A 72,089-nucleotide genomic window follows, 5' to 3' on the forward strand; every position below is an offset into this window, starting at 1 on the left:
AAACCTGCGCAGGTCATGGGGAGAACGTACAAACTCCATAGAGACAGCACCCGTAGTCGGGATCAGAACCTGGGTCTCTGGCACTGTGAGGCAGTTACCTCTACCACTGCACCATCGTGTACCATGATGTCTCAACAAAGCTCCTGGTAATGTTGCTAATTGAAACAAAATCAGCGCTCTGCACTGGTCTTCCATTTAAAACCAAGTCCATTTGAACCCATTCCTTCTCTCCAGAGATGCTGCCTGCCCAGCTGAGTTACTCCAGCATTTGTGTCTATCTTCCACTTCAACTTCATCTAATGTAGAGCAAGGAACATCTATTACCATTGCTGCCATTCATATTAGCTCTTTGTTATCCCACTTTATCATCCACACGACTATTTAGCACCAAAACAGTCTGAAGAAGGGTCTCGACTCGAAACGTCGCCTATTTCTTCTCTCCATAGATGCTGCCTCACCCGCTGAGTACCTCCAGCATTTTTGTCTACCTTCGATTTTATCCAGCATCTGCAGTTCTTTCTTAAATATTTAAGACATTTGGTCAAATACGTGGATGGGAAAGATATGGATAAATTCCAGCAAATGGGACTAGCATCTTGTTGAGCATGGATGAGAAGGGCCGAAGGGACTGTTTACATGCTGTATGACTGTATAGTATTCTAAGCCATGTAGTATCAAAACGAAAGAGGAAGTTACAGAGTCTATTGAAAGATTCAGTAGCTTTACTGGTAGGTTTAATTGTCTAAAACACAATAAATGTTTTGTTGCTATGCTATGGTGAGGTATAACTGGTAGTGCAATTACATATCACTGGTGTTACTCGCAAGGGATCATGTGCGGGAGGAGGCTGGTTCAATACCAACTCAGAATTATGTGTGTTCGGGCAAATTATTGCAATATTTTGATATTGCATTTTAAATTGAATTATAGAGTAGAACCCGAACTGCGTATAAAATGTGTAGGAAAGAAGTGCAGATGCTGGTTTAAATCGAAGATAGACACAATGAACTGCAGATGCCAAATCCCAATAACTCAGCCGGCCAGGCACCATCTCTGGAGAGAAGAAATGGGTAACGTTTCGGTTCGAGACCCAACATCAGTCTGAAGGGCCTGTCCCACGAGCATGCGACCTGCATACGGCAAGCGCGACCAAACCGGAAGCGGAGGTCGAGTGAGTGACGTGAAGTTCGAGCAAAGTCCGCGGGAAGTTTACGCGTGACGTATGCCGTCAAGACGCTGCGTACGGCGTCGAGACGCTGGGCACGCCCGTCGAGGCGGTGCGTACGGTGTCGAGGCGGCTGCGGGCCGGCAGGCCGTTGCCGCGTGGAATTTTTTAATACTGTCAGTTATTCGGAGCCCCGCGCGATGTCGGGACCAGCTCCGCACTACTCCATACGGCTCCGGCGATCGAAGTGGGACCGGCCCCGCGAGGCCGTACGGCCCAAGCGACCACGTTCAGTCGTGCTTGCCGCATGGAGTCGCATGCTCGTGGGACAGGCCCTTAAGGAGATGCTGCCTGTCCCACTAAGTTACTCCAGCTTTTTATGTCTATATTCAGGAACTGCAGACGCTGGTTTACAAAAAAAAAACACAAAATGCTGGGGTAACTCAGCAGGTCAGGCAGCATCTCTGGAGAACGTGGATATGTGACATTTCAGTTCAGGACGTTTCTTCAGATTAAATGCTTTCTAAAGTGTTACAGTGCAGGAAAGATGCTTTGTGGAATGTAGTTCGTCAAATAGCAATCTGAACATGAGTTGAGAATTTGTTCCAGAGTCGAGGTGTGAAACATTGTCCTGGATGCTGAGGAGAATTCCCTGCATTTCTTCTGCACTTTGGTCGGTGGCACAGCGGTAGAGTTGCTGCCTCACAACGCCAGAGACCCAGGTTCGATCCTGACAACAAGTGCTGTCTGTGTGGAGTCTGCACGTTCTCCCCATGACCTGCCTGGGGTTTCTCCGGGTGCTCTGGTTTCCCCACACATTCCAAAGACGTGCGGGCTTGCAGGTTAATTGGCTTCTGTAAATGGCACTTAGTGTGTAGTATAGAATTAGTGCACGGGTGATCGCTGGTCGGCACGGACTCAGTGGGCCGAAGGGCCTGTTTCCACTCCATATCTCTAAACTAAACTAAAATAAACATCAAGGAGTGTCATAAGAAGGGTAAGGAGAATAGGTCACAGGGATATCTCTAGGGTCCTAAGGACATAAGGTCGTGTGATAGGAGCAGGATTAGGCCATTCAGCTCATCATGACTACTCCACCATTCAATCATGGCTGATCTATCCCTCCCTCCTAACCCCATTTTCCTGCCTTCTCCCCATAACCCCTGACACCCATACTAATCAAGATTCTGTCTATCTCTGCATTAAAAATATCCATTGACTTGGCCTCCACAGCCTTCTGTGGCAAAGAATTCCACACATTCACCACCCTCTGACTAAAGAAATTCCTCCTCATCTCCTTTCTAAAGGTATGTCCTTTAATTCTGATGCTGTGACCTCTATTCCAAGACTCTCCCACTAGTGGAAACATCCTCTCCACATTCACTCTATCCAAGACTTTCACTATTCTGTACGTTTCAATGAGGTGTCCCCTCATCTTTCTAAACTTCAGTGAGTACAGGCCCAGTGCTGTCAAATGCTCATCATATGCTAGATGGTGGGACTTAGGGCAACTAAGTGATAAATTGCAAGCTGAAGAGCGGCCAACTTTATCATGCATGTAAACTTCCTCCTTCCTACTTTCCATGCAGCTTTGGAGTCGTTCACAAACTCAGATGTTCCCTTGTGTTGATGAAGTCATTCTTCTATGAATACTTGGGTTATTTTACAGCACGGGTTAAAATCTTATGTCATGTTTGCTAAATATATCCATGCAGCTGGTGTGCAAAGATCTGTATTATTAATTGGGAGCAGTCTGTGATTTCTACAAACCAACCTCCCTTCCATTGACTCCATCTACACCTCACGCTGCCTCGGCAAGGCCAGCAGCATCATCAAGGACCAGTCTCACCCTCTTCTCCCCTCTCCCATCAAGCAAGAGGTACAGAAGTGTGTAAACGCACACCTCCAGATTCAGGGACAGTTTCTTCCCAGCTGTTATCAGGCATCTGAACCATCCTATTATAGTTAGATTTAGCTCTTACAGCTAACGGAATCAAGGTATATGGGGAGAAAGCAGGAACGGGTTACTGATTTTGGATGATCAGCCATGATCATATTGAATGGCTGAGCTGGCTCGAAGGGCCGAAGGGCCGAATGGCGTACTCCTGCACCTATTTTCTATTTCTTTGTTTCTATCCTCTCACCAACTAGAGAGTGGCCTTTAGTCTTTTTAGTTTTAGTGATACAGCGTGGAAACAGGCCCTTCGGCCCACCGAGACCGTGCCGACCACCGATCCCCGCATATTAACATTATCCTACAAACACTAGGGACAATTTACACATACACCAAGCCAATTAACCTACACATGCTGTACCTGCATGTCCTGAGCTACTATCTACTTCATTTGAGACCCTCTGGCCATCTTTAACTGGAATTTACTAAACTTTATCTTGCATTAAACATTATTCCCTTTATCATGCATCTGTACACTGTGGAGCAAAGATCCTATAGCAAGCAAGATAGACCACTCCTTCTAAATGCAATGGGCTGACGTGTAGTACGCAACGGAGCGGAACGTGGGCCTTTTTTGCATCCATTTCTGTAACCCGACCCGACTCGCAGTGTAATCAATGTAATCAGTGTAATCGGGGGAACAGTTTATGTTAATAAATTATAATTCTGAAAATGAGGAGAAGATTTTTCCCAAATAACTTTTATTTTTACGAGGATGTTTCCGTAACCGGCTTCCATCTCCGCACTAGTATCTTTGCTCCGCTACGGGATCTTTGGTGTGGAGACGGAAGCCGGTTACGGAAATGGGGCCGAAAATTAACCCTGAATCTGCCCATGAACGTACTACGTCTTTTTTATCGAGTGATCTATCTTGCTCGCTATAGGATCTTTGCTGTGGACAGCTTGATCGTAATCTTGTATTGTCTTTCCGCTAACTGGATAGCACGCAACAAAAAAGCTGTTCATTGTACCTCGGTACATGTAACAATGAACTAAACTAAACATACACCCTCTCATGCACCCTGTTGCTTCTCTCCTGTGCCTGCCGTGTTCACACCTTCCTCTCGCGATCGGGCTCGTCTCCGTTCAGCAGAAGGCTACCCGCCCTCTTCCCAGGCTGGACAGTGCCTCGGGCCCGTTTCATGTAGAGAAAGGCTCACCAGCCTTGTATAGACCTGTGCAGAAAGGAACCGCAGAAGCTGGTTTAAACCGAAGATAGACACAAAAAACTGGAGTAACTCAGCGGGACAGGCAGCATCTCTGGAGAGAAGGAATAGGTGACGTTTTGGGTCGAGACCCTTCTTCAAACTGAGGGTCAGGGGAAAGGGAAATGAGAGATATAGATGGTGATGTAGAGAGATATACTGTAGAATAAGTGAATGAAAGATATGCAATAAAATAATGATGATAAAGGGGAGAGGCCATGGTTAACCATATAACAATTACAGCACTGAAACAGGCCATCTCGGCCCTTCTAGTCCGTGCCGAACACGTATTCTCCCCTAGTCCCATCTACCTGCACTCAGACCATAACCCTCCATTCCTTTCCCGTCCACATAACTATCCAATTTATTTTTAAATGATAAAATCGAACCTGCCTCCACCACCTTCCCTGGAAGCTCATTCCACACAGCTACCACTCTCTGAGTAAAGAAGTTCCCCCTCAACTTACCTCTAAACTTCTGTCCCTTAATTCTCAAGTCATGTCCTCTTGTTTGAATCTTCCCTACTCTCAGTGGGAAAAGCTTATCCACGTCTACTCTGTCTATCCCTCTCATCATTTTAAAGACCTCTATCAAGTCCCTCCTTAAGCTGTGGCTTTAAGCTGTGGCTTAGGTGAAAATAAGTTACACACAATGAGACTCGACTTGGAACTAGTACAATGACGGGGGTGGGTGAGGGATGGAGACGGAGACGGAGATGATGCAAGGGTTACTTGGAGTTAGCAAAATCAATAATCATACCCCTGGGTTGTAAGCTGCCCAAGCAGAATATGAGGTGCTGTTCCTCCTGATACGTCCCGAAATCACTGTCAATATCTGATTCAAACTCTTTGAATCACTTCCCTCTGGAAGGCAACTCCGGACTGTCAAAGCTGCCACAGCCAGCCATAAAAACAGTTTTTATCCACGAGTAGTTACTCTACTCAACAGCCAAAAATCTGTAGCCTCCCTTTGATCTGGTATTTTGTTGGTTCACATCCTTGATCAATGGTGTTTTATCATTAATGTTTTATTATTATTAATGTTTAGTGTTTTCTGAGTCATTTGTAACTGTCACTGTATGTCATGCTGTTACTTGTAGGTGGAGCACCAAGGCAAATTCCTTGTATGTGAATACTTGGCCAATAAACTTACTTACTTACTTATCTCTCGTTTCCCGTTCCCCTGAAGAAGGGTCAAGACCCGAAACGTCACCTATACTTTTTCTCCAGAGATGCTGCCTGTCCTGCTGAGTTACTCCAGTTTTTTGTGTCTATCTTCAGTATAGACCTGTGCCTGACCCTGCCGCCTCCAACTAGCCTGTGGAAAATACATCAGTGGTGCATTGAGCAGCAAAAAGGGAAGTGGGATTTGCCATTCTCAGCTCTCTTGTGGTGTGGGGCCCACTCTGTGCTGAAAACACGTCTGTTCCTTTCTTCCCATGTCCACTCTCCGTCCTTCGTTCCCCGACAGAGACTGAGAGAAACACTGGGATAGACTGAATGTGGAGGAGGGAAGTGCAGGTGCTGGTTTACACCGAAGATAGACACAAAACGCTGGAGTAACTCAGCGAGACAGGCAGCATCTCTGGAGAGAAGGAATGGGCGACGTTTCTGGTCGAGACCCTTCTTCAGACTGAGCGTCAGGGGAGAGGGGGGCACAGAGATATGGAAGGGTAAGGCGTGAAAACGACAGATCAAAACAGACATCGATCAAAGAAATGTAGAATGGTTCATTGTTGGCTGAGGGGAAGGTGACAAGGAGGCATACAGTCAGTAAAATTAATCAGAAGGGCAGTGAAACTAGTCGGAGAACTATAGTGGAGGAGGGATGGAGAGAGAGGGAAAGCAAGGGTTACTTGAAGTTAGAGAAGTCAATGTTCATACCACTGGGGTGTAAGCTGCCCAAGCGAAATATGAGGTGCTGTTCCTCCAATTTGCGCTGGGCCTCACTCTGACAATGGAGGAGGCCCAGGACAGAAAGGTCAGTGTGGGAATGGGAGGGGGAGTTCAAGTGTTTGGCAACCGGGAGATCTACGCGATCAGGGCTACTGGGGAGAGGGGCAACTAATTGAGGTGATTATTCCCCACATGTTTCATTAGCGGAGAAACATTGCTGATAATGTAAAAGGTGCAAGACAAATGAAACTCATACATTTAGAATTGTTCATCTTAAGTTCAGGACTTTAGTAGAATGGCAATTAGGTTAATGGACCAACAAACAAGAGTCTTGGACAACTGATAGACTCATAGACCCATGGCATGGACACTGGCCCTTCAGCCCATCTTGTCTACGCTGACCAAGTTGGCATGTTGGGCTAGTCCACTTGGCACATGGATATGGGACCTTGAAATTATAATCATGTCATAGGAGCAGATTTAGGCCATTCGGCCCATCAAGTCTACACCATTCAATCATGGCTGATCTATCTCTCCCTCCTAATCCCATTCTCCTGCCTTCTCCCCATAACCTCTGACATCTGTACTAATCAAGAATCTACCTATCTCTACCTTAAACATATCCACTGATTTGACCTCCACAGCCTTCTGTGGCAACGAATTCCACAGATTCACCACCCAATGATTAAATAAATTCTTCTCATCTCCTTTCAATAAGAACGACCTTTAATTATGAGGCTATGGCCTCAGGTCCTTGACTCTCCCAATAGTGGAAACATCCTCTCCAATCCACTCTATCCGAGCCTCGATAGACACAAAAAGTTACAGTAACTCAGTGGGACAGGCAGCATCTCTGGAGAGAAGGAATAGGTGACCTTTCGGGGTTGAGATACCCATTTCGTCTCTCCAGAGATGCTGCCTGTCCCGCTGAGTTACTCCAGCGTTTTGTGTCTATTGTTGGTTTAAACCAGCATCTATCTGCAGTTCCTCACTGCACACTATCGAAATCTAGAGTGGATGTGGAGAGGGTTTCCATTATAATGCTGGTGTTTTATCTGAAGACTGCTGAACTGTAATATTGGAGGAATGGGAGGTCAGAGTAGATGAGGCTTCACGGAGATGCAGGGGTTAAGGCTGCTCCTTCCAGCTCCATCCCTGTTCCTCAAGCCCATATTTATGTTTATGTTTAGAGATACAGCACAGAAACAGGCCCTTCGGCCCACCGAGTCCGCACCGACCAGCGATCCCCGCACATTAACACAAGCCTACATACACTAGGGACACTTTACACTTATACCAAGTATACAACTCCAAGCCAATTCACCTGCAAACCTGTACGTCTTTGGAGTGTGGGAGGAAACCGAAGATCGCGGAGAAAACCCACGCAGGTCACGGGGAGAACGTGCAAACTCCGTACAGACAGCACCCGTAGTCGGGATCGAACCCGAGTCTCCGGTGCTGCAAGCGCTGTAAGGCAGCAACTCTACCGCTGCGCCACCATGCCGCTACAGTGAAGAAGCTTTGCCCACTCTCACTGTGACCATGAGTTCCCCGGCTGCCTCCGTGCCCTCCCGCACCCTACTTTGATCAGCTGGGCTGAGCAGCTGAGGGAGTTTCATGCAGATAAGTGCAAGGTATGGTATATAGGGTAGTCAAACCAGGGAAGACCTTCACAGTGAATGGCTGGGCCCTGCAGTGTTGTAGAGCAGAGGGATCTAGGAGTCCATGAAAGTGGCATCATAGTTTGTACGTTCTCCCCGTGACCTGCGTGAGTTTTCTCCGAGATCTTCGGTTTCCTCCCACACTCCAAAGACGTACAGGTTTGTAGGTTAATTAGCTTGGTAAATGGAAAAATTGTCCCTAGTGGGTGTAGGACATTGTTGATGTACGGGGATCGCTGGTCGGCACGATCCAGGTGGGCCGAAGGGACTGTTTCCGTGCTGTATCTCTATACTAAACTAACCTAAACTAAAAGGGTGGTAAGGAAGGCTTTTGGTACTTTGGCCTTCATCATTCAGAGTATTGAGTATAGAAGTTGAGACATTATGTTACAGTTTAGTTTAGTTTAGAGATACAGCGCGGAAACTGACCCTCTGGCCCACAGAGTCGGCGCCAACCAGCTATCCCCGCACACACTAATGCCCCTATTCCGTGAGGTTCCAGGAGGTTTTTGTCAGTCTCCCTAATGGTCGAAAGTGGTTTCCGCTTCTTCTATGTTCCGGCGATTATTTAAAAAAATTCACAACCGGCCGCGACTAAAAATAGGTTGCAGTTTTAAAAATTGGTAATTTTTTAGTCGAAGCCGGTTGCGATGCTAGTTGAAGGTGGTTGCAAGAGGTTGCAGGTAGTTGAAGGTCTTACCTTCCACTACCTGCAACCTCCGGCAACCACCTGCAACCTCTGGGAACCGCACGGACACCTTGGGTGGGGCGCAAAGTCTCCAGAGGTTTCCGTTCAGGTTTCCTAAGTGGGACAGGGGCATAACACTATCCTACACACACTTGGGACAATTTACAATAATACCAAGCCAATTAACCTGCAAACCTGAACCTCTTTGGAGTCTGAGAGGAAACTGGAGCCCCCAGAGAAAACCCACGCAGGTCACGGGGGGAATGTACAAACTCTGTACAGACAGGACCCGTATAGCCAGGATTGAACCTGGGTCTCTGGCGCTGTGAGGCAGCCACTCTACCACTGCGCCACCATGTCACCCTGTACCCCGTAGTGGTGAGACTACATGTGGAGTATCATGTTCAGTTTTGGTCACCTTGCTACAGCAAAGATGTTGCTCAGTCGGAATGGTGTGGAGAAGATTTACAAGGACATTGCCAGGACTTGACATCCTGGGCTACAGGGCAGGTTTGGACTTTATTGCTTGGAGTGTGCGGGAGGCTGAGGGACGATCTTACTGAAATGAATAAAATTATGAGGGGAATAGATAGGGTGAATGCACAGACTCTATGACCCAGGGTAGGGGTATCAAGACCCAGAGGACGTAGGTTTCAGCTGAAAGGGACACAATATAATAGAAACCCAAGGGACAACTTTTGAGTCAGAGGGTGGTTGGTGTATGGAACAAGCTGCCAGAGGAGGCAGGTAGTAAAACAATATTTAAAAGACAATTGGAGAGGAGACATGGGCAGGAAAGATTTCAAGGGATATGGGGCAAGTGCAGGTGGCTTAGATGGGTCGGCTCTGTCTAGGGGGCTGAAGGGCCTGTTTCCGAGCTGAGTGAGTCTATGATTCTAATTACAGCGATCTGCATCGCTAATTGGTTCCTGTGCCCCCTTTCTGAGCTGCTCTTCCTGTCAGCGTCCACAGCTGCATTTCATTGAGACTGTTGGATCAGTAAGCACTGGAGCATGGCTCAGTGTTTCCCCATCCTCAACACCTGCCCTCTGCGGTCTCCGCAGATCGTGGGGCACCTGAGCAGGTGGCACAGGTGATGCCAGCGAACCTGTCTTCAGGGTGGCACAGTGGTGGAACCCCAGCCTCACAGCACAAGAGACCCTGATCCTGACCTTGGGTTCTGTCAGTAGGGAGTTGGGCTGAAGGGCCTGTTTCCATGTGGTGTGACACAATGACACTACGCTAGGGTGGTGCAGCGGGTAGAGCTGCTGCCTGACAGCGCCATGGACCCTGATTTGATCCTGTGTGTGGAGTTGTACATTCTCCCCGTGAACTGTGTGGGTTTTCTCCTGGTGCTCTGGTTTCCTCCCACATCCCAAAGACGTACAGGTTTGTAGGTTAATCGGCCCTCTGTCAATTGCCCCCGATGTCGAGGGAGTGGATGAGAAAGTGGGATAACATAGAACTTGGGTGATGGATGGTCGGCAAGGACTCAGTGGGCTGAAGGGCCTGTTTCCATGCTGTGTCTCTAAACTCAGCCTCCGATCGAACCCTCAAGTCAGAATATCTGCCGTTCTCTTCGAATGATCACCCAAACTGTTCACACATCAGTCCAGTCCACATTACGTACGCACTTCCTGCCTTTTCCACAGTTCTCGGTCCACTGACCCACAGAAACACATCGTTCAATCGCCCATGGACAGGTTTGCAAAAGTATGTGACCATTCTGAAAGCAGAATAAAAATCCCGACTGTTGTCTTTTATTGGTAACAAGAAAAAAAAACACATTTCCAAATGAGACTTTGGAGAGCTCAAAAGTAGACAAAAATGCTGGAGAAACTCAGCGGGTGAGGCAGCATCTAAGGAGCGAAGGAATAGGTGACGTTTCAGGTCGAGATCCTTCTTCAGACTGGTGTGGGGATGGGGGAGGGGGAGCGGGAAACAGAAATGAAGAGGCGGAGACAGTGGGCTGTGGGAGAGCTGGGAAGGGGAGGGGAAGGAGGGAGAAAGCAAGGAATACCTGAAATTGGAGAAGTCAATGTTCATACCGCTGGGGTGTAAACTACCCAAGCGAAATATAAGGTGCTGCTCCTCCAATTTGTAGTGGGACTCACTCTGGCCATGGAGGAGGCCCAGGACGGAAAGGTCGGATTCGGAATGGGAGGGGGAGTTGAAGTGCTGAGCCACCGGGAGATTGGGTTGGTTCATGCGAACTGTGCGGAGGTGTTGGGCGAAGCGATCGCCAAGCCTGCGCTTGGTCTCACCGATGTAGAACAGTTGACACCTAAAACAGCGGATGCAATAGATGAGGTTGGAGGAGATGCAGGTGAACCTCTGCCGCACCTGGAGAGACTGCTTGGGTCCTTGAATGGAGTCAAGGGGGGAGGTAAAGCGACAAGTGTAGCATTTCCTGCAATTGCAAGGGAAAGTGCAAGGATAGGGGGCGGTTTGGGTGGGAAGGGACGAATTGACCAGGGAGTTACGGAGGAAGCGGTCTCTGCGGAAAGCCGAAAGGGGAGGAGATGGGAAGATGTGGCAAGTGATGGGATCCTGTTGTAGGTGGCGAAAACGTCGAAGGAGAGCTCGGTGTGCATGGGTGGCACGGAGGCGCAGCGGTAGAGTTGCTGCCTTACAGTGCTTAGAGCACCAGAGACCCAGGTTCGGTCCCAACTACGGGTGCTGTCTGTACGGAGTTTGTACGTTCTCCCCGTGACCTGCGTGGGTTTTCTCCGAGATCTTCAGTTCCCTCCCACACTCCAAAGACCTACAGGTTTGTAGGTTGTGTCGGAAGGAACTGCAGATGCTGGTTTAAACCGAAGGTAGACACAAAATGCTGCAGTAACTCAGCGGGACAGGCAGCATCTCTGGAGAGGAGGAATGGGTGACATCTGAAGAAGGGTCTCAACCCGAAACGACACCCATTCCTTCTCTCCCAAGATGCTGCCCGTCCCGCTGAGTTACTCCAGCATTTTGTGTTTCTCCCAGGTTTATATGTTAATTGGCATGGTATAAATGTAACAAATCGCCCCTGGTGTGTGTAGGATTGTGTTAGTGTGCGGTGATCGCTGGTCGGTGCAGACTCAGTGGGCCGTAGAGCCTGTTTCTGTGCTGTATCTCTAAACTAAACCAAACTAAGATTTTTTTTTTGTTTTATGGAAAAATAATTGCAAATCTTATTGATTAATGAACGCACTAGTGATGTACAGCTTAGAATTATGGCACGAAATGAGTGATTAATGAAATCCTCGCACAGAAAGTATTTTTACAATATTACAGATACATAACATTTTGAAACCATCTGTCACAGTTCTAGCATCAAATGGAGTTATAGAGAGAGGACTACCATATTCTGCTGGCCCATCCTGTGCTGGAACAAGAGGTTTAGAAGCCTTCTCCTAACCACAGATTTCTGTTTCTAAAAACAGTTTGTCTCAAAATTAAATCAAGAGTGAATAATGTTTAATTGTGACATGTACCAGCAATTGAACAACTAAATTCCAACTTACTGCAGCTTAACAGACCCATCAATGCAGCACGATCACGCAGCGGTAGAGTTGTTGTCTCACAGCGCCAGAGACCCAGGTTCAATCCCGACTATGGGTGCTGTCTGTACGGAGTTTGTACGTTCTCCCCGTGACCCCGTGGGTTGTCTCCCACACCCCAAAGACGTACAGGTTTGTAGGTTAATTGGCTTGGTATAAATGTAAATTGTCCCTAGTGTGTGTAGGATAGCGTTAGTGTGCGGGGATCGCTGGTCGGTGCGGACTCGGTGGGCCGAAGGGCCCGTTTCCACCCTGGATCTCTAAACTAAAACTAAACTAAGGATACAATAACACACAGATAAATATATAATAATAATCATAATACAATAAATGAATATACACAATACTAGGGAACCACAACTGTACAAAACCAAAATTCATAAGTTTATCATTTGAATTATGCCATTCGGCCCATCAAGTCTACTCCGCCATGGCTGATCTATGTCTCCCCACTAACCCCATTCACCTGCCTTCTCCCAAAATTCCTGACACCCATACTAATGAAGAATCTATCTATCTCTGCCTTAAAAATATCCATTGACTTGGCCTCTACAGCCTTCTGTGGCTAAGAATTCACCACCCTCTAACTAAAGAAATTCCTCCTCGTCTTTCTAAAGGTACTGCCATTTAATCTGAGGTTGTGACCTCTGGTCCTAGACTCTCCCACTAGTGGAAACACCTTCTCCACATCCACTCTATCCAGGCCTTTCACTATTCGGTAAGTTTCAATGCGGTTACTCTATGAGAGCAACCAAAGACACAGTAGATGGCGGACTAGAGTTGGTGAGGTTAGTGTTGTGTGGTGTTTAAACGTCTGATGGTTGCAGGGAAGAAGGTGCTGAATATCTCAAATAGAAATTTCAACTGCACAATCCACAATGCTTCAGTGATACTAGTCCACCACCGATTATCCGGCCTCCTTGGCTCCAGAGCCTTTCTGGATTATCCGTTTGGCCAGACCATCAAAGGTCACTGCATCCGAGAGGGCACTGGAACGTTCAGCCTAGGCTGCCGGGGGCCGCAAAGTCGGCCTCGGAAACATAAAAACACAGAAAATAGGTGCAGGTGTAGGCCATTCGGTCCTTCGAGCCAGCACCGCCATTCAATATGATCATGGCTGATCATCCCCAATCAGTACCTCATTCCTGCTCTCTCCCCATTTCCCTTGATTCCATTAGCCCGAAAAACTACATTTAACTCTCAATTGCACACATCCAGTGAATTGGCCTCCACTGCTTTCTGTGGCAGAGAATTCCACAGATTCACAACTGAAAAAGTTTTCCCTCATCTCAGTCCAAAATGGCCGATCCCTTATTCTTAAACTGTGTAACCCCTGGTTCTGGACTCCCCCAACATCGGGAACCTTTTTACCTGCATCTAGCCTGTCCAATCACTTAAGAATTTTATATGTTTCTATATTGTTTTTTTTTAATTTTTTTTTTTTAGAAGTACGGTAAATTACAATAATACACAACACATATATCTTAATACATTTTTTGTACCGCTTCATTTTTTTGAGCTTTAAGAAAAAGATAGAAGTAAGGAAAGTAAAGAAAGTGCGCAAGAGTCGTGAAGTGCAAGAGAGTGTTGGGAAAAGAAAGCCCCTTAGAAAAGAAGTTGGAGAAGGAAGTAAAGTAAGAAAGTAGACCCTAGAAAAGAAAGAAAAAGAAAGTAGGAACATTCGCTCTATTATAACATTAAACTCCGCAGAAAGGGGACTACCAACCAAGTCTGTTTTTGTTGTTTTACCTCCCATTGCCAGGTCCTGATACCATTTATTTATTCATTTATTTTTTAAATTACTATTGCACCTCATGCTTGTAATAGGTCCAGAAACGTAGACCACGTCTTTTGGAATTGGTCTGCTTTACCTGCTAAGAGGAATCTCATCTCTTCCAGATGTAATGTTTCAAACATATTTGATGTCCACATTTTTATTGTTGGTGTGGGCGCATTTTTCCAGAAATATATGTTTCTATATGATCCCCTCTCATTCTTCTAAATTCCAGTGAATATAAGCCTAGTCGACCCATTCTTTGGTTTTGGGAGCGGTTCTGCTGCCTCCGGCCGGGCGGGAGTTCCAGAGCCCCGGTCACAAGGGGGCAAATTCGACCCGCTAATCGGCCGCGGAATTCCCAATGAGTTCGAGATCGGCCCCCTCACCCGGCATGGGCGCCACATTTTCGTGGGGAATTCTAGGGGGATTTCAACTGTGCTCTCATACTTTCATCCAGATTAAGTGGTACAGCGGTAGAGTTGCTGCCTCACAGCGCCAGAGACCCAGGTTCAATCCTGACTACAGGTCAAGTCAAGTCAAGTTTATTCGTCACATACACAGACGAGATGTGCAGTGAAATGAAAGTGGCAATGCTCGCGGACTTTGTGCAAAAAGACAACCAAACAAACTATAAACACAATCATAAACACACACATATTCTTTTACATATTAAATATTGGAAGGAAAAACGTTCAGTAAAGTTAGTCCCTGGTGTGATAGGAGTTTACAGTCCGAATGGCCTCTGGGAAGAAACTCCTTCTCAACCTCTCCGTTCTCACAGCATGGCAACGGAGGCGTTTGCCTGACCGTAGCAGCTGGAACAGTCCGTTGCATGGGTGGAAGGGGTCTCCCATGATTTTATTGGCTCTGGAGTTGCACCTCCTGATGTATAGTTCCTGCAGGGGGGTGAGTGAAGTTCCCATAGTGCGTTCGGCCGAACGCACTACTCTCTGCAGAACCTTCTTGTCCTGGGCAGAGCAATTCCCAAACCAGATGGTAATATTTCCGGACAAGATGCTGTCTGTATGGAGTTTGTATGTTCTCCCTGTAATAGCATAGGTTTTCCCCGGGTGCTCCGGTTTCCTCCCACACTCCAAAGACGAATTAGTCTGTAGGTTAATTGGCTTCGGTAAAGTAATGGTAAAATTGTAAAAAAAAGCCCTAGTGTGTAGTGTGTGCTAGTGTAATGGGAGGTAGACAAAAATGCTGGAGAAACTCAGCGGGTGAGGCAGCATCTATGGAGCGAAGGAATAGGTGGCGTTTCGGGTCGAGACTGAATGGGTATAATGGGTATCGCTGGCTAGCATGGACTCGGTGGGCCGAAGGGCCTGTTTACACGCTGTATCTCTAAACTAAACTAAAGGAGGTGCCAGACTATCAGTTGCTAGAAAATTCGTGGTGGACCTGCCAGACCAATTACACTTAAGAAGCAACTAATTGGCCAACCAGGTAAGTATCTAACCAGAAGAGGCAGGGATTTTCACCGTGAATAATTTCTCTGAGTATTCCTACCATTTTCCAAACGTTACTATTCCTGGATATTCTCTGAACCAGTACAGCATCAACAACTCTGCTAACACAACAACAATACTTGATTGTCATCCCATCCACGGCCATTCCTTCTGCCCGCTGTGTGTTGCAGTTGCAATACATGCCATCTACATGCTGAGGACGGACACTGAGTGCCGGAGAAACTCAGCGGGGCAGGCAGCAGCTCTGCAGGAAAAGGATGGGTGACTTTATGGGTCAGAACACATCTTCAGACTGAGTTACTCCAGCACAAGTGGGCTAATTGACCCCTGTAGATTGTCCCATGTGCGCAGGGGGTGGGTGGGATATCATAGAACTAGATATCATAGAACTAGAACGAGTAGATGATCAATGTTTACCATGGACTCTGTGGCCTAAGGTCTTGTTTCCATGCTGTATCACAAGACTAGACTAAACTGAACTAAACAGAACTAAACTAAACTAAACTAAACTAAACTAAACTAAACTAAACTAAACTAAACTAGACTAAACTGGACTGGACTGGACTGGACTGGACTGGACTGGACTGGACTGGACTGGACTGAACTGAACTGGACGACTGGACTGGACTGGACTAAACAGGACTGGACTGGACTGGACTGGAATGGACTGGACTGGACTGGACTGAACAGGACTGGACTGGACTGGACTGGACTGGACTGAACAGGACTGGACTGAACATGACTGGACTGGACTGGACTGGACAGGACTGGACTGGTCTGGACTGGACTAGACTAAACTAGGCTACACGAAGGTAGACTAAACTAAATTAAACCAAACCAAACTGACAGAATGGAGGAACTGGGCTTGTATTCACTGGAATTTAGAAAGATGAGAGGGGATCTTATAGAAACATGTAAAATTATTAAGGGATTGGACACACTAGATGCAGGAAACATGTTCCCGATGTTGGGGGAGTCCAGAACCAGGGGCCACAGTTTAAGAATATGGGGTAGGCCATTTAGAACTGAGATGAGGAAAACCTTTTCACCCACAGATTTGTGTATTTGTGGAATTCTCTGCCTCAACCGATATCTACATCTTAAGCAGTATCCAGGGATATACAATAGAGTTTATACACAAGTACAGCCCTCCAGTTCAACATATACTGAACCGAATGTTCGTGCTTTCTGATAAAAGAAATCAAAAGCGCAAGCTGAACTGAAGCGGCTTTACATAAAAGGTGTAATTGAAAAAACTCAACACGAACCATTAAAATTTGTGTACAATATATAAACAAAAAGATGATGGTCATCGCATCATCATAGATCTAACAAAATAGATACCTTTGTTACTGCTTAACAATTAATTCCCAAAGGTTACTTCAATGGCCAGCATCATTTTTAAAGATGCTTACTATTCAGTGCCTATACGAGGTGACCACAGATGTTACTTAAATTCAACTGGATGGGACAACTCTAGCAGTATAAAGCACTGCCAAATGGGTTATCATCAGCCCAGGCTGTTCACAAAAAAATTTGAAACCAGCCCAAGTGTTTCTACGGAAACGTATACACATGGTCATGGCATATTTAGATGACATACTCATTATGTGCAAAAACTTTGGAATTGGCCAAACAAACTGTAACAACCACAAAAAAAAGTTATTTGGTGAACTGGGATTCATTTCATCCAGTTAAATCTAAACTAACGTCTTCCACTACTATGGACTACCTGGGGTTTCACCATTGACTCAGTTCACATGTCGGTGACTCTGCCTAAGGGAAAGGCTACAGATTTAATAGAGGCTTATAAAAACCTCACTGACATCAGCAAACCATCCATCAGATTGGTAGCCAAAGTAATTGACATAATGATGGCTGCCTTTCCAGCCACACAATTTTGACCTCTACATTACCAAAACATACAGAGAGCAAAAAACAAGCACTCTAAATTATGCAGGTCACTTTGACAGATCTGTGAAACTACCAATCAGGCTAAAATGGAACTAAAATGGTGGATAGATAACTCTAGCCTTGTTCCTATCCAAGCATTGTCAGTAACCTTTTCCATGGTACTACAAACTGATGCCAGTACAATTGGTGCGGAGCCACCAATACCAATACCACCGTGGTAGCATACATTAACCACAGGGTGGAAACAAATCGACATCATGTGACAATTTGGCCATACAAATTGGCAATGGTGTCTCCAGAAACATATTTGGATATCAACCACTTATCTACCAGGAAGACTAAATTCAGTGGCAGACACCAGGTCCCAGTTATCAAGTTATGTTACACAGGAACCAGACCCTGGGGCAGCGGCGACAGATGCATTTTTCGCTGCATTGGAGGGGAGGGGAAATTGTTTATTTACGCATTCCCTCCTTTCCTGCCTCATCAGTCGGGTATTAAGGAAATACAACAGACTCTGCATCTGGAATTGGTAGTACCCGATTGGCCTACACAACCATGGTTCCCAGTGGTATCAAACATGGAATCAGAGACATGAACATCCCATCTGTTCTGGAATATCTGGCAGGCCTCCACTACGATGAGGGGCTCAGTTACAGTGCCACCAACTACGCCAGAAGTGCCCTATTGTCATACCTATGGCAGGGGACAGACCATTACACTGTTGGGACTGACCCACTGGTACAAAGCCTATGAGGAGTACCAGATACTCCCATATATGGGATGTGAGTATAATCCTGAAGATGCTCAGGAGTGGTCTCCAGCAACAGTTCTGTCCTTACACAGACTGACATTAAAACGGTCATGCTAATGGTATTGGTCACGGCACAGAGGATACAGTCACTGCAAAACAAGACTGGACAACATGACTTTCTCAACGGAAAATATTACGTTTCATATTTATGAGAGTAAGCAGAACAGAAAAAGGGATCAGCAGGCCTCTATATACAATTAGGTCATACCCAACAGATGACCGTCTGTGTATAATAAAACATCTGTCGTTACACATGGAGAAAACGAATATCCTAAGAGGCAATGAAAAGGCACATTTTTTATCAGCCACTAGCAACCACACCAAGAGTGACGGTCCAGACCATCTCAAGATGGCTGAAACAGTTGCTAAACACAGGCTGGGGTGGATACTAAAATTTAAAAAATCTCTTTCCACCAGGGCTGCAGCTACATCGGCAGCGATACAATTGGATGTACCAATGGACCAAATCTTCAAGGCAGCAGGATGGTCTGGAGGGGAAAAACATTCAATTATTTGTAATAAAGCAGCAATGAAACCTGGAACATTTGCAGAAACAATTTAAGTTCTGTAAATTAATTTAAACCCATATAAAGGGGTTATAAACTTGTGTTAAAAATTTTATGATTTCAATGTCGAATTCATGTCCAAATTATGTTAACACAATCCTCCCAACAGTCAAGGCAGACGTGATGCATGGACTCGTTCCACGGCATGAAATCACAGAGCTTTAAAATCTTCACGTAGTCACTCACGTGACTCCGAAGTAAAATAGTAAGATTAAACGAGAACTTACCAGTTTGAAGTTTGATCTGTATTTTATGAGGAGTTACGATGAGGGATTACGTGCCCACCGCTCCCACCCAGATCATATACTTAACTGGTACCTCTTCTCTAATCTTACTATGTTTAGTCATTACAGTTATCTGTGATTCCACACCGCTGCTTTGAAGAATGACACGCATGCGCCTGGCGGGCTTCTTCACGTAATCCCTCATCGTAACTCCTCATAAAATACAGATCAAAATTCAAACCGGTAAGTTCTCGTTTAATCTTGCTATTAAATGACGTAATAGACTTACTGGGCCGAATGGCCTAAATCTGCGCCTAGTACGAATGAACTAATGAACTTGAATTGATGCCAATCTATTTCTTGCCTTTTCTCTGGAAATAAAATCTTTCACTGAACCATCACTTGGCAGGCTTTGTCCCCCCCACCCCACCCCACCCCCTCTCTTCCAACTTTGTCCCACCTACTCTCATCATCAGTCTGAAGGTTCAATAGACAATAGACAATAGACAATAGGTACAGGAGTAGGCTATTTGGCCCTTTGAGCCAGCACCGCCATTCAATGTAATCATGGCTGATCATCCCCAATCAGTACCCCGTTCCTGCTTTCTCCCCATATCCCCTAACTCTGCTATTTTTAAAAGCCCTATCTAGTTCTCTCTTGAAAGCATCCATGGAACCTGCCTCCACCGCCCTCTGAGGCAGAGAATTCCACAGACTCACCACTCTCTGTGAGAAAAAGTGGTTCATTGTCTCCGTTCTAAATGACCTAGTCCTTATTCTTAAACTGTGGCCCCTAGTTCTGGACTCCCCCAACATCGGGAACATGTTTCCTGCCTCTAGTGTGTCCAAGCCCTTAACAATCTTATATGTTTCCCAACCTGAAACAACACCTATCCACGTCCTCCAGAGATGTGTAGGAAGGAACTGCAGATGCTGGCTTATACCGAAGATACACACAAAATGCTGGAGTAACTCAGCGGGACAGGCAGCATCTTTGGAGAGATGGAATGGGTGATGTTTGGGGTCGAGGGCCTTCTTCAGACTGAAAGTCTTTTCCAGAGATGCTGCCTGACCTGCTGAGTTACTCCAGCACTTTGTGTCTTTTACTCACGATTCCAGCATCTGCAGTTCCTTGTAGAAACTAAGAACTGCAGATGCTGGTTTGTGCCAATGATTGACACAAAGTGCCTGAAGAAGGATCCCGACCCGAAACATCACCCATTCCTTTCCTCCAGAGATGCTGCCTGACCTGTTGAGTTACTCCAGCATTTTGTGTATATCTCCAGTTCCAGTTAATCTGAACACGGCCTGGTCTGCTTTGTGTTTTCACCCTATTTCTGTGTTAAATTCAGTCAATTATGCAATTTGAAATTATCCCTTTTCCTTGGAAATTAAAATCGCTGCAATTGATGGGGAATTACATTTGGAAATTAATGTGAAATCTGGGGAAGTTCGTGTGGAGAAATGGCCTTTCTCTTTTCACTTTCCATGGTGATTACGAAACAATAAAAGTCTATAAATATTGGAACATGGAAACGCAGGCCAAACAATGTCTCATGGACCCAAAGGGTTTTTTTTCAACCAGAAACAGAGAAAAGCTTTGGGCGGCGAAGTTATTCCTATGAAATCGCTTCCTCAACTGTTTCAATGGAAGGGCCAATAGGGAAGATTGGCCGGGTCTCGGTTGTGGCTTCTTCCTTATCAGGGTTTGGCACATTTGTTTGAGTGCTTATCCGCGCCTGCACCTTGCAAAGCTGCATCCTTCCCCGGCTTAAAAAGGAAATCTGCATCAACAAGGCACTCGGGGAAAAAAAAAAAACTTTTTAAAGAGCCAAACGTCGACGAATGGAGGTGGCAGAAAATGGCTCCGTTCAGATGTCTGCGGCGCTCAGCGGGTAAGGCCAGCGTTACCTTTCATACCAGCACTGATGGGGAATGTGGTGGGACTCAGCCACAGTTTACATAGAGAGGCAGTCTCCAACCCACCAGACTGGGTGAAAACTGTAAGGGCGATTTTTAAAGTGACCAAAAAAAGAAAATAGATCTTTAGATGTGTATAAATCACAGCAAAATATCCAGTTAAAAGCGAGAACAAAAAATGGGTTGAAAATACTGTTAAATTTCAGCATTTTGTGTCTATCTTCGTTCCATTCTGAAGGGCGAAAATGTACCAAGGAAAAGGATTAAAGTGAAACAAGTCAAAGTAATGGGTGTGTGTTAGATAATTATTTATTTTTGAAAATGACTGTTGTGAGTTTTGGGGTGATATTGGAACACTATAATGTCAATAACCGCTGCCGCTAATAAACACATATGTGTGGGATTTGTTTAATTTACAATTTCTTCAGCATTTTAGTTTTGTGTTCTGAACTAAATGGCAGCTATTGTTTAGCTGGATTTATTTTGGTGTTAGTTATAAGCAGAACACAGCCATGCGTGACGGTGTGTTATTTTAAGCAGGGTGAATTTGTTTTCTTCAGAACAAAATCGGTTTGAAACGGAATCGCCGGTTAGTTTCAGCGGTTGCGGGTCTGAATCGTATGCAATCCTATTAAGGCTCGAATAAACTAAATTGGATCAATTTCACAGATTTATCCACACAGTCGGAGGTCGTCATTTACCAGATCCGCCTGCTAAGCGATTCTATAGCGATTATAATAACATTAAGAACGGAATTATGGAAATTATTTAAACAGCGTGAAGAGATGGGAGAGCAATTCTGTTTTCGGATTTATCACGTTTGTTTGGACAGCAATGAATTATTTTTTCTTAACTAAAGCTGCCGATGAAATCCCCCGTTAAATAATTGATATTTTGATTATTACAGGTGTCAGGGGTTGTGGGGAGAAGGCAGGAGAATGGGGTTGAGAGGGAAAGATAGATCGGCCAAGATTGAATGGTGGGGTAGATTAGCCCAATTCTGCTCCTCGAATTTATGAGCTGATGAACATATAATTTTAAAGTTTCCAAACTCTGGGGAAGGGGATTACCACAAATTCAGCGGGTCTGTGTAAACGCTAGTTGTAGGAATTGTAGCAAAAGATGCACAGAGTGGCTGTTACTAAAGATGAATTGGAAAACGTATGAACGGGATGCAACGCTGACACTTTGCACAGAGTCCTGGAGGGAGCTGGGGCTCCAGAGGAGCTGGTGTCATTCTGGTTGGGAAAGGGTTAAATGTGCGGCTCCCAAGCCGGGTGCCGAGATGGGGTTTCCCGCTGAGTTATTCCAGCATTTAGTGTCTATCTTCGGTGTAAACCAGCATCTGCACTTCCTTCCAGCACACGCTGGTTATTGCTCCTATTAATCGAAAAGCAGCAACGCGGGGGTAAAAACTGAAACGGCTTTCAGAACATAGAACAGTCCAGCACAGGAACTGTCCGTTCGGCCCACAATGTCTGTGCCGACCACGATGGAAAAACCAACTCTCCTCTCTGCCTGCACATGATCCATTCCCTGCATACCCTGCATACCCGTGTATCTATCCTAAAGCCTCTTAAACACCACTACTGCATCTGCCTCCACCACCACCCCCGGCAGCATGTTCTAGGCGCCCACCAGTGTAGAAAAACTTGCCCGCACATCTCCTTTAAGCCGCACATCTCCCCCCCCCCCCTCTCCCCTCCCTTTAAACCTCTGTCAGTCTGAAGAAGGGTCTCGACCTTCGCCTTCGCTCCATAGATGCTGCCTCACCCGCTGAGTTTCTCCAGCATTTTTGTCTATCTTCTAATATTTGACGTTCTCAGCTTGGAAAAGGTTCATAAGATCTAGGAACAGAATGAGGCCATTCGGCCCATCAAGTCTACTCCACCATTCAATCATGGCTGATCTATCTCTCCCTCTCAACCCCATTCTCCTGCCTTCTCCCCATAACCCCTGACACCCGCACTATTCCAAGAATCTCTCTCTATCTATCTATCTATCTATCTATCTATCTATCTATCTATCTATCTATCTATCTATCTATCTATCTATCTATCTATCCCTTAAATATATCCATTGACTTGGCCTCCACAGCATCTGTGGCAAAAAACTCCACAGATTCACCACCCTCTGACTAAATAAATTCCTCCTCATCTCCTTCCTAACGGCATATAACCATATAACAATTACAGCACGGAAACAGGCCCACGGCCCTTCAAGTTTCTCCAGCTTTTTTGTGTACCTTCGATTTTCCAGCATCTGCAGTTCCTTCTTAAACACTTATTTTCCCCTGTCTGTCTGCCTATCTGCCTGTCTACAGTATGTACGCCTTTCACAATTGAATACATTTCTATCAGGTTACCCGTCGACCGCCGACGCTTCAAACCAAACAATTTAATTTAAGAGCCGCATTTTATCGAACAAATAATAAACAGCAAGTAAATGTCAACTTGTTGACCTAATGATTAGTTAAAGTCAAACAAAATGAAACAGTTGCAGTATTTAGTCTGAATATTGTTATACCACATATGTAATGGTGCTACTGTATGGAATATTTAAAAATGCATGGTCTTGGTCATAGTGCACAGAAACAGGCCTTTCCACCCTGCTCGTTCATGCCAACCAATATGCCCCATCTACACTAGTCCCACTTGCCCATGTTTGGCCCTTATCCCTCTAAACCTTTCCTAATAGAGAGATATAACATTTTAATTTAGTTCCATGAATAAAATCATGAGAGGAATAGATCGGGTAAACACACAGAATCTTTTGTTCGGAGTAGGGGAATCGAGGACCAGAGGACATAAGTTGAAGGTGAGGGGGGAAAGGTTGAATATGAACCAGAGGGGTAACTTGTTTTACACGGAGGCTGGAGGGTGTATGGAACAAGCTGCCAGAGGAGTTAGTTGAGGCAGGGACTATTGCAATGTTTAAGAAACAATTAGACGGGTACATGGATAGGACAGGTTTGGAGGTGTCGGGCCAAACGCAGGTAGGTTGGACTAGTGTAGGTGGGACATGTTGGCCGGTGTGGGCACGTTGGGCCGAGGGGCCTGTTTCCACACTGTATCACTCTGTAGCATTCATCAGCTCACTCAGACGTAGTATAATAGCAGGCAGACATGATAGGAATCGAGCCGTCAAGGTCGATCCAGGTTTGGATTTGGAATCGCAGCCCTAGAGCATGGTCATAGGCCCTTCAGCCCACCGAGTCCCTGCTGTTCATCAACCACCCAGCACCACCCTCTGACTAAATACATTTCTTCTGGCCTCCTTTCAGAAAATATTATATTTTATTTCTGAGCCCATGCCCTCTGGTCCTAGACTCTCCCACTAGTGGAAACATCCTCTACACCACTGGCACGGTGGCGCAGCGATATAGTTGCTGCCTGGCAGAGACAGAGACCCGGGTTCGATTCTGATTATGGGTGCTGCCTGTACGGAGTTTGTACATACTCCTCCCCGCGACCGTGCGGGTTTTCTCCGGGTGCTTCAGTTTCCTCCCACACTCCAAAGACCTACAGGTTTGTAGGCTGGGTATATTGGCTGGGTATAATTCTAAATTGTCCCTAGTGTGTGTAGGGCAATGTTAATGTGCGGGGATAGCTGGTCGACTCGGTGGGCCAAAGGGCCTGTAATCTCTAAACTAAACCTCTTTCTTTGTGTATCCCGGGGTGCTGGGTGGAGGTGGAATTCCACCGGTGGTCGGAGGGAATAAGGGACATACCTGGACTGCACCATTATTAATTCATCATAAAGTGTGATCCAGAGGGTTTAAGACACACACGGACACACACAGACAGACAGACACAGGTAGACAGACAGACACACGCAGACAGACAGACACACGCAGACAGACAGACACACGCAGACACACACACCCACAGACACACACACACCCACAGACATACACACACACAGACGCACACACACGCACACAGACGCACACACACGCACACAGACACACACACACGCACACAGACACACACACACACGCACACGCATACGCACACAGACACACACACACACACACACACACACACAGACAGACAGACACACAGGCACAGACACACACACACACAAACCCAGACACGCACACACACGCACACCCACACACACACACAGACACACACACAGACACAGACACGCACACACAGACACACACACACACACAGACACACACACACACACACAGACGCACACACACACACACACACACACACAGAGACACAGACACACACACACACACACACACCCACAGACACACCCACACCCACACACCCACAGACACACACACACAGACACACACACACACACAGACACACCCACACCCACACACAGACACAGGAACGTTGGGCAGCGCGGACACAGATAAGGCGCTTCCATCCACCGGATAAACACAAGAGACCACTCAGGAGAAACACCAGTTTACCAGCAAACACTTCACCCTTTACCGAAAGTGTAGAAAAAGAAAGCCCCGTAGCTGGTGGAAATCTAAAATTAAACCAACAAAGCCCCAACACCTCACTCAGCCAGCCAGTCGGCACTTGTGAAATGAGACATCGAGTTAACTTCTCAATCGGATCAGATCAGGAATCAATTTAGACAAAATTGCTGGAGAAACTCAGCGGGTGCGGCAGCATCTATGGAGCGAAGGAAATAGGCAACGTTTCGGCACGAAATGCTGCCTATTTCCTTCGCTCTATAGATGCTGCTGCACCCGCTGAGTTTCTCCAGCAATTTTATCGACCTTCGATTTTCCAGCATCTGCAGTTCCTTCTTGAACATTTTATCATGAATCAATTTGTTGGCCAATTATGTACATATACAAGGAATTTGACTCGGCGCCTTGCTCCCATATGGTAAAAGTACGATATACAGCAGACAATAATACAAACATTATAATTAAAAAATGTCAAAAATGAAGTGCAAGAGTAAAAAGGGGCAGCTAATGTTCGGCACATGTAAATATCTAATGGCCCTGTCTAACGGTGCGAGTCCACCCACCAGTGATCCCGAGTTTTAAATAAATCAAGAAAGTGCAGATGCTGGTTGACAAAAAGTGAACGCTGGAGTAACGCAAAGACGCAGCAGAAATTTGGAAATGTCATCCCGTCAATAAGGATTGAATCTGAATCTGAATCTGTCACCCATTCCTTCTCTCCAGAGATGTTCCCTGTCCCGCTGAGTAAAGAGTGCCCACGGTAGACTCGCGAGTCGCTACGGTAAACTCACGGGCTACTACGTTCTTACAGCGGGTTTTACATTTTTACTTCAAGAGGAAATTTGACTTGTGGAAATCTTTCATCATGTTGAAAGATTTTCACGAGTTAGCAAGTTTCCCGAGTACCTGCCGTTAGCGTTACGAGTTCCGACGTTCCCGCTAGTTAATTCTACGTAATTACCACGAGTTTGATTTGTTTTAAACTCGGGATCACTCGTAGTGCGGCTGTTATGTCGAGCTACCGCTCGTTGGAAGAAGCTGTCTTTCAGTCTTGACGTGGTGTTTTCTGACTGAGATCCTCAATGTCTGACGTTCTCAGAAGTTCGAAGGAAGGGACATTGACCCAAAACGTCGCTCTCTTTCTCTCCCTGACCCGCAGAGTGTTTAGTTTAGGGATACAGCACATAAACAGGCCCTTCGGCCCACCGAGTCCGCGCCGACCAGTGATCCCCGCACACTAACACTATCCTACACACACTAGGGACAATTTACACTTATACCAAGTACACAAACCCAAGCCAATTAACCTGCAAACCTGTAAGTCTTTGGAATGTACGTCTATGTACATACTCATAACTTTCTTAAAATGTAGAAGTTTTGTTTAGATTTTAGTTTTAGAGAAAGGTGCCATTTGGCCCATCGAGATCTCGCCGACCAGCGATCCCCACACGCTCCCACTATCCTACACACTAGGGGCAATTTACAATTTTGTACCGAAGCATATTAACCTACAAATCCGCACGTCTTTGGAGTGTGGGAGGAAACCGGAGCACCCAGAGAAAACCCACGTGGTTACAGGGAGAACAGACAAATTCCGCGCAGACAGCATAGAAGCATGTAGAAACATAGAAAATAGGTGCAGGAGGAGGCCATTCGGCCCTTCGAGCCAGCACCGCCATAAATTGGATAGTTATATGGATGGGAAAGGAATGGAGGGTTATGGTCTGAGCGCAGGTATATGGGACTAGGGGAGATTATGTGTTCGGCACGGACTAGAAGGGTCGAGATGGCCTGTTTCCGTGCTGTAATTGTTATATGGTTATATGGTTATATGGTTATTGTGATCATGGCTGATCGTCCCCTATCAATAACCCGTGCCTGCCTTCTCCCCATATCCCTTGACACCACTAGCCCCTGGAGCTCTATCTAACTCTCTCTTAAATCCATCCAGTGACTTGGCCTCCACTGCCCTCTGTGGCAGGGAATTCCATTAATTCACAACTCTCTGGGCGAAAAGGTTTTTTCTCACCTCAGTCTTAAATGACCCTCCCTTTATTCTAAGATCTGTGGCCCCTGTTTCTGGACTCACCCAACATTGGGAAAACATGTTCCTGCATCTAGCTTGACCAGTCCTTTTATAATGTTATATGTTTCTATAAGAACCCCCTCATCCTTCTAAACTCCAGTGAATACAAGCCTAGTCTTTTCAATCTTTCCTCATATGACATCCCAGGGATTAATCTCGTGAACCTACGCTGCACTGCCTCAATCACAAGGATGTCCTTACTCAAATTAGGAGACCAAAACTGTACACAATACTCCAGATGTGGTCTCGCCAGAGCCCTATACAACTGCAGAAGCACCCGTAGTCAGGATTGAACCCGGGTCTCTGTCGCAGTGAGGCAGCAACTCTACCGTGCTGACCGAGTTGTGAACACTCTTCCTTAAATGCGGTCCTGCAGAAACACCAGCCCCCTGGCCGGGGCCGTTTCCCAACACAAGGTGGTGCAGCGGTAGAGTTGCTGTCTCACAGCGGTGGAGACCCGGGTTTGATTCTGACTGGGGTGCTGTCTGTACGGGGTTTGTATGTTCTCTCTATGAACACGTGAGTTTTCTCCGGGTAAAACATAGACAGAGAAACATAGAAATAGGTGCAGGAGTAGGCCATTCGGCCCTTCGAACCAGCACCGCCTTTCAATATGATCATGGCTGATCATCCAAAATCAGTACCCCGTTCCTGCTTTCTCCCCATATCCCTTGATTCCATTAGCCTTAAGAGCTAAATCTAACTCTCTCTTGAAAACATCCAGTGAATTGGCCTCCACTGCCTTCTGTGGCAGAGAATTCCACAGATTCACAACTCTCTGGGTGGAAAGGTTTCCTCCCACACTCCAAATGCAGGCAGGTAGGTAGGTTAAATGCCTTCAGTAAATTGTCCCTAGCATGTAAGATAGAACGAGTGTTGGTTGGAGCGGACCCAGTGGGCCGAAGGGCCTGTTTCCACGCTGTATCTCAAAACTAGCACTAAAGGTCCAGTGTTGTTCCCTCCTTTCATTGGACTATGCATGTACTGTGTTGAGAATCCCTCTTCGATACATTCTCGGATAAGTAACGCATGCTGCCAGTCGCAGCCTCTGGCACTAATTCGTGGGATAGTCAGGAGCATTAGGAACTGTGGAAGAACTAAAAATCAGTCTGAATCTGAGGAGAGGGGAAGAGAGCTAACGTTTCAGGCCATTGCCCTGATGTCCTAACAAAGGTTCACTGGCCTGTAGTGGCTGACCTACTGCGCATGGTCAGGATTCTCGATGTACCTCATAGGAGCAGAATTAGGCCATTCGGCCCATCAAGTCTACACTGCCGTTCAATCATGGCTCAACCACCTTTTCCTGCCATCCCCATAACCCCTGGCACCCGTACTAATAAAGAACTTTGTCAATCTGCACCTTAAAAATACCTAATGACTTGCCTCCCCAGCCATCTGTGGCAATGTGTTCCACAGATTCTGCACCCTCTGATGAAAGATATTTCTCCTCATCTCTTTCCTAAAAGGACATGCTTTAATTCTGAGGTTGTGACCTCTGGCCCTGGACTCTCCCACTAGTGGAAACATCCTCTCCGCATCCACTCCTTCCAGGCCTTTCACTATTCTGTATGTTTCAATGAGGTTCCCCCTCATTCTTCTAAACACCAGCGAGTACAGGCCCATTGCCGACAAACGCTCATTATAGGTTAATTAACCCACTCATTCCAGGGATCATTCTTGTCAACCTCCTCTGGACCATTTCTAGAGCCAGCACATCTTTCCTCAGATATGGTGCCCAAATTGCTTACAATATTCAAAATGTGGCCTTATAGAGCCTCAGCATTACATCCCTGTTTTTGTACACAAGCCATCCTGAAATACATGCAAGCATTGATTTTGCTTTCTTTGCGACTTGAAGATTACCTTTTTTGGGAATCCTGCACCAGTCCCTTTGCATGTATAGTTGCTGCCTCACCGCGCCAGGAGACCTGGGTTCGATCCTGACTACAGGTGCTGTCTATATGGAGTTTGTACGTACTTCCTGCGATCGCATGGGTTTTACCCGCTATCCTTCCTCACTCCAAAGACGTACAGGTTTCTGTACGTAAGCTGCCCAAACCTCCTTCATGTGGTCCAAGACTTCCTTGAGCGCTGTATCACTCTCTCGACATCTCGGGTTTAGATTATCATTATCTCGACATCTCGGGTTTAGATATCAGGCCCAGTATCAGAGAGAATCCTTCACTGTGGATTCCGTGGTGGTTTGTGGTGTTGTGGTGGCAACCCGTGATGGTGACAACCACATTACCACTTGACAGAATGTCCATAGGCCCAGTACACATATTACCTTCTGCCATTCATAATAATCAGAATCAGAATCGTATTTTATTAGCCAAGTATGTTTTGCAACATACGAGGAATTTGATTTGCCATACAGTCATACCAATAAAAAGCAACAGAACACACAAAATACATTTAAACATAAACATCCACCACAGTGACTCCTCCACATTCCTCACTGTGATGGAAGGCGAAAAAAAGTTCAATCGCTTCCCTTCTTTATTCTCCCCGGTCGGGGGCCTCGAACCTTCCGTTGACGGGGCGATCTTACTCCCGTAGCCGGCGGCGTTTGGGCCGTCTCGTCGGGGCAAGCACGCTCCCGCATTGGGGGGGTTCTCAGCTTCCCCGCGCCGGGCGATCGGACCCCTGGTCAGGGCTGGTTTTCTGCGTCGTTTGGTTTTCTGCTTCCCGACATCGTTCTCCAACCGAAACTGCAAGCTCCTCGATGGTGAAAAACGCAGGCTGCGGTTAGAGCATTGATCCCAGGCGAGGGATTCAGCTAACCATTTTCAGGGAACCCCTTGCCAATATTTGCAGAAGATAACAAGAAGCGGCTGAGCCCCAGAATTAAACATGTGCAATGGTGGCACAGCGGCAGAGTTACTGCCTCACAGCGCCAGTGACCCAAGTTCAATCCCGGCCTGTACGGAGTTTGTACCTTCCCCCCGTGACCTGCGTGGGTTCTCTCCAGCTGCTCCGGTTTCCTCCCACGCTCCAAAGACGTGCAGGTTTGTAGATTAATTGGCTTGGTAAAAATTGTAAATTGTATCTACTTTGTGCAAGATACAGTTGGTGTGCGGGGGTCGCTGGTTCGCACGGACTCTGTGGGCCGAAGGTCCTGTTTCCACACTGTATCTGTAAATTGAACAAAGCTTAAAAAAAACCCCGGAAAATAATTCATTCAAACCCAGAAACCAAAGACAAATCACAGATGATGAACATTGGTCCATTGTGCTATTGGGGACAGTTGCCGTTCGGTTCATCTTTCCCTACAGTTACTCAAATCTATACATAACTAAAACTCTGATCTTGTTATCTTCCGGTTTGCGTGGTTTTACTCTTTGCGCAAAAACATTACAAGACAGCGCTACGTTTTGTCGCCAGCTCACTCACCGTTCTCCTGTGCTGTGAGTGCAACAGGTTTTGTTCCGATTGGTGGTCTAATGTAAAAGGTAGCGAGGTTTAAAAATTCCAAACACCGCCCATGCGCAGATCGATCCTCCTTGCTGGCTCCTGCCTCCCTGCCAAGTGGTCCCCCCCCCCCCCATGGCTCTTCCCCGTCTTTTCGCCAAGCTCTTTCCGCCCACAACCCGCCCGTCCACTTAAACTCCTCCCCCACACCCCTCCCCGCCACAAACCCCCACCCACACATCCCTCCTCCCCACACACCCGCACCCACACCCCTCGCCCCACCATCTTTGGAGAAAAGGAATAAGTGATGCTTCGGGTTGAAATCCTTCTTCTACAATCTCCCCCCCCCCAAAAAAACCTCACCCCGCTCCCCTGATCCCTGGCTGACCTTCCACCTATCTCTCCCCCCCTCCATCTACATTCCTAAACAACTTTCACCTCGTCATTCCTCCAGCTTCCCCCTTACACTACCCCCCCCCCCCTCCCCCACATAGATATACTAAAAAAACCTCCGCAACATACTTTTTAGACACTGATAATTAAAAAAAGATGGAAAAACAGACACTGTGGGCAGAGGCTGCCATCATGCGGCGCCCCTTGTGGCCAAAAAGTCATAGTCATAGTCATACATGAGGGAAACAGGCCCCTGTACCCAACTCGCTCATGCCGACCAACAGGACCCATCTAAGTCATCTAAATCAGAGTCTGAAGAAGGGTCTCGACCCAAAACGTCACCCATTCCTTCTCTCCAGAGATGCTGTTTGTCCCACAATAGACAATAAGTGCAGGAGTAGGCCATTTGGCCCTTCGAGCCAGCACTGCCATTCAATGTAATCATGGCTGATCATCCACAATCAGTACCCCGTTCCTGCCTTCTCCCCAAATCCCCTGACTCCGCTATGTTATGAGCTCAATCTAATGCCCCTGTCCCACTTAGGAAACCTGAACGGAAACCTCTGGAGACTTTGTGCCCCACACAAGGTTTCCGTGCGGTTCCCGGAGGTTTCTGTCAGTCTCCTTACCTGCTTCCACTACCTGCAACCTCCGGCAACCACCTGCAACCTCAGAGTATTGAGTATAGAAGTTGGGAGGTCATGTTACAGTTGTATGAGATGTTGGTTGTAGATTGGTTACTTTACTTACAAGCCAATGTAATGCTTTATTATTATAAGCTCCACCTACGACCACACTATTCATAGAATCCCAACCCTACATGTGCTGCCAGTCTGTGCTGCCATCCAGTCGATGTAACATGCTGTAGTGTGTTGTATGCGTTATTCAATAAATACTGTTATACCAGTCCAGTGAGTATGTTTGAAACACTCAACATGGTGTCAGAAGTGGGATTCGAACCCGGAATGACCGAATTTGTGCGTGAGATAGTTCAAGCCTGCGCTGTCTGCAACAGCCTGATGCCACACCTACAGAACCAGCCCCTGCTCTCACACCCTGTTCCTCCTCTGCCCTCCAATTTATCCATAATGATCAAGTTGGCATTCTGCATGCACAGGGACTGGCTGCCTTTCCCAGATCAGCTCGCGTCCCAGGGACTGGCTGCAGTTCTCGGGTCGGCTCGCCTGCCCCGACACCGCGAAAACGAATTGAAAAGAGAATTCTGTCATCAGCGTGAGAATTGGCTGAAATGCGTGACTCTCACGCTCAAAAATAAATGTGAGGTTATCCATTATCCATTTTGGTGGCAAAAACAGGAAAGCAGACTATTATCTAAATGGTGGCCGACTAGGAAAAGGGGAGATGCAGCGAGACCTGGGTGTCATGGTACACCAGTCATTGAAAGTGGGCATGCAGGTGCAGCAGGCAGTGAAGAAAGCGAATGGTATGTTAGCTTTCATAGCAAAAGGATTTGAGTATAGGAGCAGGGAGGTTCTACTGCAGTTGTACAGGGTCTTGGTGAGACCACACCTGGAGTATTGCGTACAGTTTTGGTCTCCAAATCTGAGGAAGGACATTATTGCCATAGAGGGAGTGCAGAGAAGGTTCACCAGACTGATTCCTGGGATGTCAGGACTGTCTTATGAAGAAAGACTGGATAGACTTGGTTTATACTCTCTAGAATTTAGGAGATTGAGAGGGGATCTTATAGAAACTTACAAAATTCTTAAGGGGTTGGACAGGCTAGATGCAGGAAGATTGCTCCCGATGTTGGGGAAGTCCAGGACAAGGGGTCACAGCTTAAGGATAAGGGGGAAATCCTTTAAAACCGAGATGAGAAGAACTTTTTTCACACAGAGAGTGGTGAATCTCTGGAACTCCCTGCCACAGAGGATAGTCGAGGCCAGTTCATTGGCTATATTTAAGAGGGAGTTAGATGTGGCCCTTGTGGCTAAGGGGATCAGAGGGTATGGAGAGAAGGCAGGTACGGGATACTGAGTTGGATGATCAGACATGATCATATTGAATGGCGGTGCAGGCTCGAAGGGCCGAATGGCCTACTCCTGCACCTAATTTCTATGTTTCTATGTTTCTAAAGCGTGAGAGTTGGCAGCCCTGTCTAAGGCCAGGATGTGACAACACACACACAGGGAGACACATACACAAAGGAAGACACACACACACACACACACACAGCCACGCACACACACACCCCCACCCCCCCCCCCACCCCCCCCCCACCCCCACACACACACACACACAGCCACGCACACACACACACACACACACACACACACACACACACACAGGGAGACACACAGACAGACACACACACACACACACACACACACACACACACACACACACACACACACACACACACACACACACACACAAGGAGACGCACACAGGGAGACACACACACAGATGAACACACAGGGAGACACACACAGGGAGGCACATATACACACACAAGCACACACACATTTCCTTCCCCCTCCCTTCCTCCATCCTCCCCTTCCTCCCTCCTGCCCCCATCCCCCCTCTTTCTCCCCCTCCCACCCTCTTTCCTCACACTCCCTCTTTCTTCCCTTTCTCCTTTCCTTCCTTCATCCCCTTTCTACATTCCCTCCCCTTGTCTCTCTTTGCCTCCATCTTTCCCTTTTTTCCTTTCTCTCTCTCTCCTCCCCCCCCCCCCCCCCCCCCCCCCCCCCCCCCGCCCTCTCCCCGGCTACCCAATGGGGAGTCTGGCGGCCACGGTGTAGCGTGGATTGGCGGCGCTGGCGCTGCCGTGTGAGTTGAAGGGCAGGAGGGAGGGAGCGAGGCTGCAGCAGCTCACAGCTGGCGCACAGAGGCGCTGACACCCGGCGGCTGCATATCCGACCAAGAGAGAAGAGACGCGAGGTTACTCACAGCCGTCAACCGTCAAAGAGACAATCTGTGCAGCAAAGATCGTATAGCTCCGCTATAGGATTCTTGCTGTGCAGGGACTGAAGACAGCGTGAGAATTTTGTCTTCAGCGTGAGGGCGTGTGAATTTGCGGAAATGAGAGTCTCACGCTCAAAGCGTGAGAGTTGGCAGCCCTGATTCATCACATGTTCATTAGACACAGGAGCAGAATCAGGCCGTTTGGCCCACCGAGTCTGCCCCACCGTTTGATCATGCCTGATCTATCCTCCTCTCAACCCCATTCCCCTGCCTTCTCCCCATAACCTCTCCACATCCACTCCATCCAGGCCTTTCACTATTCGGTCAGTTGCAATGAGGTGTCCCCTCATCCTTCTAAATTCCAGCGAGTTTAGAAGATTGAGGGGGGATCTTATAGAAACTTACAAAATTCTTAAGGGGTTGGACAGGCTAGATGCAGGAAGATTGTTCCCGATGTTGGGGAAGTCCAGAACAAGGGGTCACAGTTTAAGGATAAGGGGGAAATCTTTTAGGACCGAGATGAGGAAAACATTTTTCACACAGAGTGGTGAATCTCTGGAATCCACAGAAGGTAGTTGAGGCCAGTTCGTTGGCTATATTTAAGAGGGAGTTAGATGTGGCCCTTGTGGCTAAAGGGATCAGGGGGTATGGAGAGAAGGCAGGTACAGGATACTGAGTTGGATGATTAGCCATGATCATAATGAATGGCGGTGCAGGCTCGAAGGGCCGAATGGCCTACTCCTGCACCTATTTTCTATGTTTCTATGTTTCTGTGTATAACCCCTGACACCCATACTAATCAAGAATTTTAGTGGAAACATCCTCTCCACATCCACTCTATCCAGGCCTTTCACTATTTGGTCAGTTGCAATGAGGTGTCCCCTCATCCTTCTAAACTCCAGCGAGTTTAGTTTGTTCATCCTCTGTCTAACCATCCTCGTCGATGCATAATAATAATAATAATACATTTTATTTATGGGCGCCTTTCAAGAGTCTCAAGGACACCTTACAAAAATTTAGCAGGTAGAGGAAAAACATGTAAGGGGAATGAAATAAATAGTAGAGACATGACTAGTACACAAAGTAAAGACAGAATTCAATTCAAAACACAATATGAGGCAAATTAATGCACAGGTAAAAAGGGAGGGGGACGTGGGGCTAAGGATAGGCAGAGGTGAAGAGATGGGTCTTGAGGCGGGACTGGTAGATGGTGAGGGACACGGAATTGCGGATCAGTTGGGGGAGGGAGTTCCAGAGCCTGGGAGCTGCCCTGGAGAAGGCTCTGTCCCCAAAACTGCGGAGATTGGACTTGTGGATGGAGAGGAGTCCGGCTGATGTCGATCTGAGGGACCGTGAGGGTTGGTAGGGAGAGAGGAGGTCAGTGAGATATGGGGGGGGGGGGGGGGGCAGATGGTGGAGGGCTTTGTAGGTGAGGATCAGGATTTTGTAGGTGATCCGGTGGGAGATGGGAAGCCAGTGAAGTTGTTTGAGGACTGGAGTGATGTGATGCCAGGATTTGGTGTGGGTGATGAGTCGGGCGGCTGCGTTCTGGACCAGTTGGAGTCGGTTGATGTAGGTGGAGCTGATGCCAAGGAGAAGTGAGTTGCAATAGTCCAGTCGGGAGGAGATGAAGGCATGGATGAGTCTTTCAGCAGCGGGAGGTGTGAGAGAGGGTCTGAGTTTGGCGATGTTGCGGAGATGAAAGAAGGAGGTTTTAATGACATGGCGGATGTGAGGCTCAAGGGAGAGGGTGGAATCAAAGATCACGCCAAGGTTGCGGGCCTGGGGAGATGGGGAGACAGTGGTGCCGTCGATGGTGAGAGTGGGGTTATTGATTTTGCTGAGTGTGGCTTTGGAGCCTATGAGGAGGAATGAAAAAAGCTCAGAGAATTGCTAAGGACAAACTGCACCCCCTCCACATACACCTGGATCTCCTGCCATCAGGCAAGAGATATCGAAGCATCACAGCCTACAAGACTGCTAAACAGCTTCCTACCACAGGCTGTGAGGCTGCTAAACAGTCACTCTGTACTCACAGTCACTTGATTCTGCGGCTGACACGGACACTTTAATAACTGGCACTGGCCACTCAAATCAGCTACCCCGGACATTTTTATGATTGGTTTATTGTATTTTAACGTTGTGTTTTACCTGCTTTTAACTATTTATACTGTTTCATCAGGGACTGGATTGTTTTTAATGTTATTATGTGTGAAATGTTTTAAATTTCATGTGCGATGCTCCGCTATTCCCTGGGAAACGTCTTTTCATTTTGCACTGTACAACTGTTGCTTGCAAGATGACAATAAAGGTTGATCGATTGATTGATAGATTGATTGATTGATTGATTGATTGATTGAATTCTGTTTTATCGCTGTTGAGTTTGTGGAAGTTATGTTGCATCCAGGTTTTTATAGCTGACAAACAGGAGTTGATATGGGAGGGGAGGAGGGGGAGGAGGGGAGGAGGGGGAGGAGGGGAGGGTTGTGGGGGGATTTGGTGCCAAGGTAGATCTGGGTGTCATCGGCGTAACAGTGGAAGTCCAGATTGAAGTGGCGGAGTATCTGTCCAAGGGGGAGGATGTAGATGATGAAGAGGAGGGGGCCGAGTACGGAGCCTTGGGGAATGCCTTGAGTGACTGTGGCTGTAGCAGAGGTGTGGTTGTGGAGAGAGATGAAGTGGGATCTGTTGGAAAGGTAGGAACGGAGCCAGCTGAGTGCAGAGCCTTCAATGCCGAGGTCTTTGAGTCTGGTGAGCAGGATGTTATGGTTCACTGTATCGAAGGCTGCACTCAAAGTCGAGGAGGATGAGGATGTTGAGGGAACCAGTGTCAGCAGAGGTGAGGAGGTCGTTGAGGACTTTGAGGAGAGCAGTTTCTGTGCTATGGAGGGGGCGAAAGCCAGATTGGAGGGGTTTAAGTAGGTTATACGCAAGGAGGTGGGAATGAAGTTGCGACGCAACGATACGCTCCAGGGATTTTGAAAGAAAGGGGAGGTTTGAGATTGGGTGGTAGTTAATGAGAGAGGAGGGATCAAGACCAGGTTTCTTTAAGATTGGCGTGACAGCAGCAGTTTTGAAAGCGGAGGGGACAATTCCTTAGGACAATGAGGAGTTGAAGAGATTAGTGAGGTAGGGGCAGAGAACAGGGAGGCAGGACTTCAGCAGGGGAGTGGGGAGAGGGTCGAGGGAGCAGGTAGTGGGTTTGGAAGAGCTGATGAGTTTGGAGATTTCAATAGGGGTGACCAGGTCAAACTGGGAGAGGAAGCAGTGTGGAGGAGGGGTAAGGAGCTCAGTGGAGATGTTGAAAGGAGGGGCCTTGGTAGGTGGTGGAGTAGATGCTGGGGAGTCGGGTACAGGGGATAAAGATTGAGAGATGATGCTGATTTTATCAGCAAAAAAGTGGAGGAATGAGTTGCAGAGCACCGGAGTAGAGCTGGATGCCCTGCATCTCATCCCCACAGCAGCCCTGGTCTCTGGTGAGTGGGTGTATTGTGCGCAAGTCAGGCACAGGACCAATTCCACGCACTCTCTGTGCAACATCCAACGAACATCAGCTGCTCGGCACGGTGGCGCAGCGGTTGAGTTGCTGCCTCACAGCGCCAGAGACCCGGGTTCCATCCTGACTACGGGCGCTGTCTGCACGGAGTTTTTATGTTCTCCCCGTGACCTGCGTGGGGTTTCTCCTGGTGCTCCGGCTTCCTCCCACACTCCAAAGCCATACAAGTACACTGTGGACAGCTCGATTGTAATCATGTATTGTCTTTCCGCTGACTGGCTACCCACGGTACGGGTTCATTCCAAGAGCTCTCCCGAGTTTGCCCTGATTCGAACTCGGAGATTTACGGCAATGGCCACTCGTCGGTACTCGGGGCTCTGGGCTCTCGTGGACATTTTTCAAAAATCTTCGCGAGTCTTCCCGTGCTTACCTGCCGTTAGCGAGTCTTTCCCAGTACCTGTCGTTAGCGTTACGAGCCGCTAAGAGACGTCCCCGAGCTCCGACGTGCCCGCTATGTTCATTCTCCGTGCTTACCACAAGTTTGATTTTTTTTAAACTAGGGAGAGCTCTTGGAATGAACTCATACCGTGGGACAGGGCTATTAGCATGCAACAAAAGCTATTCGCTGTACCTCAGTACACGTGACAATAATAAATGACTCTAAACTAAACTGTACTGGGAAGCTTGGTCAGGGAGAGGACACTGATTTAATTTAGTTTAGTTTAAAGATACAGGCCCTTCGGCCCACCGGGTCTGTACCGACCAGCGATCCCCACACATTAACACTATCCAAGCCAATTAACCTACAAACCTGTACATCTTTGTCGGGCTTTCTTCGGGTGCTCCGGTTTCATCCCACACTCCAAAGACGTACTTGTTTGTAGGTTAATTGGTGGGGTATCATTGTAAATTGTCCCTAGTATGTGTAGAATAGTGTTAGTGTGCGGGGATCGCTGGTCGGCGTGGACTCAGTTGGCAAAAGGGCCTGTTTCCGCGCTGTATCTCTAAATGAAACTAAACAAAATTAAATCTGTGTTCTCACCCTGACCAATCTTCCCAGTACACTTTAGTGTAATCTAATTAATTAGTGTCACATGTACTGAGGTACAGTGAACAGCATTTTGTTGCGTGCTATCCAGTCATCGGAAAGACAATACATGATTACAATCGAGCCGTCCACAGTGTACAGATACAGGATAAAGGGAATACAACTTGGTGCAAGATTTAGTCCGGTAAACTTCAAATAAACATAGTCCAAGGATCTCCAATGAGGGACCGCTCTCTAGTTAATGACAGGATGGTTCAGCTGCCTGATAGCCTTTGTGAAGAAACTGTCCCTGAATCTGGAGGTGTGCATTTTCACGCTTCTGTACCTCTTGCCCGATGGGAGAGGGGGGAAGAGGGAGTGAGACTGGTCCTTGGTTATGCTGCTGGCCTTGCCGAGGCAGTGTGAGGTGTAGATGGAGTCAATGGAAGGGAGGTTGTAGCTCAAGCCCTCTCTCTACTTGGTGAGAGGGTGGTTCAGTTGCCTGATGTCAGCTGGGAAGAAACTGTCCTGAATCTCTCAGCCTGAATGCCTTGTTGAAACAGTTATGCCCCTGTCCCACTTAGGAGACCTGAACGGAAACCTCTGGAGACTTTGCGCCCCACCGAAGGTTTCCGTGTGATTCCTGGTGGTTGCTGGAGGTTGCAGATAGTGGAAGCAGGTAGGGAGACTCCGGGAACCGCACGGAAACCTTGGGTGGGGCGCAAAGTCTCCAGAGGTTTCCGGTCGGGTTTCCTAAGTGGGACAGGGGCATAAAAGTCTTTACTTTCAGCTATTTTTGACCATCTCATTGACTTTTCCCACTCTCTCTCCCACCCACCCCCCCCCCCCCCCCCCCTTTATTACAGATAAAACACAGTGGATTCTCAGAGCGGCAGACAGCTGGTGTCGTGCTCTTCAGACTGATGAGAGGTACCCTGGCTAACAGGGTCAAGTGATGGAGAAAGTCCAGAGGTGTTCTCCACACATCTCCGGGGATGGCCGCAGCCCTGTGAAGACGGAGCCGGGACTGGTCAGCGAGACCCCCACTAACGAGGGAGCTGGGGCAGACATCAGGACCCCAGCGCAGCTCTCTCCCCAAGGAGATGCCGCCCAGCAGGAGGATGGGTCCATGGAGACGGGGCTGAGCTTGTTGGAGGGGCTGGCGTTGGCTGTGCCGGTCATCAGCTTGGGTCACTGCAAGCTGCACCCGCTGAGCGGTGCCCACCCGGTGAATGGCGGGCCGCGGACCACCCAGCTGACCGCCCTGCACCCCATGCCCTCCCTGGTGCCCGGCTCGGAGGGCAGGATGGTGCAGCTTTCCACCCACCCTGTGGCATCGATGGTCGGCTCGCCCTACGGCCCCCACCCCATCATCAACAGGTCTGTCTATGTCTGTACCCCCACCCTCTGTAGGAAGCTGCTTTACACCAAACATTTTTAGTTTAGTCTAGTGTAGAGATACAGTGCGGAAACAGGCCCTTCGGCCCATTGAGTCCGCACCGACCAGCAATCCCCACACGCTAACACTATCCTACACGCACTAGGGACAATTTACAATCTTTACTGAACCCAATTCACCTACAAACCTGTACGTCTTTGGAGTGTGGGAGGAAGCCGGAGCACCCGGAGAAAACCCACGCAGGTCACGGGGAGAACGTGCAAACTCCGTATAGACAGCACCCGTAGTCAGGATCGATCCCGGGTCTCTGGCGCTGTGAGGCAGCAGCTCTACCACTGCGCCACCATGCCGTCCCCATTACTCCAGCACTTTTTTTTGTAAGCCTGCACTTGCAGTTCATTGTACCTTCAGCTAGAAGACCTTCTCTGAAGACATGTCCAAGGTACCAGGGACCTGAGAACAAAAGGGAGAATGCTGAGACACTCGGGTCAGACAGCGTCTGGGCAAGGAAGACAGAGAACTAGTAGTTCACGTCCCAGCCCGGGAAACACAGGGAAATGAGGTGGAGGGCTGCAGGAGACAAGCTGAATACCCCTGATATGGTGAAGACTGGGGGTAAACTGGTGATGATGTTATCTGATGGATGCGCTAAGGGCCTGTCCCACTTATGTGACCTTTACAGGCGACTGCTGCCACCCGTCATAGGTGAGCCGAAATTTTCAACATGTTGAAAATTCAGCAGCAACCAGAAAGGCACTACGACTCTTTGGAGACCTCTCACGACCATACAGGCGACCCCTGGCGACATGTGGTGGGTGACCTCTCGTGACCATAGGAGACCTCTCACCACCATACAGCCTGCATGGTCGTGAGACGTCTCCAAAGAGTCATAGCGTATTTCTGGTCGCCGCTGAATTTTCAACATGTTGAAAACTTTGTCAGCCTATCACGGGTGCCAGCAGTCGCTTGTAAAGGTCGTGTAAGTGGGACAGGCCTTTTAGTGGGACGAGAGAGGGGTGAGGGAGAGGGGGAGAGTGAAAGGGGGTATGCTATAGAGGGAGTATGGGTGAGTGAGACGCTGATCATGCTGGAGAGAGAGAGAGGGTGGGATGAGACACTCAGTGGATCATGGATAGGCAATGATTCAGATACTATGCAGAAGCACCCTCTCCTGAAACGTCACCAATCCATGTTCACCAGAGATGTTACCTGACCCGCTGAGTTACTCCAGCATTCTGTGTCTATCTTCGGTTTAAACCAGCAACTGCAGTTCCCTCCAACTCAATGTGGTTCAGTTTAACCTAGCATCATGTTCGGCACAAATGTTGTGGGCTGAAGGGCCTGTTCCTGTGCTGTGCTCTTCTATATTCTACATTCTAAGTTGGACGGGAGATAAAGAGCTCTGGAACAAGAGGAGGCCATTCAGCCCTTCATCTGTGCTCTGCTAGTTATGGTTTCTCTTGGAGTGTTGATGGAGTGAGATCAGGGGCCTCTAGGGGGCAGAATGGGAAATAAATGTCACAGGAAGGATAGAAACATAGTAGGCCATTCAGCCCTTCGAGCCAGCACCGCTATTCAATGTGATCATGGCTGATCATCCACAATCAGTACCCCGTTCCTGCTTTTTCCCCATATACCTTGATTCCGTTAGCCCTAAGAGCTAAATCTAACTCTCTCTTGAAAACATCCAGTGAATTGGCCTCCACTGCCTTCTGCGGCAGAGAATTCCACCGATTCGCAACTCTCTGGGTGAAAAAAGTTTTTTCCTCGTCTCAGTCCTAAATGGCCTACCCCTTATTCTTAAACTGTGTGACCCCTGGTTCTTCAGGCAGAGGGGACTTCAGTAAAGATGGTGCCGGTGCTGGAGGGGGCATGTTGGGAATAAGAGGGCCGGCACGGTGGTGCAGCGGTAGAGTTGCTGCCTCACAGTGCTAGGATCCCAGGTTCAATCCTGACCACGGGTGCTGTCTGTACGGAGTTTTACGTTCTCCCTGCGACCGCATGGGTTTTCTCCGAGATCTTCTGTTCCCCCCCCCCCCCCCCCCCCCCCCTCACCCCAGTGATGCAATGGCCAGGCGGTTACTTCTCGCAGCGTTACACACTTGGTGAGGTTATGTTGAATTTGGACTTTAGGGGAAGTGGTTTCTCTGTGAAGTTGATAACTTTATGTAAACTGCGACAATTCCTGATCGCAACTCCAAGAATCTCTCTTGCATGGAAGAGGGCGGCAAGGTGGCCCAGCGGTAGAGTTGCTGCCTTAAATCTGTTGCAGCGCCGGAGACCCGGGTTCTATCTTGACTACGGGTGCTGTCTGTACGGAGTTTGTACCTTCTCCCCGTTACCTGCGTAGGTTTTCTCTGAGACCTTCAGTTTCCTCCCACACTCCAAAGACGTACAGGTTTGTAGGTTAATTGGCTTGGTGTAAATAGTGTTAAGGGACTGTCACACTTGGCGACCTAATTGGCGAGTTTAGAAGAGTTTAGAAGAGTTTGAAAAAATGACATGTTGAAGACCTCCTTCGACTATGTTGAAGACTAGTTACGACTAGCTACGGGGAAATTGGACACCGAATAGTGGAGAGTGAAGACGACCTCCTTCGGTCTCCTTCGACCTCCCTTCGACTATGATGAAGACTATCTACGACTACCCTCGACTACCCTCTATTACCTACGACTAACATGCCGACCTACTACGACCTACTTCAACTAAACCTACGAGTAAAAAAAGTATCGATTTTTTTCCATGGTGACCTTTTTTTACTCGCGGGCATTTTTTAACATATTGAAAAATACGCCGCGACCTAGCTGAGGCCTCGAGTACGCGGGGACCACTCTCGAGCATGAAGGAGAGTTACGAAGACCTCCTAGGACCTCGTGTCGACCATGCTGCTGGGAAAACTCGCGGATTAGGTTGCCCAAGTGGGACAGGCCCTTTAGTGTGTGGGGATCGCTGGTGGGGCCGAAGGGCCTGTTTCTACGCTGTACCTCTAAACTAAACTACCACTGCACCACTGTTGTTTAGGAAGGAACTGCAGATGCTGGAAAATCGAAGGTAGACAAAAATGCTGGAGAAACTCAGTGGGTGAGGCAGCATCTATGGAGCGAAGGAAATAGGCAACGTTTCGGGTTGCCTATTTCCTTCGCTCCATCGATGCTGCTGCACCCACTGAGTTTCTCCAGCATTTTTGTGTACCTACTGCACCACTGTGCTACCTTTAAAAAAATATATATGTGGGAGGAAACTGATTAAAAAGTAATAAGCAGGGATTGAACCAGGGACCTTTAGATATTCAGCCTAACACTCTCCCAACTGAGCTTTTTCAGCTGTCCCTATTCCCCTTGTGATTTGTACACCTCTATCAGATCACCCCTCATCCTCCTGTGCTCATAAGGAATAAAACCCTAGCCTGCTCAACCTCTCCCTGTAGCCCATGCTTCTAGTTCTGGCAACATCCTCGTAAATCTTCTCTGCATTCTTTCCAGCTTGACGGCATCCTTTCATTCAGCTTAAAGACTCTGAGCTGATATTTTGAGTCCAGCTCTGGTTATGAATGGGTAATAAACCAAATCGAGGGATATGGGGGGAAAACGTACAGGAACGGGGTACTGATTAGCCATGATTATATTGAATGGCGGTGCTGACCTGAAGGGCCGAATGGCCTACTCCTGCACCTATTTTCTCTGTAAATGCTGGGCATGCCAGCATCAAATGAACTGGAGGGAGTCTGAAGAAGGGTCTCCACCCGAAACATCACCTATTTATTTTCTCCAGAGATGCTGCCAGACCTGCTGACTTACTCCAGCACTTTGGAGAGAAGGAATGGGAGACATTTCGGGTCGAGGCCCTTGGTCTGGGGATAGGGAAACAGGAGATATAGACGATGATGTGGAGAGATAAAGAACAATGAACGAAAGATATGCAAAAAGTAACAGGTCATTGTTAGCTGTTTGTTGGGTGAGAACAAGAAGCTGGTGCGACTTGGGCTGGGGGTGGGATAGAGAGAAAGGCAATGCCGGGGCTACCTGAAGTTAGAGAAGTCAATGTTCATACTGTAGGCTGCCAAGCGAAATATGAGATGCTGTTCATCCAATTTGCGTTTAGCCTCACTCTGACAATGGAGGAGACCTCGAACACAAAGGTCAGTGTGGGAATGGGAAGGAGAATTAAAGTATTTAGCAGATAGACAAAATTGCTGGAGAAACACAGTGTCCATGGAGTGAAGGAAATAGGCAACGTTTCGGGCCGAAACCCATGGGTTTCGGCCTGAAACGTTGCCTATTTCCCAAGGGTTTCGGCTTGGAACTACCTGATCTCCCGGTTGCTAAACACTTTAATTCTCCTTCCCATTCCCACACTGATCTTGTTCGATACATAAACGTCGAACAATCCTTGTTCGATACGTACCAGGGCCCCACATCCGACCTCTGCCTCCGCTACATCGACGACTGCATTGGTGCTACCTCCTGCACCCACACACAACTCGCTGACTTCATCCACTTCACCACTAACTTCCATCCGGCACTCAAATACACCTGGACCATTTCCGACACTTCCCTACCATTCCTTGACCTCACCATCTCTATCTCAGGTGATAGACTTCTGACCGACATCCACTATAAACCCACTGACTCCAATGGCTATCTGGACTACACTTCTTCCCACCCTGCTTCCTGTAAGGACTCCATCCCCTACTCCCAATTCCTCCGTCTATGCCGCATCTGCTCCCAGGATGAGGTGTTCCACCAGGGAATCGGAAATGTCCTCATTCTTCAGGGAACGGGGGTTCCCCTCCCATACTATAGATGAGGCTCACACCAGGGTCTCTTCCATTCCCTGCAACACTGTCCATCCCCCCCACTCGCAACAAGGGCAGAGTCCCCCTAGTCCTCACCTTTCACCCCACTAGCCGTCACATACAACAAATAATCCTCCGTCAGTTCCGCCACCTCCAACGTGACCCCACCACTCGCCACATCTTCCCATCTCCCCCCATGTCTGCCTTCCGCAAAGACCGCTCCCTCCGTAACTCCCTTGTCAATTCTTCCCTTCCGTCCCGTACCACCCCCTCCCCGGGCACTTTCCCTTGCAACCGCAAGAGATGCTACACTTGTCCCTTTACCTCCCCCCTCGACTCCATTCAAGGACCCAAGCAGTCGTTCCAGGTGCGACAGAGGTTCACCTGCATCTCCTCCAACCTCATCTATTGCATCCGCTGCTCTAGATGTCAGTTGATCTACATCGGTGAGACCAAGCGTAGGCTTGGTGATTGTTTCGCCGAACACCTCCGCTCAGTCCGCAATAACCAACCTGATCTCCCGGTGCTTCAGCACTTCAACTCCCCCTCCCATTCCCCGTCCGACCTCTCTGTCCTGGGTCTCCTCCATGGCCAGAGTGAGCACCACCGGAAATTGGAGGAACAGCACCTCATATTCCGCTTGAGGAGTCTGCATCCTGGGGGCATGAACATTGAATTCTCCCATCCGTCTGAAGAAGGGTTTTGGCCTGAAACGTCGCCTATTTCCTTCGCTCCATAGATGCTGCCGCACCCGCTGAGTTTCTCCAGCAATTTTGTCTACCTTCGATTTTCCAGCATCTGCATTCCTTCTTGTTCAGATACATAGAAAATAGGTGCAGGAGTAGGCCATTCGGTCCTTCGAGCCTGCACCGCCATTCAATATGATCATGGCTGATCATCCAACTCAGTATCCTGTACCTGCCTTCTCTCCATACCCGCTGATCCCTTTAGCCACAAGGGCCACATCTAACTCCCTCTTAAATATAGCCAATGAACTGGCCTCAACTACCTTCTGTGGCAGAGAATTCCAGAGATTCACCACTCTCTGTGTGAAAAATGTTTTTCTCATCTCAGTCCTAAAAGATTTCCCCCTTATCCTTAAACTGTGACCCCTTGTTCTGGATTTCCCCAACATCGGGAACAATCTTCCTGCATCTAGCCTGTCCAACCCCTTAAGAATTTTGGAAGTTTCTATAAGATCCCCCCTCAATCTTCTAAATTCTAGCGAGTACAAGCCGAGTCTATCCAGTCTTTCTTCATATGAAAGTCCTGACATCCCAGGAATCAGTCTGGTAAATGATATGGGAATAACGTTTAGTGCAAGATAAAGCCAGTAAAGTCCGATCAAAGATAGTCCGAGGATATCCAATGAGGTAGATAGTAGCTCAGGACTGCTTTCCCGTTGTGGTAGGATGGTTCAGTTGCCTGATGACAGTGAAGAGCAGAATTATATGCTTATGCAAAATGTGGGCAAGGCAAGGGTTGATGCAAGTTTAATGTAACTTCTGCTTTTTAAATTTGTGCATCAAAATGAAAGGCAGCAGCTTGATTTTTTAAAACTATATGAAATAGCTGCCCCTGTTGTGTTCAATCTCGTCTCACCGCACGGATAAATGTGACCGGCACCTTTTCCCACAAAAAGGGAGAATGTGGTGTGGCGCAGCGGGTAGAGCCGCTGTCTCACAATGCCAGAGACCCGGGTTCGATCCTGACCTCGGCTAGACTTTACACTTTAGGCTTTCGAGATACAGCGTGGAAAAAGGCCCTTCGGCCCACCGAGTCCGAAACGATCAAACTAGTGCTGTCCTACACACACTGGGGACAATTTACAATTTTTCCAAAGCCTATTAACAATAGACAATAGGTGCAGGAGTAGGCCATTCGGCTCTTCGCGCCAGCACCGCCATTCTATGTGATCTTCTCCAATCAGTACCCCGTTTCTGCCTTCTCCCCATATCCCCTGACTCCGCTATTTTTAAGAGCCCTATCTAGCGCTCTCTTGAAAGTATCCAGAGAACCTGCCTCCACCGCCCTCTGAGGCAGAGAATTCCACAGACTCACCACTCTCTTTGAGAAAAAGTGTTTCCTCATCTCCGTTCTAAATGGCTTACCTCTTATTCTTAAACTGTGGCCCCTGGTTCTGGACCTACAATCCTGTACGTCTTTCGAGAGTGGAAGGAAACCGGAGCACCCAGAGAAAACCCATGTGGTCACAGGGAGAACGTGCAAACTCCGTACAGACAGTACCGGTAGTCAGGATGGAACCCGGAATTCTCTGCCTCAGAGGGCGGTGGAGGCAGGTTCACTGGGTGCTTTCAAGAGAGAGCTAGATAGGGCTCTTAAAAATAGCGGAGTCAGGGGATATGGGGAGAAGGCAGGAACGGGGTACTGATTGGGGATGATCAGCCATGATCACATTGAATGGTGGTGCTGGCTCGAAGGGCCGAATGGCCTACTCCTGCACCTATTGTCTATTGTCTAAATATGGTGCAAGTTTGTAAATCATAAGCTGGAAGATGATGTGACTTCTGTCTGTGTCGTGAGAAAATGTAATTGTCCTCGACTTGAGTGTATCAGTGGTACTGTACTTACACAGATCATTCTCGGGTCAGTACCATTGCTATGGGATTGGCAAGAGACCATTCAGGACCAGTTGGTAGCGTGGCCGAGCGGTCTAAGGCGCTGGATTTAGGCTCCAGTCTCTTCGGGGGCGTGGGTTCGAATCCCACCGCTGCCATCCTTGTTTTAAGTTGAGAGGGGGAAAATGTAATCGGGCCAACTTTTATGGGCAGCATGGTGGTGGAATTGTGCCCGAGAGCCGGGTTCCATCCTGACTACGGGTGCCGTCTGCACGGAGTTTGTACCCCCGTGACCGCGTGGGTTTTCACCTGGTGATCCGGTTTCCTCCCACACTCTGAAGACATGCAGGGTTGTAGGTTAATTGGCTTCAGTAAAATTGTACTTTAGTTCCCTTTGTGGGCATGTTGGTTTGATGATTGGGGCTGATGGTATTGCCTGGGTAGAAGATGGCTTTGACCTAGTGGGCTGAATGGCCATGCTGTAGTAAGTCCAAGCTTATTGAAGGGCCAAGTGTATCACATTAAACGTAGCCCATTCCTTGTCTCCAGAGATGCTGCCTCACCCGCTGAGTTACTCCAGCCTTTTGTGTCTACCTTCGATTTAAACCAGCATCTGCAGTTCTTTCTTACGCATGTATCTGTACACAGTGGACGGCTCGATTGTAATCCTGTAGTCTTCCCGCTGACTGGATAGCACGCAACTAAAAGCTTTTCACTGTACCTCGGTACACGTGACAATAATCTAATCTAAACTAAACTGAACCCTTCATCAGTCTGAAGAAGGGTCTCAGCCTGAGACCATCTGGGGTATTGGGGGTAGGGTATTGATATGGATAGAAAACTGGTTGGCAGACAGGAAGCAAAGAGTAGGAATTAACGGGTCCTTTTCAGAATGGGAGGCAGTGACTGGTGGGGTCCCACAAGGCTCAGTGTTGGGACCCCAGTTATATACATTATAAATGATTTGACATAAAATGCTGGAGTGAAGGGCCTGTCCCACTTGGCCGTCATTTATGCGACAGGCCGGTAGTGACTGATGCGCGACTGTCACGTGCGTCTTCAAGCGTCCGCACAGCCGTCTGGAGCGCGTGACGTCATTTGAATACCCAGTTGATGATATTTACCCAGTTTATGATATTTATGGTGATTTTCTGAAATGTTCCAGTTTCTTGAGTGGTGCTAGCAATTGGAAAACTGCAGATGTGAATGAAAAGTAGCAAGCTGCAGACCAAATTAATCTGTGGGAAGGAACTGCAGATGCTGGTTTAAATTGAAGATAGACACAAAATGCAGGAGTAACTCAGTGGGACCGGCAGCATCTCTGAAGAGAAGGAATGGATGATGTTTCAGTCTGAAGAAGGGTCTCGACCCGAAACGTCACCCATTCGACCCGAAACGGCACCCTGTCCCACTTGGCTGTCATTTACGCGACAGGCTGGTGGCGCGCGAAGTTTTCGTGCAGCACGAAATCAAGGAGCGCTGCGCGTTACCGCGTGCAACTCCACGCCACTCCATGCGTCCGTCCCGCGCTACCCACACGCTACCAGGTCGCCTAAATGGCACGCAAATGATGGCCAGGTGGGACAGGCCCATAATTCAACGGGACAGGCAGCATCTCTGGAGGGAAGGAATGGGTGACGTTTCGGGTTGAGTAAGTAGGCTCTTAGCTGCCCTCTAGTGGCCTAGAAACCATGGTGCTGATTGAACATTGGAAATAGTCAGGGATGCCTTTATTCCAGAGACACATCAAATGCACAACTGGAGGTTTGATGAGTTTGTAGGTCAGTCATTCTGTGATCGGCAAACACTATTAACCCGTTAACCCAGTGATAGAGTTGCTGCCTCACAGCGCCAGAGACCCAGGTTTGATCCCAACTACAGGTGCTGTCTGTACGGAGGTGCTGGCTGACCCGCTGAGTTACTCCAGTACTTTGTGTCTATGTTTGGTGTAAATCTGCAGTTCCTTGTTTCTAACACAGTTGTGCTGTCGTTCTAGTACCTACATTGGAGCAACAAGCACCTTCAGCATGTTTCCAAACAGCAGGATCAAAAGGAGATCATCACATCATTACGAAGTGGAGATGCGTACAGGTGGGTGGACCTGGTCTCGGGGAATGTTCCTGCCTGCATTTAGTCTCTTCCATGTGTGTGCCTTTGGATCAACACCTATCACAGGTCTTTAGAAGGATGAGAGGGTATCTCATTGAAACGTATAAGATTGTTAAGGGTTTGGACACGCTAGAGGCAGGAAACGTGTTCCCGATGTTGGCGGAGTCCAGAACCAGGGGCCACACATAGTTTAAGAATAAGGAGTAAGCCATTTAGAACGGAGACGAGAGTGGTGAGTCTGTGGAATTCTCTGCCTCACAGGGCGGTGGAGGCGGGTTCTCTGGATGCTTTCAAAAGAGAGCTAGATAGTGCTCTTAAAAATAGCGGAGTCAGGGAATTTGGGGAGATGGCAGGAACAGGGTACTGATTGGGGATGATCAGCCATGATCATAGTGAATGGCAGTGCTGGCTCGAAGGGCCGAATGGCCTACTCCTTTGTCTATTGTCATTAAAGTGGGAAAGGTTCAGAGATGGACACAAAATGCTGGAGTAACTCAGCGGGACAGGGAGCATTTCTGGACAGAAGGAATGGGTGACTTTTCTGGTCGAGACCCTTCTTCAGACTGATGAAGAGTTCCGTTTAGGTTAGTTTATTGTCACGTGTACCGAGGTACAGTGGAAAGCTTTTGTTGTGTGCTAACCAGTCAGCGGAAAGACAATACATGATTACAATCGAGCCGTTTACAGTATACAGATACATGATGAGGGAATAACGTTTACTGCAAGATAAAGCCAGCAAAGTCTGATCAGGGATAGTGCAAGGGTCATCAAAGAGGTAGATAGTAGTTCAGCACTGCTCTCTGGCAGTGGTAGGATGAGTGCAGAGAGGATTTACGAGGATGCTCCCAGGACTCGAGGACCTGGGCTATAGGGAGAAGTTGAGCAAGCTAAGGCTATATTTCCCTTCCCCACTGTTCTCTGTATTTGCTAACAATCAGTGATTCATCTACGAGGATGCTCTGATATCTCTAAATACTTGGAACTTTTCACCATTTAAACATACATCTTGGCTTGTTGGTCTAGGGGGTATGATTCTGGCTTTGGGTGTGAGAGGTTCTGGGTTCAAATCTCAGATGAGCCCATTTTTTAAGGATAGCATAGTGGCGCAGTGGTAGAGCTATTGCCTTGCAAACACATGGGCTGATCCTGACTATGGGTGCTGTCCTATGGTACGGAGTTTGTACCCGCGTGCTCTAATTGTGTTCCTATCACTTATGTACTCCCGCTACGTTTGTGTCCTTTTTGTGAACTGAACTCTTTCCACTTTAATGAACTTATGTTAGTTACTATCATAACTAACTTATGATAGTTAAGTTAAGGCCCTGTCCCACTTGGGCAACCTAATCGGCGAGTTAAAAAGAGTGTCTTCGACCTTCCAGCTCGAGGGCACTCGCCTGGAAAGCCGTGAGCTGGATCGGCCGTCCGTGTTGAAACCGCGAGCTGTATCGACCACGCACACACGCACACGCACACGCACACGCGCACACACACACACACATACACATACACATCCACACATACACACGCACACACGCACACACACAAACACACACATACACATACACATACACATACACACATACACACACACACACACACACACACACACACATACACGCACACACACACACGCGCGAACATCCACACACGCGCACATACACACATACACACATACACACATCCACACATACACACACATATACATACACACACACACACACACACACACACACACAGCGGGGGCCAGGGAAGGTGGGGGAGCGCTGTCTGCGCGATTGAAGAGGAAGGTAAACGGCTGTCATGGAGGGAGGGGGGGGGGGGGGGAGAAGGAGAGAGAAGGGGTATCGATTTTTCCCACGGCAACCTATTTTTACCCGAGGTCATTTTTTATCTTCTTGAAAAATACGCCGCGACCTAGCTGAGGCCTCGAGTACGCGGAGACCACTCTCAAGCATGAGGGAGAGTTACGAAGACCTCCTACGACCTCGTGGCGACCATGCTGCGAGTATGTCACGGGCCAACCTGTCAGAACTCGTGGTAGAGGTTGCCTAAGTGGGACAGGCCCTTTATGAACCAAGTTATTAAGCTAAGTTATAGCGAACTGTGAACTATCATAAGGTATAGGGGTGGAATTGGGCCATTCAGCCCATCAAGTCTACTCCACCATTCAATCATGGTTGATCTATCTCTCCCTCCTTGACTAACCCCATTCTCCTGCCTTCTCCCCATAACCCCTGACACCCGGACTAATCAATAACTGTCATGACTGCCTGTGTTTGTTTTTTTTCAGGCCCGCCCCAGAAGGTGGTCCGTCGCATGTTCACCAACAGCCGCGAGCGGTGGAGGCAGCAAAACGTGAACGGTGCATTCTCCGACCTCCGTGGGCTGATCCCCACCCACCCCCCGGACAAGAAGCTGAGCAAGAACGAGATCCTGCGGCTGGCCATGAAGTACATCGACTTCCTGGTGCAGCTCCTGGATGACCAGAGCGGCGAGCGGGAGCGTGAGCCCGTGGACGGAGCGTGGCCCAGGACCGGGTGGTGGGGGGCCGGTGAAACGGCGGTGGGGCATTCACCGCGGTCCACCTCGCCCGGCCCCCTGGCCTCACCGGTGAAGCTGGGGCTGGCGGACATGGCGGCCATGGCCGTACGGAGGCAGCTCTCCACCATCGCCAACGGCAACGGCACCCCGCCGCCTACTGCCGCCAGTCCCTACGGTAACGTCTGCAGCCCCAACACTGAGGGGGAGGAGGAGGAAGAACAGGAACACTTGATAAAGACAGAACCAGAGGCGGAACAACCCAGCCTGGTCTCGGCCGTGGCCCAGAGATGATATGGAGCAGCTGAGGGGACGCCATCATTGTAAAACCTCCAGGACCAGAGCACGCCACACTCCTGCTCAAAGATCTTTGCCCCTGCCTACACTGGGCAAAGAGCGACAGTACTGACGGCAAACAAGGACACTCAGCGATGGGTTTGACTCCTGCCCTCATGGGCCAGTGGCCTAGTCTACAGCCTGGACCTACCATGGATGATTCAGTGATACAGTATTGCCACGACTGCCTAGGTCACAGTCAGATGCTTTGTTTTGCGGACAACCCAGAGACACCAGTGTTGCCATGTCTCGGCACTGACAAAGTTACAACAGTTCACCGAACGGTCCCATCTACTGCCCCTCCACCCATCCCCTACCACCGGCGGCTCTACCTACCGTCTCGCCCCCCCCCCCCCCCTTGTTCTGTTCATTCTCAGCGACCCCTTGTTCTGTTCATTCTCAGCGACCCCCCCCTTCCACTGGGTCCCCCATTATTCTTGCCAATCCACCCCTCTCGACCCCTCCTCATTCTGGTGGTGAACCCCGGTCTGTGGTGGGTGAGCCAGGCCAGGACCCACCCAGCCCGCTGCTACACCCTGCCCATGTCCACATGTGACAGGAGCAGAATCAGGCCATTCGGCCCATCAAGTCTACTGCGCCGTTCAATCATGGCCGATCTGTCTCTCCCTCCCAACCCCCATTCTCCTGCCTTCTCCCCATCACCCCTGACACCCGTTACAGTTGAACTGTGTACCCTCAAGCACACGTGCGGCGTTTCAAGGTGATCAATGAAGCCTAAACTGGATGCTTTGACCATTGTAAGTGTGTTTACTGAGCGTGGATGAGGCCCAGCTCACCTCATGGAGCCTGGTATCAACATTCAGGGCCTTCATCAAGGTGAAGTGTGCTTAAAGGTGTACAACAAGGTGTGCTTAAATTTAGGCCTTTGGGTCACTTGTTCATTCACTTTGGCCCAATGTTCTGCATCCCAACACCCCCCACACACACTGACTCCAGCCATTATTGCGTACAGTATTGTGTACAGTTTTGGTCTCCTAATCTGAGGAAAGACATTCTTGCCATAGAGGGAGTACAGAGAAGGTTCACCAGACTGATTCCTGGGATGGAAGGACTTTCATATGAAGAAAGACTGGATAGACTCGGTTTGTACTCGCTAGAATTTAGAAGATTGAGGGGGCATCTTATAGAAAATTCCAAAATTCTTAAGGGGTTGGACAGGCTAGATGCAGGAAGATTGTTCCCGATGTTGGGGAAGTCCAGAACAAGGGGTCACAGTTTAAGGATAAGGGGGAAGTCTTTTAGGACTGAGATGAGAAAAACATTTTTCACACAGAGAGTGGTGAATCTGTGGAATTCTCTGCCACAGAAGGTAGTTGAGGCCAGTTCATTGGCTATATTTAAGAGGGAGTTAGATGTGGCCCTTGTGGCTAAAGGGATCAGGGGGTATGGAGAGAAGGCAGGTACAGGATACTGAGTTGGATGATCAGCCATAATCATATTGAATGGCGGTGCAGGCTCGAAGGGCCGAATGGCCTACTCCTGCACCTATTTTCTATGTTTCTATGTTCTATGTTTCTATTAGTTGGTGAGGAGACTCGTGGTCTTCCGGCTTTCTGAGTTTCCACTGCTTACCATCAGTGGGGCTCAGTTGTCACAAGTTGGGCGGCACAGTGGCACAGCGGGTAGAACCACTGCCTCACAGCGCCAGGGATCCGGGTTTGGTTTTTTTTTTTGTATTGTTTGGAGATACAGCGCGGAAACAGGCCCACCGAGTCCGAACCGACCAGCGATCCCCGCTCATTAACACTGTCCTACACACACTAGGGACAATTTACACTTATACCAAGGACACACATACACCAAGCCGATTAACCTACACACCTGTACGTCTTTGGAGTGTGGGAGGAAACCAAAGATCTCAGAGAAAACCCACGCAGGTCACGGGTAGAACGTACAAACTCCGTACAGACAGCACCCGTAGTCAGAATCGCACCCTTGGTCTCTGGCGCTGTAAGGCAGCAACTCTAACTCTGCGCCACCGTGCCGGCCTTGATCCTGACCTGTCTGTGTGGAGTTTGCCGGTTCTCCCTGTTACCGCGTGGATCTGCTCCGGTTTACTCCCACATCCCAAAAACGTGCGGGTTTGTACGTTAATGGGTTTTGCTAAGTTGTAAAATTGTCCTTGGTGTGTAGGTTAGTGTATGGGTGATCGCTGGTCGGCACAGACTCGTTGGGCCGAAGGGCCTGTGTCTGCTCCGTATCTCTAAAGTAAACCAGTGACATTCCAGAGAAAACATTCCAAGTGTCCAACTTCTCCTGGTATCCAATGCCCTCTAATCCAGTGGTCCTTAACCTGGGAGTCGGGACCCTCATGGGGGTCGTTTGTGGCTCTACCGGGGGGAACATGAAGGGATCCTAAATAACATATCCATTCGTTGAGCCCATGTTTAGGAACCTAACAAAGGTACATACCACATACAGTATTTTGTTCACATTTGCCAAAAAGGTTAAGAACCACTGCTCTAATCCATGTGTCATTCTGGTAAAATCTCTGGACAAGAGGAATAGACGACCTTTTAGTTCAAGACCCTTCTTCAGATTGCAGTATTGACCCGAAATGTCAACTATTTTCCTTTTCAGACGTTGCCTGTCCCGCTGAGTTACTCCAGCATTTTGTGTCTATCTTCAGTGTAAACCAGCATCTGCAGTTCCTTCCTCCACACATCATTCTGGTAAACCCTCTCTGCACACTTTCCTAAGCCTCCACATCCTTCCTGTAATGGGACGACTAGAACTGCACACAATAAATTATAAAATAATAAAAAACACATTGTTATTTTATTCCACAATTGTATTGCAATGTAAAATCAGCTAGGCCTTTTCTGCAGTGAGAGTGACTTGAAATACGGTTATTGTACACACGCTGCTGGCCAGTTAAGGGCATGTTCCACTTGGGCGTCATTTGCGCGTCATTTTTGCATCGCGATGCATGACGTGTACATGGTGTGTGGTGATGTAGGCAGTGACTCGAGGTCGCGCGCAGCGCCCCAGGATTTGGGGACTCACAAAATCTTCCCGCGCTACTTGCTTGACGCGCAAATGACACCCAAATGGGACAGGCCCTTTAGGGTCATGGATGGATACATTAGCATGGTTATAGCCCTGTCCCACGGTACGAGTTCATTTCAAGAGCTCCCCCGAGTTTAAAAAAAAATCAAACTCGTGGTAAGCACGGGGAATGAACGTAGCGGGTACGTCGGAGCTCGGGGACGTCTCTTAGCGGCTCGTAATGCTAACGGCAGGTACTCGGGAAGACTCGCTAACGGCAGGTAAGCATGGGAAGACTCGTGAAGATTTTTCAACATGTTGAAAAATGTCCACGAGAGCCCCGAGTACCGACGAGTGGCCATTACCGTAAATCTCCGCGTTTGAATCAGGGCAAACTCGGGAGAGCTCTTGGAATGAACTCGTACTGTGGGACAGGGGTTTTAGCTGTTGAGGTCCGTGGGGGTTGAGGGTGGAGATTGGTGGGGAAAATGGAGAAAAATGTAACAGTAGCCATTTTGCCCTCAAAAGATACATGGAATGTGTGAAGGTTTCCAATATGCCATTTATGGAAACCAAGTGTTCAGTTTAGTCGGAAGGAACTGCAGATGCTGGTTTAAACTGAAGATAGACACAAGATGCTGGAGTAACTCAACGGGACAGGCAGCATCTCTGGAGAGAAGGAATGTGTGGTCAATGTGCATGATCCTTCTTGGTCTCAACCCGAAACGTCACACGTTCCTTCTCTCCAGAGATGCTGCCTGTCCCGCTGAGTTACTCCAGCACTTTGTGTCTGGATGCAGTGAGAGTTTAGTTTAGAGATACAGCACAGAAACAGGCCCGTCGGCCCACCGAGTCCTAGCCGACCAGCGATCCCCGCACACTAACAATATCCTACTCACATTGGGGACAATTTGCAATTATACCAAGCCAATTAACTTTGGAGTGTGGGAGGAAACCAATGTACCTGGAGAAAACCCAAACAGCCACAGGAGAACATACAAACTCCGTACAGACAGCACCCGTAGTCAGGATCGAACCTGGGTCTCTGGCGCTGTGAGGCAGCAACTACCGCTGCACCACCGTGCATGCATTTGACTAAAGTTTGAACCAATTAAAGATAACCAGCCCTATAATCAATGAAAACTGTAAAAGTCCTGGATCCTGGGCACGTGGGTAAATTACACTTTGCATGAATGAATGAATGATACTGTATTGTATGTACCCCTTCTCCCCGTCACATTCTCGACCAACCTCCACAACTGGCGGCAAGGTGGCGCAGTGGTAGAGTTGCTGTCTCACAGCGGCAGACACCCGGGTTCCATCCTGACTACGGGCGCTGTCTGTACGGAGTTTGCACGTTCTCGCCGTGATCTGCGCGGGTTTTCTCCGGAATCTTCGGTTTCCTCCCACACTCCAAAGACGCGCAGGTTTGTAGGTTAATTGGCTTGGTGTAAATGTGTAAATTGCCCCTAGTGTGTGTAGAATAGTGCTAGTGAATAGTGTGTAGAATTGTGGCAGCGCATGTGGAACAGTGGTGGACATAATGATCCTGTGGACACACAGTTGGGGAGCCGTCCCTCTCCCCCAGCCCTCTGAAGGGTGCAGGCCCTCCCCAGATTTAGAACCCCGCCCCCATGTGATTGACTCGATCACCACCGGCCCCGGACTCCCCGTGAATTCCGCCCTAAGTCACGTCAGATGGTCCGCGTGCACTGCCCCACAACATCACTCATAGGGCTTGTATACTCTGAGGTTTAGAAGGATGAGAGGGCATCTCATTGCAATGTATAAGATTGTTAAGGGCTTGTACACGCTAGAGGCAGGAAACATGTTCCCGATGTTGGGGGAGACCAGAACCAGTGGCCACAGTTTAAGAATAAGGAGTAAGCCATTTAGAACGGAGATGAGGAAACACTTTTTCTCACAGAGAGTGGTGAGTCTGTGGAATTCTCTGCCTCAGAGGGCAGTGGAGGCAGGTTCTCTGGATACTTTCAAGAGAGAACTAGATAGGGCTCTTAAAAATAGCGGAGTCGGGGGATATGGGGGAAAAAGCAGGAACGGGGTACTGATTGGGGATGATCAGCCATGATCACATTGAATGGCGGTGCTGGCTCGAAGGGACGAATGGCCTACTCCTGCACCTATTGTCTATTGAATTTGGGTGATTACTGTTCAGTGTGGACTCGATGGGCCGAAGGGCCTGTTTCCATGCTGTATCTCTAAACTGGACTAAACTCATTGCAGGACCTTGACAGGTTGTGGTGTACATTCAACCCCTTTACTTCATGCTAGCCACTTCCCAGCTCTGCAGGTTATGGGTCTTCAGGTTTTTAATTTCAGGGTGGGGTCGCGGCCAATGTTCAGGAGACGCTGGTGGACTTCTGATCAATCATCTGAAGGACCTCATGGAATCCCATTGGGTTGTGTAGGAAGGAACTGCAGATGCTGGTTTAAACCAGAGACACATAAAGCTGTTGTAACTCAGCGGGACAGGCAGCATCTGTGGAGAGAAGGAATGGGCGACGTTTCGGGCCGAGACCCTTGATGGCGTAAGAATGGCCATCTCACCCTCATTCTTACACCGTATCAATGCCTCTCACAATTTAATATACTTCTTCGGCACGGTGGCGCAGCGGTAGAGTTGCTGCCTCACAGCACCAGAGACCCGGGTTCCATCCTGACTACGGGTGCTGTCTGTACGGAGTTTGCACGTTCCCCCCGTGACTGCGAGGATGCTTCCGTTTCCTCCCACACTCCCAAAGTCGAGGGTCTTTAAGGGTTAATTGGCTTCTGTAGATTGGGTAAAGTCAAAACGGGTAGTGGTTTTGAAAGGAAGGTTTCCAATCAAGGGCTTGCTTAACTTGGAGTCCATGGAGCCGAGGTTGGCACAGTGGTACAAGTGGGAGTCATAGATCTTCACCCTCATTTTAGATCCAATTACTTTAGAGTTACCGCACGGAAACAGGCCCTTCGGCCCACCGAGTCCGTGCCGACCGGCGACCCCCGATTAACCAACAAACGCACACGTCTTTGGAGTGTGGGAGGAAACCAGAGCACCCGGAGAAAACCCACGCAGGTCACGGGGAGAACGTACAAACTCCGTGCAGACAGCACCCGTAGTCAGGATGGAACCCGGGTCTCTGGCGCTGTGAGGCAGCAACTCTACCTCCATCTGCCACTTCTCCGCCCACTCTCCCAACCTCAAGTTCAAGTTCAAGTGAGTTTATTGTCATGTGTCCCTGTATAGGACAATGAAATTCTTGCTTTGCTTCAGCACACAGAACATAGTAGGCATTTACTACAAAACAGATAAGTGTGTCCATATACCATGCTATAAATATATACACACATGAATAAATAAACTGATTAAGTGCAAATAACAGAAAATGGGTTATTAATAATCAGAGTTTTGTCCGAGCCAGGTTTAATAGCCTGATGGCTGTGCGGAAGTAGCTATTCCTGAACCTGGTTGTTGCAGTCTTCAGGCTCCTGTACCTTCTACCTGAAGGTAGCGGGGAGATGAGTGTGTGGCCAGGATGGTGTGGGTCTTTGATGATACTGCCAGCCTTTTTGAGGCAGCGACTGCGATAAATCCCCTCGATGGAAGGAAGGTCAGAGCCGATGATGGACTGGGCAGTGTTTACTACTTTTTGTAGTTTTTTCCTCTCCAGGGTGCTCAAATTGCCGAACCAAGCCACGATGCAACCGGTCAGCATGCTCTCTACTGTGCACCTGTAGAAGTTAGAGAGGGTCCTCCTTGACAAACCGACTCTCCGTAATCTTCTCAGGAAGTAGAGGCGCTGTCCAAGTCCTGCAGACTCCCTGCTTTCTCTACATTACCTGCGCCTCTGTTTCTGGTTCATATTGTTCATTCAGCCACATCTATTTTCCTGGGTTATCCATCCTGCACACATGTGTAACTGACATCTGTTGTGCCTCTGCCCTCTATCAGTAGATTCATCATGAAGTACAGCACAGGGACAGGCCCTTCGGCCCACATTATGTGTGTCATACTATTCTATTTATTTATTTATTTATTTCGAACAGAATAAAAGAATAAAAAGCAAGTGTGAAACAGCATACAAAAAACAAAACAAGAATATTTATAAAGTGTCATAAACAATATCTATAAATAAATGAAATCGTATGTGTCCGAAAAGGAGCAGGAAGAAGCCAAAGCTTATTAATTCCCATCCCTTATTCAACTGCTTGTAATTATCTTATACACATTTAGCAGCTATATGTACACCATATGTACACCAGCCACTCTATGTACACCAAATTATTTACATTTGAACACTAATCAAATATTTACAAAGCCATACAAAAAAGAAAAAAAGAAAAAGAAAAGAAAAAAAATACATGATGCCAAACTAAAGTAATCACCTCTGCCTGTACAGAGAGTCATAGAGTGATACAGCGTGGAAACAGGCCCTTCGGCCCAACTTGCCAACATGTCCCAGCTACACTAGTCCCACCTGCCGGTGTTTGGTCCATATCCCTCCAAATCTGTCCTATCTATGTACCTGTCTAACTGTTTCTGAAACGTTGCGATAGACCCTGCCCCAACTTGTTCCCCTACATCCACCACCCTTTGTGTTACCCCTCAGATTCTTATTAAACCTTTTCCCCTTCACCTTGAACCTGTGTCCTGTGATCCTCGACCAGACATGGTAATTATCCCTCCACCCCCTTTATCTCTGTGTGCTTACCCCAAAGCCTCTTAAACACCACTATCGTATCTGCGTCCACCACCGCCCTTGGCAGTACCTTCCAAGAATCCGCCACCCTCTGTGTTGAAAAAAGTACTTGCCCCACGCATCCCCTTTAAACCATGCCCCCTCTAACCGTTAACCTACATCCTCGACTGCCAAGGTAGACAAAAATGCTGGAGAAACTCAGCTGGTGCGGCAGCATCTATGGAGCGAAGGAAATAGGCAACGTTCCGTGTTTTAACCCGAAATATATGACCCGAGATTATTTTCTCAACGGGGTTAGGTTAGGTAAGGGTGAGGTACAGCGAATCTTGGGCGTCCTTGTACACCAGTCACTGAAAGTTGGCGTACAGGTACAGCAGGCAGTGAAGAAAGGTAATGGAATGTTGGCCTTCATAACAAGAGGATTTCAGTATAGGAGTAGAGAGGTTCTTCTGCAGTTGTATAGGGCTCTGGTGAGACCACATCTGGAGTATTGTGTACAGTTTTGGTCTCCTAATTTAAGGAAGGACATCCTTGTGGTTGAGACAGTGCAGCGTAGGTTCACAAGATTGATCCCTGGGATGGCAGGACTGTCATATGAGGAAAGATTGAAAAGAGTAGGCTGGTATTCACTGGAGTTTAGGATGAGGGGTGATCTTATAGAAACATATAAAATTATAAAAGGACTGGACAAGCTAGATGCAGGAAAAATGTTCCCAATGTTGGGCGAGTCCAGAACCAGGGGCCAAAGTCTTAGAATAAAGGGGAGGTCATTTAAGACTGAGGTGAGAAAAAACATTTTCTCCCAGAGAGTTGTGAATTTGTGGAATTCCCTGCCACAGAGGGCAGTGGAGGCCAAGTCACTGGATGGATTTAAGAGAGAGTTAGATAGAGCTCTAGGGGCTAGTGGAGTCAAAGAATATGGGGAGAAGGCAGGCACGGGTTATTGATAGGGGACGATCAGCCATGATCACAATGAATGGCGGTGCTGGCTCAAAGGGCCGAATGGCCTCCTCCTGCACCTATTTTCTATGTTTCTGTGCTCCATAGATGCTGCCTCACCCGCTGAGCTTCTCCAACATTTTTGTCTACCTTCGGTTTTCCAGCATCAGTTCCTTCTTAAACATTTCCTCTACTGCCAAGGCACTTTTAATAGAAAAGCAAAATAAGCTGCAGATGCTGCTATCCTGAAATAAAGGCAACAAATACCGTCACGGTACGGTGGCGCAGTGGTGGAATAGCTGCCTTGCAGTGCCTGAGACCCAGGTTCGATATCCTATCCATTCCTCTCATAGTTTTATACATCTCTATAAGATCTCTCCTCATCCTCCTGCGCTCCAAGGAATAGAGTCCCAGCTTCCTCAACCTCTCCCTGTAGCTCACACCCTCTAGCCCTGGCAACATCCTCGTAAATCTTCTCTGAACCCTTTCCAGCTTGACAAAATCTTTCCTATAACATGGTGGCCAGAACTGAACACAATATTCCAAATGCGGTCTCACCAACGTCTTATACAACTGCAATATGACCTCCCAACTTCTAAACTCAATACTGATGAAGGCCAATGTGCCAAAAGTCTTTTTGACCACCCTATCTACCTGCGACTCCACCTTCACGGAACCATGCACCTGTACTTCTAGATCCCTCTGCTCTACAACCCTACCCAGAGGCCTACCATTTACTGTGTAGGTCCTGCTCATGTTAGACTTCCCAAAGTGCAACATCACACATTTCTCTGTATTAAATTCCATCAATCATTCCTCCACCCACCTGTCAAATCGATCCAGATCCTGCTGCAATTTTTCACAGCCATCTTCACTATCTGCAAAACCATCCACTTTTGTATCATCAGCGAACTTGCTAATCTTGCCCTGTACTCATCAAAATCATTGATGTAGATGACAAAAGTAATGGGCCCAGCACCGAACCCTGAGGCACACCAGTAGTCACAGGTCTCCAGTCTGAGAAGCAACCTTCCACCATCACCCTCTGCTTCCTTCCCTGAAGCCAATATTCTATCCATTCAGCTATCTCTCCTTGAATCCCATGCGATCTAACCTTCCAGAGCAGCCCACCAAGTGGAACCTTGTCGAATGCTTTGCTGAGGTCCATGTACACAACATCTACAGCTCTGCCCTCATCAAACCTTTCGGCCATATCATCAAATGGTACATGGATAGGACAAGTTTAGAGGGATTTGGGTCAAACTCGTCAGGTGGGGCTAGTGTAGATGGGACATGTTGGTCGGTATGGACAAGTTGGGTCGAAGGGCCTGTTTCTACACTGTACTCTCTGTGACTGTCGAAGATCGCTGATGAGGTCACACAGCCCAGCGGTACCTCAGGGAGGTCACCAGTACCACACATCTCCGTTGCGTTTGACTTTAGTTTATTGCCACATGTACCGCGCTTTTGTTGCTAGCTAACCTAGCAGCGAAAAGACAAAACATGATTACAATCGAGCCGTCCGCAGTGTAGCTCGATATGATAAAGGGAATGAGGTGAATAACGATGAATGCAAGATAAAGTCCGATCAAAGATAGTCCCAGGGTCTCCAATGATGTAGATCAGGGGTCGGCAACTTTGCTCTGCATCGGGGCCAGAACGCATGTCTGTGAGCGGATGGCAGGCCACATCTATCACGACGTGTTCACAGAGATCCCACCCCTTTGCGGATGCCACCCGGAGCACTGGCCCCTAGTTACGGGAGCTCACCAACATGGCGTCCCTAGTTACGGGAGCTCACCAACATGGCGTCCCAAGTTACGGGAGCTCACCAACATGGCATCCCTAGTTACGGGAGCTCACCAACATGGCATCCCTAGTTACGGGCGCTCACCAACATGGCATCCCTAGTTACGGGAGCTCACCAACATGGTGTCCCTAGTTACGGGAGCTCACCAACATGGCGCACCTACGGACCATTGCCTTGGCTCTGTCCTGAGGGCGGTGGCTCAAATACCCACACCCACTCGTCCCCGGCCTATTGACAACCCCGATCCCGACAGTGAAGCCCAGTCACAGAATGTGTGCGCCCGTGCCGGTAGCTTTGCGCAGGTTGTGGTGCAGCCAGAGCTCGGCACTGCTCTGCGTTTCTGCATCCTTGCATCACCACGCCTGGGTGCCGTGGCCTCGGGCCCGGGAGGTACCGCAGATGATGGAAGTCTGCGGGCCAGATGATTATGGAACAAAAATACGCCTGCGGGCCGATGATTTCGGATTATGAGCCGCATTCGGCCATAGGTTGCCGACCCCTGACGTAGATAGTAGTTCAGCACTGCTCTCTTGTTGTGATAGGATGGTTCAGTTGCCTGATAACAGCTGGGAAGAAACTGTCCCTGAATCTGGAGGTGTGCGTTTTCACACTTCTGTACCTCTAGATGGATAACTACAGGGCTATTTTTTGAGATTCTCCCCAGCATCGGCAGTCGATTCACAATGTTTCCATTTGTATTGAAGGGCCGGTGAAGCATGGTCTTTAGCTGGCACGGCTGAACAGACAGCAATGAGATTTTGCCGTGTATATTTTACGATCTGGCCAGGATAGCCAACGAGTGAGCAGACGAGTATGGATGTGAAGGGCAGCAGGCCATAAATCACACCCCATGAGGTCCTTGTCCCGGTGCCAGCACTTGCTCAGCACGCCCCCACTGCAGACACAGCAAGGTGAAAGCCCAAAGTCAGAGTGAAAACTACAAGCAAAGTTCGACATGAAGTTCCATATAGATCAGGGGAGCAGAGGAAGAAGTTCAAGTTCAAGTGAGTTTATTGTCATGTGTCCCTGTATAGGACAATGAAATTCTTGCTTTGCTTCAGCACACAGAACATAGTAGGCATTGACTACAAAACAGATCAGTGTGTCCATATACCATGATATAAATATATACACACATGAATAAATAAACTGATAAAGTGCAAATAACAGAAAATGGGTTATTAATAATCAGAGTTTTGGCCGAGCCAGGTTTAATAGTAAGATTAAACGAGAACTTACCAGTTCGAAGTTTGATCATTATTTTATGAGGAGTACATTGAGGGAATACGTGAAGAACCCCGCTAGGACGCATGCGTGTCATTCTTCAAAGCAGCGGTGTGAAATCACAGATAACTGTAATGACTAAACATAGTAAGATTTGAGAAGAAATACCAGTTGAGTATATAATCATGGGTGGGAGCGGAGGGCACGTAATCCCTCAACGTACTCCTCATAAAATAATGATCAAACTTCGAACTGGTAAGTTCTCGTTTAATCTTACTATTTTACTTCGGAGTCACGTGAGTGACTACGTGAAGATTTCAAAGCTCTGTGATTTCAAGCCGTGGAAACGAGTCCATGCATCACAACTGCCTTAGTGACTGTAGGAGGAATTGTGTCAACATGATTTAGACATGAATCCGACATTGAAATCCATGAATTTGATTAACACAAAATTATAGCCCCTATTTATGGGGTAAATTAAATTACAGAACTTAAAATTGTTTCTGCAAACGTTCCAGGTTTAATGACTGGTTTATGAAAAACAAAAATAGTTGGAATGTTTTCCCCTGACCATCCTGCTGTCTTGAGGATTTGGTTCATTGGTACATCCAACTGCATAGCTGCCGATGTAGCTGCAGCCCTGGTGGAATGAGATTTAAAAATATTAGTATCCACCCCAGCCTGTATTAGCACCTGTTTCAGCCATCTTGAGATGGTCTGGACCGTCACTCTTTTGTGTGGTTGCTTATGGCTGACTAAAAGCGCCTTCTCATTGCCTCTGATGATTTTTGTGTTCTCCATGTATAACGACAAATGTCTTACTATACAGAGACGTTCATCTGTTGGGTAAGATCTAAATTCTATATTGAGGCCTGCTGATCCCTGTCTGTTCTGCTTGACTAATTCATAAATATGAAACGTAATATTTCCAGATGAAGAAGTCATGTTGTCCAGTCTTAGTTTATGCAGTGACTGTACCCTCTGTGCCGTGACCAATGCCATTAGCATGACTGTTATTCATGTCAGTCTATGTAGGGACAGAGCTGTTGCTGGAGACCAATTCCTGAGCATCTTCAGGACAATACTCACATCCCATATTTGGGAGTACCTGGTTCTTGGGGGATTGGTATTAAAATTCCCCTCATAAGTTTTGTTACCAGTGGGTGAGTCCCAACAGAGTGACGCTCTGTTCCTTGCCATTGATAAGTTGATAGGGCACTTCTGGCGCAGTTGATGGCACTATTACTGAGCCCCTCATCATAGTGGAGGCCTGCCAGGTATTCCAGAACAGACAGGATGTTCATATCTCTGTAGGTGATGCTGTTTTTGTGACAATACATCTCCCACTTCCTGATATAGACCAGATACTGTTTCTAGGTGGACTGTCTGTGGCCCGCCGAATCATGTTCACTGTTCGGTCCGTCAGTCCCAGCTGTAGTAGTGGTATTTTTAAACTCTACAATTAATAAATTCAAATAGTTATGGCATGTGTGGCTATCCCTTGTTACGGGATGAACCAATAAGTCTGGTCTATTCGGGATGGTGATACATGGTTCTAATACCATGTTCAGTATCACTGGGAACCATGGTTGAGTAGGCCAATCAGGTACTACCAAAATACCAGACGCAGAGTCTTGCTGTATTTTCCTTAATACCAGTCTGATGAGGCAGAAAGGAGGGAATGCATGAATAAACAATTTCCCCCCTGCAATGCGGCGAAATGCATCTGTCGCCGCTGCCCCAGGGTCTGGTGATTAATCCTGGATGCGAATAGATCGATATCTGGTGTTCCATACCGTGCTGTAATATCAGCAAATACTATTTTATTCAACATCCATTCGGTGTTTTTATTAATTTTTACGTGACCTGGTGACTGCCACTAAATTTAGTTTACCTGGTAGGTAAGTATATATAAGTATATATCCAAATATATTTCTGGATACACCACTGCCAAATTGTATTAGCTAGATTGTCACATGATGTCGATTTGTTTCCACCCATGTTGTTGATATATGCTACCACGGTGGTATTGTCAATCTGTAGTCTAACATGCTGGTGATATGACCCAGTACAATATGACTTAAGGCCATAGAATGCAACCAACATTTCCAGTTAGTTTGTGCCCAGTGTTAGTAATAATGATGCCTCCTGAGCAGTCCATCTACCTCCACAGCTGGAGATGGAATTGGTGGCACCCCAACCAAGTGCACTGGCATCAGTTTGTAGCACCATAGAAGGGTTGCTGATAATGATTGGATAGAAAGCCAAATGTTGTCTATCCACCATATTAGTTCCATTATAGCTTTGATTGGTAGCTTCATTGGTCTGTCAAAATGACCAGCATTGATTTTGAGTGCTTGTATTTTTGCTCTCTGTAAATTTTTGGTAATGTAAAGGTCCAAATTGTGTGGCTGGAAAAGCAGCCACCATGCCAATTACTTTTGCTACCAATCTGATGGACGGTTACTGATGTCAATGAGGTTATTGCAAGCCTCTATTAAGTCTATAGCCTTTCCCTATGGCAAAGTCACTGACATGTGAACTGAGTCAATGGTGAACCCCAAATAGTCCATAGTAGTGGAAGGCGTTAATTTAGACTTAACTGGATGGATAAAAAACCCCAGTTTTTTAAATAACTGTTTTGTGGCTGTTACAGTTTGTTTGGCAAATTCCAAAGTTTACCCACAATAAGTATGAGTTTTCGTTTCCGTAGAAACGCTAATGCTGGTTTCAAAATTTTGGTGAACAGCCTGGGGCTGATGTTAACCCATTTGGCAGCGCTCTATACTGCCAGGGCTGTCCCATCCAGTTGAATTTTAAGTAACATCTGTGGTCACCTCGTATAGGCACTGAATAGTAAGCATTTTTTAATCGATGCTAGCCATGAAGTAACCTTTGGAAATCAATTGTTTAGCAGTAACAAAGGTTTCCATTTTAAAATGAATATATTGTACAAATGTATTCATTTTTGTTCAGATCTGTGATGATGCGACAACCACCATCTTTTTTGTTTTTGGTAAAGATATTGGACACGAATTCTAGCGGTTCGTGTTGGGTTTTTCCCATTACCCCTTTTGTGTAACGCCGCTCCAGTACAGCATGCGCTTCTGATTTCTTTACCGGAAAGTACGAACATTCGGTTCGGTATATGTGAACTGAAGGGCTGTACTTGTGTAAAATTCTATAGAATATCCCTGGATACTGCTTAAAATATAAATATCGGTAGTTAACATACTCCATGCATCCAGAAAGGAGTGTAATCTCCCCCCAACCTCCATGCTCCCTGCAATTTGTAGGGAACCAGACCCACCTACCTCCATAGTTACCAGTGGCAGGTTTACTTTTTTTTTTGTTTTGTAAATCCTTCGTTGATATGAGGCGTCGGGGTTTGTGGTTTGGTTGATGTTGAAGGTTCGCGTATCTTCCAAGAAGGCCGGCCTGGGCCATGGCCTAAAAGACTCATGTTTGATGTACCGGACCTTCGAGCTTTCACCAGTCGGTCTTGTTCTACTGGTGGGTGCGTAAGGGTGCTTGTCAGGTGTCCTCCAGGCTTAGGCCAGTCTGGTCTGGCTGTATGAAGTTGGACACCATGTCCAGTAGATTTTCACGTTCCTGCACCCCCCCCGCACACTTGATTTCTGTTTTGCAAACCCGTCTTCAGGATCAGCCCAGAACTGACCCCCAGTACTCCCCTCGGATGAGGAAGAAGCACTGTGCAGCCCTACAAGAGGTGCTGCTGTGGGTTTAACACGTTGGAGCAAATGCTCCGCACACCGCTCCATCCGGCTCCAGCGCTCACGGTCGCTGGCCGCCCGCGGCTGCTTAAAGTCGGACTCCTCTGAGTCCATGACTTTGATGGTTTTTGTGTTGCCTTACCGCCCGGCCGCGGAGTGGATCTGGCTGGTGCGGAGGCGACATCGGGCACAGCTGATCCCATTATAGGTAATTCAAGTGCCGCTGGCTGCTACTGTCCCACCAGCTTTGTCGCAGCCCTCGTATGATTCGACTTTTCCATGCTCCTGTAATAGCATGGGAAAAACACAAAAAACCCGCAGTACTCTTACCTGCAGGTCCTGGTTTAAATAGTCGCTACGGGGGAACGTCTTTCCACCCCGCTTCCTGCCGTTTTCGACTTGTCAAAAGTCGACGGCCCCATTCTGATAGTCTCCCGCCCGGCCGTGGTGTTCTGGCCGGCGCGGGACCAAACGTCGGCACAGCTGATCCCACTTACGGGGCTTGTGCCTTCAGCTGCTGCTGGCTCCCGCAACTTCGCGGTCCTCCCCAGCCAGCTTCACTCGCAGCACTTGTGGATACTATTTTGTCCAGCTTCCCCCCCTGTGAAAAAACAGCGCGGGGAACAAAACTACCGCATATTTCTTACCTGCAGGTCGCGGTTTCAAACTTACCGCTGCGGGGGAACGCTCCACCCCGCCTGTCGTTTTCGCAAGCGTGAAAGCGATATGACACGCATGCGTCCTAGCGGGATTCTTCACGTAGTCACTCACATGACTCCGAAGTAAAATAGCCTGATGGCTGTGGGGAAGTAGCTATTCCTGAACCTGGTTGTTGCAGCCTTCAGGCTCCTGTACCTTCTACCTGAACGTAGCAGGGAGATGAGTGTGTGGCCAGGATGGTGTGGGTCTTTAATGATACTGCCAGCCTTTTTGAGGCAGCGACTGCGATAAATCCCCTCGATGGAAGGAAGGTCAGAGCCGATGATGGACTGGGCAGTGTTTACTACTTTTTGTAGTCTTTTCCTCTCCAGGGCGCTCAAATTGCCGAACCAAGCCACGATGCAACAGGTCAGCATGCTCTCTACTGTGCACTTGGAGAAGTTAGAGAGAGTCTTCCTTGACAAACCGACTCTCCGTAATCTTCTCAGGAAGTAGAGGCGCTGATAAGCTTTCTTGATTATTGCATTAGTGTTCTCGGACCAGGAAAGATCTTCAGAGATGTGCACACCCAGGAATTTGAAGCTCTTGACCCTTTCAACCATCGACCCGTTGATATAAATGGGGCTGTGGGTCCCCCTCCTACTCCTTCCAAACTCCACAATCAGCAGCAGGGTGGTTGAATAGTTGGGCTGTCAGGGGTAATGGGCTAGAGAACCTTATGAGCTTTAGAAAAAGCCAGGAGACCTGGGCATTCTTGTGAAGCACGGTGGCGCAGCGGTAGAGTTGCTGCCTCACAGCGCCAGAGACCCGGGTTCCATCCTGCATACAGGTGCAGTCTGTACAGAGTTAGTACATTCTCCCCGTGACTGCGTAGGTTTTCTCCAGGTGCTCCGGTTTCCTCCCACACTCCAAAAGATATACAAGTTTGTAGGTTAACTGCCTTGGTAAAATAGTACAATACTATACAATACAGTACAAATTATTTGTTGTCATTTGAACCCAGAGGTTCAAACGAAATTTGGTTTCTGCATTCATACACACAAGAAGAAGAACCAAGACACAACACAATTTACACGAACATCCATCACAGTGAATCTCCTCCTCACTGTGATGGAAGGCAAAGTCTTATCTCTCCCCTGCACTCCTCGTTCTCCTCCCGATGTCAGAGTCAAATCCCCCGGCGGGCGATGGTAAATAAGTCCCGCGGCCATTAAAGCCACGCCGGGCGATGCAAGGCCGCGCTCCGGGTCTTGATGTTGGAGCCCCCGGCGGGCGCTAACAAGTCCCGCGGCCATTTAAAGCGGCGCCGGGCGATGTAAGGCCCCGTCCCAGGTCATCCTCAACCCCGTAACTCGGGCGGGAGAAGTCGCCGTTGTGGAAGCCCCGAAAAGCGGTCTCCCAGCAGGGTTGGGAGCGGTCTCCCAGGCAACATTGTCCCTAGTGTGTGTGGTTAGTGTTAGTGTACGGGGTCGGTGTGGACTCGGTGGATCAAAGGGCCTGCTCCCCGCTGTATGTCTAAACTAAAGTAAATCTCAGGAATGGGGTTCCAATCTCCTCCCACATTCCCAGGATGTGCAGGTTTGTAGGTTAATTGGCTTCTGTAAATTGTCCCTAGAATGTAGGATACAAATTGTGCACGGGTGATCATGGATCGGCATTGACTAGGAAGGCCGATGGGCTTGTTTCCACACTGTACCTCCAAACTAAACTCAACTAATAACATAGAAGCATAGAAAATAGGTGCAGGAGTAGGCCATTCGGCCCTTCGAGCCTGCACCGCCATTCAATATGATCATGGCTGATCATCCAACTCAGTATCCTGTACCTGCCTTCTCTCCATACCCCCTGATCCCTTTAGCCACAAGGGCCACATCTAACTCCCTCTTAAATATAGCCAATGAACTGGCCTCAACTACCTTCTGTGGCAGAGAATTCCAGAGATTCACCACTCACTGTGTGAAAAATGTTTTCCTCATCTAGGTCCTAAAAGATTTCCCCCTTATCCTTAAACTGTGACCCCTTGTTCTGGACTTCCCCAACATCGGGAACAATCTTCCTGCATCTAGCCTGCCAGGAAGATTGGGAAAGTCCAGAACAAGGGGTCACAGTTTAAGGATAAGGGGGAAATCTTGTTTCAATCAGCATACAAGATCCAAGGTACACAAAAATGCTGGAGAAACTCAGTGGGTGCAGCAGCATCTATGCAGCGAAGGAAATAGCAACGTTTCGGGTTGCCTATTTCCTTCGCTCCATAGATGCTGCTGCACCCGCTGTGTTTCTCCAGCATTTTTGTGTACCTTCGATTTTCCAGCACCTGCAGTTCCTTCTAAAACAGCATACAAGATCCAGTCAGATAGATTCTGTGTTAAAGAATAAGTATGTTGCTAATAACAGTGGCTGATGTATCATCTCCTGCTGTCCATTCTTAAACTTGCCAACCAAGTGAAATTCAGCACCTTCCTACCTCTGTCAATATAATATAGTGTACTCCATATCACACATGTCACCACCTACTGTTATATTCATTATATTAGGTTTTAGTTTAGTTTAGAGATTCAGCAAGGAAACAGGCCCTTTGGTCCACCGAGTCCGTGCCGACCAGTGATCCCCGCACACTACACACTAGGGATAATACACAGTTTGACCAAGCCAATTAACCTACAAACCTGTACTTCTGAAGAAGGTTCCTAGTAAAGTTCCATAGAAAACACAGAAAATAGGTGCAGGAGGAGGCCATTCGGCCCTTCGAGCCAGCTATTCAATATGATCATGGCTGTTAGATGCTTTCTGAGGCAGCGTGGTGTGTTGGCACTTTATGGCACAGCACGGTGGTGCAGCCCTGCCCCACCCATTCCCAGACCCCACCCCTCACCCATTCCCAGACCCCAGCCCCCACCCATTCCCAGACCACCCCCCCCACCCATTCCAACACACCTCACCCATTCCCAGACTCCCTCACCCATTCCCAGTTCTGCCCACCCATTCCCAGTTCTGCCCACCCATTCCCAGACCTCCCACCCATTCCCAGACCTCCCACCCATTCCCAGACCTCCCACCCATTCCCAGACTCCCACACCCATTCCCAGACCTCCCACCCATTCCCAGACTCCCTCACCCATTCCCAGACTCCCTCACCCATTCCCAGACCTCCCACCCATTCCCAGACCTCCCACCCATTCCCAGACCTCCCACCCATTCCCAGACTCCCACACCCATTCCCAGACTCCCACACCCATTCCCAGACCTCCCACCCATTCCCAACACAAGGTAGGTATGTTGCAAAGCCTACCTGAAGCGTCGTTGAAAATCTGCCGCTGTGGGTGTGCGCGATTTTGGCGCCGTTTAGAGGGGGCGGGTTTAAAACGCGATTTTCTCTAAGCTGTTCCAATCGAAAATGTTCAGCCTAGTTAATTATTAACGAAAAATCGCTGGAAGACCCCGTCGCAAAAGCTATTATTAGGTTTAAAGGCCTTGAATAATAGTTATAGTAGTTTAAAAATCGATCTCTAAACCCGCGACAGCCAGCAACCGCAGGGTCTCATAAAGCAGACAGCTGAAGTTAGGTTGTATATTTTTACATTAAAAAGGGCTTCTAAAGATCCCTTTATACTAAGTTTAATATTGCGAGTAGCTCAATTTGGGCCCATTATATCGCGCAGTATTTTTCTCGGC

General features: G+C 48.0%; 1 protein-coding gene and 1 non-coding gene across 2 annotated transcripts; both read left to right on the plus strand.

The window, feature by feature from the left end:
- The first annotated feature begins 20,594 nt into the window (after positions 1-20,594).
- On the plus strand, positions 20,595-52,679 carry lyl1 (LYL1 basic helix-loop-helix family member). Its single transcript, XM_033050988.1, has 4 exons — positions 20,595-20,772; positions 39,452-39,965; positions 49,355-49,449; positions 51,758-52,679. The coding sequence occupies exons 2-4, from the start codon at positions 39,541-39,543 to the stop codon at positions 52,297-52,299; spliced, it is 1,062 nt and encodes a 353-aa protein (XP_032906879.1). The 5' UTR covers positions 20,595-20,772; positions 39,452-39,540; the 3' UTR covers positions 52,300-52,679.
- On the plus strand, positions 47,435-47,516 carry trnal-uag. The gene has a single exon. It is a non-coding gene; the product is annotated as a tRNA-Leu (tRNA).
- Positions 52,680-72,089: the final 19,410 nt, after the last annotated feature.

The sequence above is a fragment of the Amblyraja radiata genome, chromosome 35 (genome assembly GCF_010909765.2).
Source record: "Amblyraja radiata isolate CabotCenter1 chromosome 35, sAmbRad1.1.pri, whole genome shotgun sequence".
Taxonomy (NCBI): domain Eukaryota; kingdom Metazoa; phylum Chordata; class Chondrichthyes; order Rajiformes; family Rajidae; genus Amblyraja; species Amblyraja radiata.

Excerpts from the sequence above, each read along its gene's own strand:
- lyl1 (XM_033050988.1), top strand. The coding sequence starts at position 39,541 with ATGGAGAAAGTCCAGAGGTGTTCTCCACACATCTCCGGGGATGGCCGC. Across the intron at positions 39,966-49,354 it reads CCCCACCCCATCATCAACAG|TACCTACATTGGAGCAACAA; the intron begins GTCTGTCTATGT and ends CTGTCGTTCTAG. Across the intron at positions 49,450-51,757 it reads CGAAGTGGAGATGCGTACAG|GCCCGCCCCAGAAGGTGGTC; the intron begins GTGGGTGGACCT and ends GTTTTTTTTCAG.